This window comes from Microcebus murinus, chromosome 13 (assembly GCF_040939455.1).
Source record: "Microcebus murinus isolate Inina chromosome 13, M.murinus_Inina_mat1.0, whole genome shotgun sequence".
Classification (NCBI taxonomy): Eukaryota; Metazoa; Chordata; class Mammalia; order Primates; family Cheirogaleidae; genus Microcebus; species Microcebus murinus.
In genome coordinates, this window is record NC_134116.1 from 64,545,591 (window position 1) to 64,617,679 (window position 72,089).

The window sequence follows — 72,089 nt, forward strand, 5'->3', positions numbered from 1 at the left end:
ATAGGATAATGTGATAAATAAGCCCTTACATAAGGAAAACAATCATTTCGATGCCACAGGTGCCTCATTTTGAGGATGGCTGAAAGGCAAAACTCCAAGTTTATGAAGCAAATGGTGTTCATGACAATAGGAAGCCAGTTTCTGGCTCTATCTAACGCCCCCCAGCAAGGGACAGGGGCCAAGACATGCAGTTGTCTCAGGTGTCTCTGCCCAAAGTTGTCGGGTCCAAAAATGGATGAGGGGGTGGAGCCCAGGATTAGGGTGCTCCCACAGCTCCTTGTGCTGTGGGGAAATGGCTTGTGCCACCTGATCCCAGCCTCAGCCGTTCTTTGTGACCCTCAAGGGACACTGTAGCCCCAGCCCTTCCCAGCCATCGGCCCCTGAACACACAGGCATCATCCCACCCCCACTGCCAGGACTTCGGGCCTCTCGCTGCGACTGCTTCCCACCCAGCACAGATAAAGACAGCAGCACCATTGACTGAGCAACTCTGGTGGCCCGGGATCACTCCAGGCCCTCTCTACCTCCCATCCCAGTCCTCTGGGCCCTGCTCAGGGTACCTTGCCCTGGGAACCAGGCACTGTGCAAAGAGCTGTATATACTATGCCTTTCGACTCTTATAACAGCCCTATTAGGCAATAATGAAACACTGTCCTCATTGCACAGATGAGTAAACTGAGGTACACAGAGATTAAACACGTTGCCTAATGTCACATGGCTTATAAGGGGCTGAGCCAAGATTCAAATGCAGCGTAGTCAGCCTCCCAAACCCTCGCTTTTAACTATTGCACTCTGTTTCCCCTAAAGAGAAATCTCATGTTCACCATCGCGCACATGAGGAACAAAGGCCTACAGGGGTTAAGTTACTAGGCTGAGGGGACGGAGTGGCAGTGCTGGATTTGAACACAAGTCTTGCTCTCACCAAAGCTCATGTTCTTTCTTTAACATGATTTAAAAAAAAGGATGGGGAGAAGGAGGCATCGAGCAGACAGAAATCAAGATCTTTTACTTGCTAGTTTTTGCTTGTGGGCAAAATTAACCTTTGAAAATCTCAGTGTCTTCACCAGAAATATTAGACTAATAGTGGCATGTGCCTCTTAGAGTGGTTGTGAAGATTCAGTGGGGTGAGGTGGGCCCGGCTTAGCACAGCTCCCGGCACACAGCAGAGGCTTAGTCACAGTCATTGCCCTCTGTGGTCTCCATCCCGATTCATTATAATGGCCTCTCTCCCCCCAAGTCTTCGCTCTAACCCTCTGTTAGCCTCTGAGAACTCCAGGATCCCTCCATTCCTGGACTTCACCACCTCCTCACTGCAGCATTCACTGTGCCATGTTGCTCATCTGCGAGTCATTGCATGGGTCAAGGTCACTGGTAACAGTTCTTCACCTGTGGCCATCACAGCTAATCAAACTGGCAGCGCCCTGCAGCTTAAGTGACCATGCTGAGTCTTCCGATGGCCCTGACACAGCTCAGCCAATGTCCTTTGCTGTCACCCTGAAGGCCCCACCAGCAGGACTCCTGCTTCTTTGTACTGGGTTGGCTCTCACAGTCCAGCCAACTGGGAATGCTCTGAGCCCTGGGTTGGCCACCTCCCTGAGCTTGTATTAGTTTCCTATTGCTGCTGTGACAAATCACCACAAATTCATTCGCTTACGGTTCTGGAGGTCAGAAGTCCAACACGAGTCTCCCGTGTTGGGCTAAACTCAATATGTTGGCGGGGCTGTGTTCCTTTCGGAGGTGCTTTGGGAGAACCCATTTCCCTGCCTCTCCCACCTTCTAGAGGCCACCTCCCTTCCTGGCTCATGGCCCCTCCTCCATCTTCAAAGCCAGCAGCCTCAAAGCTGCCAACCTCTCTGATACCAACCCCTGCTTCCATCATCATAGCTCCTCTTTGGCTCTCCTGCCTCCTAATGTCACTTACAAGGATGCTGTGATTACATCGGGCCTCCCTGCATAAGCCAGGATTCTCTCCCCATCTCAAATCAAATGCCTTAACTTCTTCACATCTGCAAAGTTCCTATTGCCATGTAAGTTTCCAGGGATTAGGACATGGACATCTTTTGGGATAGGCAAAAATCATTGGCCATAGACAAATAGTACCCCCCCAATGCTCTCCCCTTCCCCATGGGCATTTATCTGGACTGTGGGTGCATGTCCTCTAAGCAGAGAAATCCAGTTTAGCATTTCCAAAAGTTTTTAATGGTGGATATGTCATTTGTCCAAACCCATAGAATGTACAACACTGCAATTAAACCCTAACCTACTATGCACTGTGGTGATAATGATGTGTTAGTATAGGTTCATCGATTGTAACAAATGCACCACTCCAGGGGGGGATGTTGATAGTTGGGGATGCTGTTGGAGGGGGCACAGGGGATATGTGGGGAATCTCTGTGCTTTCTGCTCAATTTTGCTGTGAACCTAAAACTGCTCTAAAAATTAACATTTTTTAAAAAGTCTTTTTGGGCTGAGACTGGTGGCTCACACCTGTAATCCCAGCACTTTGGGAGGCCAAGGCAGAAGGCTCACTTGAGGCCAGGAGTTCTAGATCAGCCTGGGCAATATAGCAAGACTCTGTCGATATAAAAAATAGTAAAATGAACTGGGTGTGGTGGCACATGCCTGTAGTCCCAGCTACTCAGGAGGCTGAGGCAGGAGGATCCCTTGAGCTGGGGAGTTTGAGGTTGCAGTGAGCTACGATGATGCCACTGCATTCTAGACTAGGTGACACAGTGAGACCCTGTCACAAAAAAATAAAAAAGTCTTAAGGGAAGAATGAGCTTCCCTTAAGACTTTTTTTTTTTTTTTTGAGACAGAGTCTCGCTTTGTTGCCCAGGCTAGAGTGAGTGCCGTGGCGTCAGCCTAGCTCACAGCAACCTCAAACTCCTGGGCTCAAGCAATCCTGCTGCCTCAGCCTCCTGAGTAGCTGGGACTACAGGCATGTGCCACCATGCCTGGCTGATTTTTTTCTATATATATTAGTTGGCCAATTAATTTCTTTCTATTTATAGTAGAGACGGGGGTCTTGCTCTTGCTCAGGCTTGTTTTGAACTCCTGACCTCGAGCAATCCACCTGCCTCGGCCTCCCAGAGTGCTAGGATTACAATCGTGAGCCACTGGGCCAGGCCCATAACATCTTTTGACTTTATATCCTGAGAGTCCCACAAGTGGTTGGCCCATGGCAGTAGCTGAAGACCAGGATACCAGGCTTGTGGTGAGGATTCATACTGCCCAAGGTCTGCTTGGGTGACAGAGACTCCACGTGCAGAGGACGGGCTCCTCCTGCAGCCCAGAGCACAAGTGGGAAACCAGAAACCAGCACCGTCCACCCCATGCCAAATGTTTCTGTATTGTCTCAATTTAGGCTCCCAATACCCTATGAGGTAAATTATCACATTTCCATTTTACAGCTGAGAGGAGCAGGGCTCAGAAAGCCTAAGTAACTTGCTGAGCTACGGGGTGGAGGGCCTGGGTTAAAAGTCAGATTTGCGTGGGTCCTAGGCTCGTGCTGGGCGTCCCCCTCAAATGACAGGAGTGGAGAAGTGGTTCTTTGTGTGTGTTCTGAGCTCTGGATGTGGAAAATAATGCAGAAAAATGGAGCTGCAAAGCAGGAGAGGCCCCCAGGGAGGGTTAGCTATTGTAGGCAGCCTCATCTATTGGTATAAAAGCCTGGCTGCCGCTGGAGGAATTCCCAAGCCCTGGTAAGATGCCAGCGATGCCTGGGGCCTCTCCCGAAAGGGGCCCTGCATCTATCTAAGGTGGCCGGACAGGACCGAGCAGTGGCTGCAGCAGACAGCGGCCAGCAGAGGGCGCTGTGCAGACGCGGTGCGCCAGGGACAGAGAGATCTCTTTGTGAACTAAAGTGGTTTCCTTCCCTTGAGACCCAGTGACACAGAGAATACTTTTCAGAAAGCATTGGAGAGTGAAGTTCGCCCCTTGCAAAATCTCTAATTGTTGCAGTTTTCTTTTCCTCTTATAAAACAGCCTTTTGCCCCAGTGGGTGTAAGGAGGCAGAGTGAGGCAGAGAGCAAGTTGCGTCCCAGCCTTGTCTGTCATTAGGGGTGTGGGTTTTCCCTGAGCCTCCCTTTTGTGCTGTGAGCTGAAGGTGTAGGCTCTGTCGTGTACATCTGTTCTGAAGACTGAAGAGAACATACACAACAGGCAGGTCCGTGATCACACAGAACACAGGTCAGCAGTTTCCAATCAGTTTGATTCTAAAACCTCTTAAAAATGGTTGAGGACCCAAAGAGCTTCTGCTCAGGTAGGTTCTACCTGTCAATATTTGGCACACTAGGCACTAAAATGTATTTTTCAATTGAATTTCTAATTAAAATTTTTATTTGGTTAGTGAAAAAAAGTTAATAAGCCTATCACAGGCTAACACAAAAAAGTTTTTAAAAATGATAACTATATTTTCAAAATAAAAAATATTTTGTCAGAAAGGTGACAGTGTGTTCCAGTTTTGCAAATCTGTTTAAGAGAAGACAGCTGGGTTCGTGTTTCTGTTTCTGCATTCAGCCTGTTGTGATATCACACATCAGGTAGCCCCTAGAAAACTCTACTCATGAAACAATGGGAGAGAAAAGTGCAAACAACACCTTAGTATTTTATCAAGAGTTTTGGCCTAGGCGTTCCATAAGCTACAGTGATCACATTGTTTCCTGCGGAGTTATAAGTGGGCAGTTGGGGGTAGGCTGTAGCAGTATCTCATCTCGAATTTCTGAGATATACAGCCCGGAACACTGGACACTTTAGGAGGTACCCTGGTCCTTGGAGAAAGTGTCTGGCAGGAGGGTATGAGAAGTTTGACTCAGCTTGCAGAGAACCTGACAGCAAATCAAGTAATTGATGAGGTGAATCAGACTTTGCACAGTTGGTACAAGCCTGAGATCATGGATCTTTTAACATAAGTCAGGTTAATGTCTGTCTCCAATGTGCAAAATCAAGAAGTCCCTCAGAGAGCAGTTGGTTAACCAAAATTTTATTTCAAATTAGCATGCCTTTCAATGACTTCCAAAATGTTTCATTTCCTTCCTGCTTTTGATGATGAGATGCATTTACTTGCTCCCATCTCCTCCCCAGCAGGAATCCGGGCCTGCTGGATCCTGTGTTAGCAAACTGCTACCTCCTGCTGAGTCCTGTGCATCTTCTGCGGGGCTGAGCTACCTGGAGTCTGCCCGGCGCAGCTCAAGAGCACCAGCTGGCACAAGAGCACCCCTCCGTGTGGCTTGTCATGTGCCGGGGCCATGCTGGGCTCTCACTGATAATGAAGATGCAATCTACAAAGCAAGTAACCCCATTTTTCAGGTAAGAAAAATCAGGCACAAAGGAATTAAGTAACTTTCCAGGTTCCCCTAAGCCCCAGTCACGGATGGGACCAGGGAGTGACCCCATGGCTGCCTGACTTTCCGACTCTTCAGTGACGCCTCTTTAAGTAGCTTCTTCACTTGACGTTGTTCCTGTGCCTTTGCCTTCCAATGTGCCACCTTTGCTGGGTCCCCGCTGACACATCCCTACAATGTGTCCTCTAACCACACCTTCTTCCCATAGACCGCGTGCCCGTGCCGTGCCAGGAACTGCGCCGGAGAGAGCCGCAAGCAAGCCTCACTTCATGGCATTGCCACCTCTGCCTTTCTGCACTGACATTCGGGCTGGTTTGCTTCGCCTGCTGGCTTCTGCCTTTACCCCAGAAACACTTTTATCTTGGGCAGATATGGACGGGACAGGGTTTTGCTTTGTGCTTTGTCTTTGGCAAACTCCTCCCAACCTCTCCGCCTTCAAGGCCTCTTTGCTTGTCATTCCCCATTTTGTTCTGAGCCTTTAAGATGTTAGCTGGCCATGAGCCGGTGCTTTTCATCATCCATGCTCTCCGTACTACGGCTTGAGACAGCCGTGTCATTTCTGGGAAGTGGCACACGCACAGCAGCCGTGCCCTTCGTCTGCTGACAGCGGCCATAGAAGCTGCAGGGCATTGGTGCCTCCATGCTCCGCCTGAGATGCCAGGGCCCAGGGAGGCCAAGGGCAGGCCAGGGGCCCCGAAGGCTGGACCTGAGTAAGGAAGAGCCGAGTTATAGAAGGGGAAACTGAGTTAAGTGCCTCATTCATTCAGGCATTCATTTATTCACTTCATTCAAAATATTGGAGTGTCTTCTTTGTTTCAGGGACTATTCTAGGCATGAGATGCAGCAGTGAGTGAAACTAATGAACCTGCCTTTGTGGAGTTTGCAATATATTGGGAAAGAGAAACTGCAAACATATATATATAGAGAGAGAGATGGTTCCTGACTTAGGATGGTTCAACTTATGATTTTTCAACTTTATGATGGTATAAAAATGATAGGCATTCCGTAGAAACTGTACTTCAAGTACCCATACAACCATTCTGGTTTTCACATTCAGTATAGTATTCATCAAATTATATGAGATATTCAACACGTTATCATAAAATGGGCTTTGCGTTAGATGATTTTGCCCACCTGTGCACTAAGGTAAGTGTTCTGGGCATGTTTAAAGTAGGCGAGGCTAAGTTATGATGTTTGGTAGGTCAGATGTATTAAAAGCATCTTCAACTTAGGATACTTTCAACTTACAGTGGGTTTATCGGGACGCAACCCGATCATAAGTCGAGGAGTACCTGTATACAGTAATGTCAGATAGTGATAAATATTATTAAGAAAAATAAAGCAGTGCCTGGGGCTAGAGTTGTGTGGAGGTGGAGAGTGGGCACTGCTGTAGACAGCAAGCTCAGAGAAGAAGGCATGTTAATTTGAATTTATTTTATTTAAATAAAATCCTAAATGTAATAAGGGAGAGGGCCAAGTTAATATCTGAGGGAGAACATTCCAGGCAGAGGAAATAGTTCTTGCCAAGTCCCTGTGGTGGGAGCATGTTTGCTGGTTTTGAGCAGAAGCAGGAAGGCAGCACCACTGGAGGGAGTAAGAGAGATGATTGCATGGGGGCGGGGAAATTGCATGGGGTTTATGAGCCATGGAAAGCAGTTAGGATTTGAACCCAGGACTTCTAACTCCAGCATCATACGCTTTTCCTTGCACCATGCTCCCCCTTCAAACAGTTATCATAAGAGATAGTCTGGTTTTGTCTGGGCACGATGTCTCACACCTGTAATCCCAACACTCTGGGAGGCTAAGGCGGGAGGATCACTTGAGCTCAGGAGTTTGAGGTTGCAGTGAGCTACGATGATGCCACTGCATTCTAGAGTGACAGAGTGGGAGACCCTGTCTCAAAAAAAAAAAAAGAAAAAAAAAGAGAGAGAGTCTAGTTTTGAGGATAGGCAAAACTAATGGCTTGAACTCTCTTGAAGTCTGTGTTCACAAATTCAAGAACACAAGGCACAAGTCTTCCCAAGACTTCCCTTGTTCTTCACGGAGGCGCCGCGGAAGTCTGGGCCAGTGTAGCCCATGAGGGTGAGGAATCTACCATCAAGAAGGAGCCACTGGGCCCAGGAGGGCCGTGCTGCCCGCAGCAGGTGCATTTTTGCACTCTGATTTGGACTGCACTGTGCCCCCCGCATTCTTATGTTGAAGCCCTGCCTGCCAATGTGACTGTATTAGGAGACAGAGCCTACAAGGAGGTAATTAAGGTTAAATAGAATTAGAGAGAGGCCCCAATCCTATAGGACTGATGTCATTATAAGAAAAGGAAGAGATACCAGAAAGTTCTCTCTCTCCGAGTGTGCACACAGAGCAGAGGCCTTGTGAGGACAGTGAGAAGGTGGCCACCTACAAGCCAGGGTGAGGCCTCACCAGAAACCAGCCCTGACAGCGCCTTGATCTTGGACTTCTAGCCACCAAAACCATGAGAAAATAAATGTCTGTTGTTTAAGCCACCCAGTCTGTGGCCTGTTTCTTATGCACCACTGGGCCTCTGGCCTGGACCTACCTCACCGTCAAACTGCCGGGGAGGCCCCTCCCCAGAGTCTAGGAAGGGCAGTTTTGTTTGCAGGCGGGCTGGGCAGGGGGTGGCTTGGAATCCAAGATGCTTAAGTTGTGTGTGCCTAGCTCTTCATGTACAGTATGGGGAAGATAATATCAGTGGTTTGGGGAAAATTCTCTATATAAAATTTGATTCAATAATTGCTGACACCATCTATGCCCAAGGCATTGTACTGGGAAGGATACAAAAGTAAATGTGTGTGTCCCTTATGAGAAACTTTTCTTGATAATAATGTACGTGTATAAAATAGTTGTGAGAGCATTTTAGGAATGTGACATTTTAAAGCAAGGAGCTTTTTCATAATATCAACCACTTCCCAGAACCCTTAGCCTTGTATATTTTATATAAGCCACACCCTAGTCCTCACAATTCTGTTCTTTTCTCTTTCTTGCATCTTTGTAGCAAAATGAAAACAAACAAATACAAAATAAAACGTCAAACCTTTGGTTTAAAGTGGTGGATTTCAACCATCCCTAAAAACCAGGAGGTCGGGGCTGAGTTCAACCAAGTTTGAGTTATTTACAATTTCTAGCACACAACTTTGGTAGACTAATATTTCTCTTTTGAGATTATGGCTTTAGTCCCATATTTCCAGAAGTGATATAAATATATTGCTGTAAGAAGTTGTTTATAGATGTCTGCATCTGAGAGGAGGTTAAGGAGACCCAGAGTTGCTTTGAGTCATACAAATTTGGATTCTATGACATCACTTCTTACGCAGAGAGGATTACAGTCATTTGTTCCAGGCGCCCCAAGGGGCCATCTGGAGGAGTTTCAGATGGCTGCTCCTTCCTCATCACCAAGGCAAATACTGACTTCTGAGCTCCCTCCTGTCCAGGGCTCCGCATAATCATTGCAATCTTTTAGGTAAGAACACGAGTATGCCCTATTTTCAGAGCACTCAAAATAGCAAAATTCAAACACAAAGTACCGACAAATTAAAGAATGACTTTAAACACAAAATAATTATTTGCTTCAAGTCATGATTCACTGGCAATTTAATTTGTGTGGCAAACTCCCCAAAGGCATTGGAAATGCAAGTAGAATAATAAATATTTATACACAATATCAAGTTGCATATGATTGCTTGCATGTCTGTAGGGTTTTATGAATATGTTTTATAATTTATTTTGTCCTCATACCTACTTTGCAAGATGGGGCAAGTATTGTTATTCCCCTATCACAGATAAGGAAGCGAAGGCAAAGCGAGATTAGCCCTAGATTGCCCAAGGTCACATAGCTGGCAGGTGTCAGAGGCGAGGCTAGACTTTAGCTCATGGCCTCCTTGTCAAAACTCACTTTCCTCGATAAGCATACTTCTTTGCAGATTTTTATTGTCCTTTGAAACAGACCTCAGATATTTAGAAACTATTTTGGAGTATATTCAAATTTGAAAATGGAGAACTGTGTATAAAAAATAATTTGACTTCCAAAGAGAGTAGTTGGAGATCTGTAAGTTTCTGAAAAGAGAATATATTTCATCAGAATCATTAGTGGAGCTTTTTTATATGTCAGGATTCTCCAGAGAAGCAGAACCAATAGAATATATTTATATCTGTAGCAGTATCTATATTTATCTATATTTATACATAAAGAGATTTATTATGAGGAATTGGCTCGTGCAATTATGGAGGCTGAGAAGTCCCACAATTTGCTGTCTGCAAGCTGGAGACCCAGGAAAGCTGGTGGTATAATTTTTGTGTGAGTCAGAAGGCCTGAGAACCAAGAGTACCAATGGTGTAAGTCCCAGTCTGAGGGCAGGAGAAGACCAGTGTCCCAGTTCAAGCAGTCAGGTAAGGAGACAGCGAATTCTCCCTTCCTCTGCCGTTTTGTTCTGTTCAGGTTCTCTATGGATCGGATTATGCCCACCCACTGTGGGGAGGGCAATCTGCTTTGCTCCATACACTGATTCAAGTGCTAATCTCTTCCAGAAACACAGACACACACAGAAATAATGTTTAACCAGATATCTGCATATCCTATGGCCCAGGACCCAGTTGACACTCAAAATGAACCATCGCGCATTAAAAAATACATGTATATGATCATGCCAGACGACAAATATATTCAGTAAGATTTTCCAGGTATAGGGTTTGTTGTTTGTTTCTTTTTAAGCCAAAGAGTTGATTCAGCCAAAACTGAAAAACACAAGCCCAAATGTGGCCCGAGTGAGGCGCTCTGAGCTGTGGCGAAGAGTCATGGATTTTCAAAGTGGATGGTTTCTGTGCTCAAAGATGTATGCCATTTCCTTGCAGGCAAACCTAATAAAATTAATTTGTGCTTATCTCTTCTAGCAGAGAAGAGAGAATGGATTATATGCAATTAAAGATAATCAAGAATAAATTCTGTTTAACTTTGAGACATGATTGTATATTTTAATGGAAAGTCTAGCCTATAAGTTCCTTTCATAGTCATTATACTGCTCCTCTCAGGAGTCTCCTCCTGGCTCCTCATTGCCTCCTAAACAGCCACCCGTGTCTTAGCATAGCATCACATCCACTCTGATCCCACCCAACCTGCTCTTACAGCACCTGGGCACTATAGACTCTCCTGCTGGGAACCTGTATGTCTGCCAGTCCACATCTGGGTGCTCACAATTTCTAAAAAGCACTAGATTTTGTTTGGGTCTTTATCCATGTCCCTCAACTGAAATGCCCTTCCCTTTACTTTTCCCTTCCTCAGTCTCCACCTGCTAACTTCTGCCCTTTCTTTAAGGGTTAAGCCAAATAGCCCAGTTTTCACAAAGCCATCACTTGAATGAGAATCTTCTTCCTCTGTGCTCTGCTGGCGGTTCATCTGCACCTCACTGTGACACCCATCACTTCCTCGGTTACATTTCGGTGTTTCAGACACATATTTTAAGTCCTTTGCCAGACCATATGTTACTCATCTTTATACCCCCAGGGTGCCCAGCACACTGCATGACACATAATTGGTGGGTACCCATTAAAATAACTTGTGGGATTAGATTGAATGGTAGTTTGCATATTTTGGAAGATCATTTCAAATAAAATTATGAAACATTCCCTTAAAAGTTTGACTTCAGAGAAGATGAAATATTTTTCAATTTCTCTACATTGTAGCAAACAAAAGGCTATGTCAGATAGGCAGAGGTGGCGTGTAGACTATTGGGGGTGGTGTAGACTATTGGGGATGGCTGGGGAAACTGCCCAGGCCACTGAAGTTGGCAAGGAAACAGGCAGCAGGGGAAACCCAACCTTTGTTGGAACTACAGGTTGGTTGATGCCGAGATATTCAAGTTTGCAGAGAGGACAAACCAGTGGTGGTGAAATTCTAAGAAAACACGTTCCACTCACTAGGATCTCTGGTTACTGGAAGAGTGAAATCAGGCAGAATTGAGCTGCCAAACTACAGGTTAGCAAAATGTATGCAGCGTGTAGTATCTCAAGGAATGAACTCCATTTCAACATGATTTTCAATTACCTACATAATATTGTATCATATTATAAAGCTGTTAATTTTGTATATTAATTTTGTATACAGCTTATTAGTTCTCTTAGATTTTCAGTTGATTGAGTCTATTGGTGTTTCTAGGAAGACAAACATTTACTCTGTGAGGATTATCATTGTGTATCTTTTCTAATAAGTATGCTTCAAATTTATGTTTATGTTTTACTAATAGCACGGTTAGAAAAGTGTACATAATACCAATTGGAGGGGGTATTCTTGTTTTGCCCTTGATTTTAAAGGGAATGCTTCTAGTGTTTTACCCTTAAGTAAGATACTGGCATTTGGATTAAGAAATATATTTTTATCTTTATTAAGGAGCATCCTTCTATTTCAAGTTTATTAATAGATTTTTTAAATACTGTTTTCAAAATTGAATTTAACCAAATGTATTTTTGCCTTTTGTATTTATAAACACGGTATTTTTTTCCTTTGCTCTACTGATGTGATGAATAATATGGATAGATTTTATTATATTGAACTATCCTTATATTCCTTAAATAAATCATATTTATTAATAAAAAAAAAAAGAATGGACTGATCCAGCCTATGGCCCTCATTGATGAATGGACTAAAAACCATGCACAGATGTTTAAATCAAAGCCTGTTTGAAGGAGTAGCTGGAGCTATAGGAGAAGAACCAAGAGATTGTTGTGTCACAAAGCCCAAGAAAAGAAAGTGTTACAAGAATAAATAGTGGTGAACTGTATCTAAGGCAACATGTAAATTGAGGCTAAGGAAGGGACCATTATGTTCGACAACATGGTGGTCATTTATGACTTTGGCAAGGCCAGTTTGAGTGCAGTGTCAGAAAGAGAAGCTGGATTGGAGGGGACTGAAGAGTGAATGGAGGTAGGCATTCTCAGCAGGAAAGCATGATACAAGTTCACACCGAATTCATAATAAAATCCCAGATAATGCAGAACTTTATTTCCTTTCCTTCAAAGATGCCAAAAGGCTTTAATTTCTGATCATATGGAGGAAAATATTCTCTCAAATTTTGACCTGGTAAAAAAGCTATGCACTTAATTTTTACATGCATTGCAGACTGCAGAATAAAGAGGAAAAAATTCAGAGAGGTCAAAAACAAAATAAAAGCGCAAGTGAACCCTGAGAAGTAGGGGAGGGCCAACAACCACTTTTACCATGAGAGCATTTTCTAAACCCCAGTGACCTTGTGTTGCTGTTTTCATGACATTATAGGATAAGGAAAACTAGAAATAAAGCCTAGATCCCACTCAAGGTGGAAAGTCTAACGGAAGGCCCCTTGTGTAACAAATCACCCCAAGACTAGATGGCCTAAATCAACAATGTATCAGCATAGTCTATGGGTTGACTGGCAGTAACTGGGAAGCTCTCATTTGGGGAGAGCTTCTTACCAAGCTCTTTCATGGTTTGCAGCCAGATGGAGGCTTAGGCTGGAGTCATCTGCCCAAGGAGGGCTCACTTACAGGCCTGGAAGTTGATGCTGGCTGTTGGCTGGGATCTCAGTGGGGCTGTCAACCAAAGCATCTTTACATTACTTCTGCAGATAGCTTGGTCCTCCTGTAGAATGATGGCTGAGTTCCAAGAGGGAATATCTCAAGAGTTAGTTTCGTGGGACTCAAGCAAAAGCTACAAGGTTTCATATGACCTAGCCATAGATGTCCCAGAATATCACTTCTGCTGTATCCTACTGGCCAAACATGCCATTAAGTCTAGCCCACATTCAAAAGGAGGAAAATTAGATTTCACTTTTTGATGTGAAAAACTGCATGCACCTAAAGGTAGAGGAGGAATCGATGGTGACCATTTTGGGACAAGATCTAGTATAACCCCTGAATGAAGCTAGAATGCTATAGGCTCCACTCTTAGTATGAGAGCATGTGAGAAACCAACCTATTATACAGAAGGCAGCAGGAATGCACCTTGCCTATCTGGATGGATACCCCTGTCCCATTAGGTGCAGGTAGAAAAACATCTGTCTTGAAAATTTTGAATCTGATTATTCAGATTTTGAATCTGATTATTTTGAATTGAATTTTGAATTTTGAATCTGATTATTTTGAATCTGAAATTTTGAACCTGATTATCTGATTATTGGGGAAGTTATGGCCAGAATTTGCACTTCTTATGTGGTATTAAAAAAAATTAAGTGGTGAATTTAACATGGCCTCAGGATTGTAATATATCCAAAATTCTAGCAGAAATAAATGCAAAACCTGGAAAAAAGTTAAGATAAGCCTTTAAAAATTTCCCACTGATAAAGTTCCAAAGAATAGAGGTCCATAGTCAAAAAAAAAAAATCACAAAACATACCATGGGTGAGAGGCAGCAGAAATGATAGGCAGCAAGATCAGATTGCCAAAGACTTCATGATAGAATTATTAGACAGAGATCATAAAATAAGTATATTTTAATAAATGAAGATGAGGCATGATGAGATTAACAAGAGCAAGAAATTATATTATAAATTACAACTATGCCACTTTGAAAAGAATGCATTTCTAGGAATGAAAAGTAAAACAATTGAAATGAAAAATGCAAAACACAGGTTTAACGATGGATTTGACATAGCCAAATCTAAATCATGTTAATGGGGGAAAAAAATCTATAACTCAACACCTCATAGTAATATTTCAGAACACAAAAGACAAAGAAAAATCTTACAGCAAACCAGAATGAAAAGCAACTGATATATTAGGCAGCATCACACTTTGTGTGATGGAGTTTGTGTAATGCATGAAAGTATGGTGTCAAGTGTGGTGGATGAGAACATGGACTCTGGATTGGTACTAACTGGGTTTCAACACCGATTCTCTCATCTGCAAGTACATTTTGGCAAGTTACCTCTCTATGACTCAGTTTCCTTGTCTGTAAAATATGATTAATTATATTTTCAATTTCTTCTATTACATGAAAAACACACATATTTTCTGGAAAAGTGCCCAGCATTAAAAAATGCTAGCTATTATTGTTAAAGTAATGACCATTGGATAGCCAACATCTCATTAGCAACAATGAAAAGCAGAAGACAGTTAACCTAGCCATCCACCTAGAATTCCAGATTTATACACATATTTATCTGGAATGAATGAATTCTCTGTAGAAATGAATGAATTCTCCATAGAAAGCCACCTCCCTTGCCAATCTTCCCTCCTAACCCATTTTTGGCCAGTTTAACATCATCTCTACTTGAGAATAAATTGCCAATCAGCTTAATTAAATCTAAAACAGAGAATTGGTCATTTAACCTAGATACAAAATCTAATGGCATTTGTTTCTTAGGTCCCCATTGGAAAAACAAAAACAAAAACACAGGTCCAGTATCATAATTCTACCAAAGTTTATACAACAAAAAATCCCTTCTCCCAGTTGAACAATGTATGTGTTTGCTTGGGGGCAGCTACCTAGCTTCTCACACAAAAAGAGCTGTATCTAAAATGCCAGGACACTCTTGGCTTTTGCTTTGGCAAATAAAGACTTCCATTTTGTTTCCTTCCCCAAGGACAACATTTTTCACCAAAGAAGAGGCTTCACCCAGGCTGGAAAAAGGAAAAGTAAGTCACTGTCATTGTCTGTCTGTCTGTCTGTCTGTCTGTCTGTCTGTCTGTCTCTCTCTCTCTCTCACTCACTCTCACACACACACACACACACACACACACACACACATACACACACACACACATCCCATGTCCCCACGTCCCTCTAGACTTAGAGACGCTAATAACTCACAACCCCTCCACTATTGGTCATCCCAGAGACCTTGGTTGCTTTTACTCCCAGCTTTGTCTGGGCTATTTTACCTTTGAAAGGTTATAGAGATTTCTAATGTCCATTGGAACATCTCTATGACTCCACAATAGAAATTCATAATTTCGCTTTCTCCCTTCTTCCTTGAGCCCATCTTTCCCCCAACTCTCCAAAGCTGCTGGACCTGCTGCTCAGGTGTGGCCACACCCTGCACAAATGCCTGGCAGGTTTGGCAGCTCTCTCTGTCTCATCTGCAGGGAATAGGTGCCCTCTGCAAGCCCCATCTCACCCCTCTCCCAGCTGAGATTCAGTGGGTTTAACGCCATCTCCTACTCCAGGTGTGGATTCTGAGCATCCTCCCTTCTTCCCTGATTTGCTTTGGGGGTGGGTATATGATCAGAGCAGTTCCAATCAAAAGAAAGCCCAGGACTTGAGCTAGTTATTTGGGTTATTTGGGTAGGAGAGTTATTTGGGTTGGAGAGTTATTTGGGTAGGAGACACCCTGTTTCTTTCCCTAGAAACAAATAAGGAAGCATGTAGCCTCAGGCTGCTTGCAATCAGCTTGTTACCAAGAAGGGACTCAGCCAGGTGGCAAAGCCACCCCCTGGAGAGGAAATCCCAAGAAGCCCTGGTTGAACAGGGATTGAAGCCCAACTTCCCTTGCTGTAGTTCAGTTATATGAGATAGTGAAATCCCTTTATTATGTAAGCCACTTGGAAATGGGTTAACTGTTACTTGAAACTAAAAATATCCTAAGTGACATATCAAGCCACCTTTGATCCCAGGAAACGACTCCCCTCACCCTGAGAGAGGACTCACCTCCCATGGCAGGGCTGGGTGGGCTTCTGTTAAGGACTCTAATCCAAGCCTCGTTCGCTTCTGTATTCCATGCCCCATCAGTGTTCAGTTTCCATTTCTGCTGGTCTTTCTTAACTTCTTTATTTTTTAAAAAGACTCAGAATTAGTTTGAATTTTTAAAATTTAATTTTAACTTAAATTTTATTTTACTTCAACAATACATATTCACAAGTTAGACAGACAGTTCTTGAAAAGAGAAGTCCCCCACCCTACCTTCCTGCCCCTGACTTCTCTCCCAAGGTAATCCTTGTTCATTCTTTTTCCTTCTTCTTTTGGTATTTACCTCAGATTGCTAAATTACATTATTCCACTATTCATTGTTTTCCGTCTTTAGTTATTATGCATTTTCTGTGATGGAACATGGGAACGTAGGTTTCTTATGCCTCTCCCACAAACAGGCACATCCTCTCCCCTCATTTCCTAAAAAAAGTTATATCACAGTACTTCCCTACAGTAGCTCCTCCCATCCAAGGAGACTGTGTTCCAAGACCCCCAGTTAATTCCTGAAACCACAGACAGTACTGAACCCAATTGCCATCAATTGGAACATGATTCTGTTCATGTATTCCACCCACAAATGTCATGCCTTTTTCATCTTAATCAAGCACATCATGCATTGTGGCCAGAACAGTTGCAGTTTGAAGTACAATAGCAAAACTAGCACAAATTTTTTTCCTTTTTCACAATTTCATAGTTAGAAGATTCATTCTTACTATAGATCTTAGCAACCTCAGTATATGATTTTTTTTCTTTCCTTATTAAGTCTAAAACTTTCATCTTTTCACTTAAAGGAAGTACTTTACAGCTTCTCTTTGGCATATCCGAGTTGCCAGCATCACTGCTCTTGTGCTTTGGGGCCATTATTAAGTAAAATAAGGGTGACTTGAAAGCAAGCACTGTGATACCATGACAGTCAATCTGTTTATCTAGACAGCTACTAAATAACTCATGGGTGGGTATATACAGCATGGTTATGCTGGACAAAGGCATGATTCACATCCTGGGCAGGACAGAGTAGGATGACATGAGATTTCATCACACTATGCAAAAATGGCATGCAATTTAAAACTTAAGAATAGTTTATTTCTGAAATTTTCCATGTAATATTTTTGGATCATAGTTAGCCATGTGTAACTGAAACTGTGGAAAGCGAAACTGCAAATGAGGGTAGAGGCTACTGTATTTACATTATTTGCTGTGTCAGTATTATTCACAACGGAGCCATGTAGTGTACTATGGTTATATTTCCTCTTTTATACAACAGTTTATTTCCCTCTAGTATTCTTCCCACTTGCATAGTTTTCTATGTATTTGTCACTAATTCATCCACAGCTCTCCAAGAGAAGAGCTCTCTCAATTAGTTTCTTGTTTTTCTCCTAGACATTCATTCCTCCTAGAGTTCTTTGAGAGTCCTTCCCCAACCCAAATGAGTTGCTTTCTAAGCCTACTACATACCAACATCCTGGGAGTTATCTTCACCTTTCTCCTGTGTTGGATTACTTGATTCCTAACTGCCAAGTATTCCTCTATTTCGGTTTACTCTCTTATTTTGAGGGAACACATCCTCCAGTCACTTTCTAATAAAAGTCAAAGGTGATAAAAATGTTGAGACCTTTTATGCTGAAAATGACTGTATCTACCCTCTCATTTATTTGTTGGTGTCTTTCATGTTAGGGCCTTTTCTTCAAATGATTGCTGGTCATAATTAAGAATGAGACTCTAACAAATTGATTAGATGCTCTCTGTTAGCAAAAGGGCTTAGTTGCATTGTGAACTTCACTATCTAGTGGGTAATAGGATAGACACCCAGATTTTGTGTTGGAGGATTTCCAGTTGTGTATCTGTCAGCCTTTTTTCTCAGACGGGGCCGTGTCCCCATGAGAGGATCATCTAGGGTCCTACTGTGACAGGGTATGAGTCTGTCTGTCATCGTTTTGTTAGATGGATAAGGGAAGGGTACTGGGGTTCTTGTTTCATATGAAGAAGGACTTAGTCCCTTCCTAGGTTCAGAACACCATCTCCTCTCCACTCTCCACTGGACTGGGGTTAACAACCCCAAGGAGAAAACCTTGGTTTTCTTGTGAGCGTGAGGAGGGGCAGGTACCCAGTGGAGGAGAGGGACTCTTATTCAGACTTTCAACCAATCTTCCTGGAGGTTTGCAAGGGTAACAGTGGGGAGAGCATCCAGACAACACTTTTGCATGGAGGTTTTTAAAACTCTTACTAGCTGTGTGAACTTGAAGAAGTTTCTTAATTTCTCTGAGCTCCAATGTCTTCCTCTTTAAATGGAAACTCAGAGCTTTGGTGTGAATGTTACATGGGATTAATGAGTGTAAATTGCCTGGAACAGTCTGCCCAGCATTGGGAGGGCACCTAACTTTTGGCAGTGCAGTGGTCATGGTGGTAGTGGTTGATAGTATTCTCAGCCTTGTTTCAGTGGATATTAAGGAATACTAGAGAGACTATGTATCTAGTGTTTTTCTACATTCCCTCAAAAGGAAGGCAGCACCCCCCTATTCATATTCTGCTAAAATGTTAATAGGATTTCAGGGGTACATAAGCCTTTGCAACTTGGCTTCCACGCCACCTTCTCCTTGAGTACCCAACCCAAAAAGCCTCATCTTTTATGTTGGCTCCCATTTCAATGGTTCAATGGGAGAGAGTGAGAACTGTGGTGAAGTCAGTTCTAACCTAAATCTCAAAGTAAAATTGAGATACATGTCCATGACCAACCGCCCCTTCTCCTCTATTCCACACACAATTCCTCCATCCCAGGGCACTGCTGTAGGTCTTCCTCCTACATTTCCTGTCCTTCCTACTCCGCTGGCAAGAGATAGGTAAAAGGAAGCATTTTTGCTTTCACTGTGCTAGGGCCTCTCTCTCAGTTCAAAATAAAATTCCTCCTTTCTCCTACTTATCAACAGCTCTCTGGTGCCTCAAACCATCTCCCATCCTCTCTCCCACTGTTCTTGTTTGGGACCATGACTCTGCTTTGTTCCAGAGCAGCCTTCTTCTTCACAGTCTTCTCCTGAATTCTTGGGATGTGCTTCTCATCTGCTCTGGGGCCTCCAGGAGCTCTGTTGGTTAGCCGTATCTCAGGGGATTGAAGAGGGAAGAGAAACTGAAGAAGCCGGGGAAGTTGGGCTGTCTTAAAGTTAAGAATTTGGAATACCTGATGGGCCAGAGATCTGATCCATCTTTGCATTCCTTTCACCAGTCTGACAGTTCAGCCTGTAAGACTCTAGTAGGGACTTTTCCTCCTCTCTCTCTCATAAAGACTCAATCACTGAAAATACACCTAATAAAATTTTTGAAGTAGGTCTTATTAACAAAAGTCATGGTCAATTAAATCTTGAGATTGACCCTTGATGGCAATGGTGTAAATACAAAGCTACTGGAGACTGTGCGTGGTGGACGGTGGACAGGAGGATACAAAAACAGGCATCACCTAATAACTCCTTACACTCTTGTTTCCTTTTTCAACCACAGACAAACAGAAGAGCTGCACTTTGTCTTTGCCTTCTGTGGATAATATTTTCTAAGTGCAGCCTTCAGTCTGTCCTTAAAATTCTCCCCAGCAAAGTAATAGAGCAAAGGATTGATGCAGCTGTTGGCGGCCGCCAAGGCCAGTGCGACAATTACAGCTTTATGCAGCGCTTCTTTGCATTTACCCATTTCCCACGAGATCAGGTGGAGGGTCCTTAGTGTGTGATAGGGCAGGAAACACAGGAGGAAGATGATCAAGGCGATGATGATGGTGGTCAGCGCCTTCCTGTGAGAAACCCGCAGCCCTGATTCTGGGACCTCCACCTTTAACAGGACTCGAATGATCATCAGGTAACAGATGCTGAGCGTGAATAACGGCAGCAGGAAGCCCGCCACCAGGGCAATCATGTTCATGATCTGCAATTTGTTAACTGTATTGAGATTCAGCTCTAAACATAATGTGACATTGCCCTTCCGCTCGGAGCCATTCTTCAGCAGCATTATTGAGGAAGCCATCATGAATATCCATATGATCCCACACAGGACCCAGGCACTCCTGATGCTGGTGATATGGAGAAGCCGAAAAGGGTGAACAGTTGCCAGGAAGCGCACAACGCTCAACACGGTCAGGAAGTAAATGCTGCTGTACATGTTGACATACAAGGAATAAGACATAATCCTGCAGGCCAGGTCCCCAAAAATCCAATCAGAGCCTCTGAGGTAATAGTCAGCCCTGAAGGGAAGTGTGCTTATGAACAAGAGATCCGAAATGGCCAGGTTTAGCATGAAAACGTTCACAGACGTGGTCTTCTTAGAAGGCTGCAGGAAAACATATATGGAAAGGCCATTTCCCAAAGATCCCCAGACAAATATTATCAGGTATACGATTGGGTAAAATTCTCTCTTGAAGTTTGCAATTGTACAGTTCTTGTTGCTGAAGGTGCCATTTGGTTCCATTTCTGATATGGAGATGGGTGGAGGCAAGGACATAGTTTTCTCTCTATGCTGAGCTAAAAAGAAACAGACACAAAAAATTACTTTGTGCATTTTATTTTTCCTTCTTTATCACTGATTCCATCTTTCTAGGTTTTGATGAAATGGGGAGAAGTCGTCTACAGCCATACCACCCTGAACCAGCCTGATCTTGTCTGATCTTGGAAGCTAAGCAGGGTTGGGCCTGGTTAGTACTTGGATGGGAAATATAGAGAAATACTAGTTTTTCTTTGAAAATTGAGTTTAAAAATATTGGTTAAGTCTTTACTATAGGCTGCATTACATTTCATGATAAATTTCCTAACTTATAGTCTAAAATAACCATTAATTTGTTTGGTTGAAGCTGAAGCTTCAAACTTAGGGAACTTGTGGCCTAGACACAAGTGCCTCCCTGTGACACTGCACCCTACATCTACTTGACAACAGATATCTCATCAGAAATTATTGAGGACAGAAGGAAATGGTACATTTCTCAAGTGCTGAAAAAAAAACACGTGTCAATCTAGGATTCAATATACAGCAAAAATACCCTACAGGTATGAAGGAGAAATCAAGAAATTCTCAGATGACAGAAAACTAAGATTTTCTTGCCAGCAGACCTATCTTAAAAGAATGACTAGAGGAAACTCTCCAAACAGAAAGGAATCAATAAAAAAGGAACCTCAGAACATTAGAAAATAGGAAAGAACATGGTAAGCAAAAATATGGGCAAATACAATAGGCTTTCTTTGTCTTTTCAAGTCTGTTTCATTTGATGGTTGAAACAAAAACTACAATGCTGTATGGTGTGGTGCTAAATGGACATAGGGAGGGGAATTATTAAGATTATTACATTATAAATGACAGAAAATAAAGAGATATAAAGAAAGGTAAAGTTTCCATACTTCACTTAAACTGGTAAAATGATAATGCTAGCAAACTGTGATAAGTAATGGACATAAAATGTAATACCTAGAGAATCCACTATAAAACTATACAAAGAGATACACTCAACAACACTGCAAATAAATCAAAATGGAACTCTAAAAAGTGTTCAGGTCACCAGCAGCAATGCAGGAAAAAGAAAATGATACAAACAGAAAACAAAAAATGAAATGGCAGATGTATCCCTAATTTATCCATAGCTAGTAAGTGAATTTTAACACAAAATGAATATAGAAAAATCAATTACATTTATATATACTAGCAATAAACATGTGAACATACTGAAATTAAAAATATAATTCCATTTATACTCATTCAAAACTAAAATGCAACATGTGAATGTAAATCTCACAAGACATCCTGAAAACTACAAAATGCTGGTGATAGAAATTAAAGTTTTAAACACATGGAGAAATATATCATGTTCATAGAATGGAAGCCTCAATAGAATAAAGATGTTAATCCTCCCCAAATTTATAACACAGGATTAATGCAATTCCCAAGAGTTTTTTTGTACAGACAAGATTATTCCAAAATTTATATGGAAAAGCAAATGAACTAGATAAAATAGCTATAACATTTTGAAAGAGAAGATTGAAGTGGGAAGAGTCAATCCATCCAATTTTAAGACTTATTTTACAGCTACAGTAATCAAGACTGTGTGGTATTGGGTGAAGGATAGACACATAGATCAACAGAACAAAAGAGAAACCCAGAAACAGACCCACAGAAATATGCCCAACTGATTTTTGACAAAGGTGCAAACGCAACTCAGAGGAGGAAAGACAATTTTTTCAGAGGATTGGAGCAATTGGGTAGGCATAGGCAAAAGAATGAACCTTAAATTAAATCTCACTCCTTATATAAAAATCAACTAAAATGGAGCATGGACTTAATGTAAAATGTAGATCTATAACATTTTTAGAAAAAAAAAATTGCAGAAACTCTTTGGGATCTAGGACTAGGCAAATAGTTCTTAGACTTGGCATGAAAAACATAATCCATTAATGGAAAAATTAATAAACTAGACATCATTAAGATAAAAAGCCTTTTATCTGCAAAAGACCCTGTTAACAGGATGACAAGACAAGCCACAGACTGGGATAGAGTATTTGCAAACCACATATCTGAGAAAGGATTATCCAGAATATATAAATAACTCTCAAAACTCAACAGTAAAACAAAAATCTAATTAGAAAATGACCAAAAAATATAAACAGAGGATATATATCCTCTTTATATAAACATATAAGCAAAAGATATAAACATTTTCAGAGGATATAAAGATGGCAAACAAGCACATGAAAAATTGTTCAACATCATTAGCCATTAGGGAAATTCAAATTAAAACCACAGTGAGATATCACTACATACCCAATAAAATGGCTAAAATAAAAAATAGTGACAACAGCAAATTCAGAGAAACTGGATTGCTCATACATTGTTGGTAAGAATGTAAAATGATAGTCATTCTGGAAAACAGTTTGGCAGTTTTCCTAAAAAATAAAGCATGCTAGTACCATACAGTCTAGTCATTATACTCCTGGGCATTTATTCCAGGGACATGAAGAGTTATGTTCACACGAAAACCTATACTTGAGTGATTATAGCAGCTTTATTTGTAATAGTCCCAAACAGGAAACAACCCTTCAATGGTTAAACCAACCATGGTACATACACACCATGAATGCCACTCAGCAATGAAAGGCGTAAACTACTGACACATATAGTAACTTGAATAAATCTCCAGAGAATTATGCTGTGAAGGAAAAAAAAAAAAAACAAAACTCAAAAGATTACACACAGTATGATTCCATTTATATAACATCCTTAAAATAACAAAATTGTAGAAATGAAGAACAAAGTAGTTGCCAGGGATTAAGAAGGTGGTGAGAGTGGGAGGGAAGTGTACAAAGCCATAAAAAGGCAGATTAGGAAATTTCTATATCATAACTGTATCAATGTCAATATCCTGGCTCTGACATACAATAGTCTTGCAAGATGTTACCATTGAAGGAAAGGGTACAAGAGAGTGCTCTCTCTATTATTTATTACAACTGCATGAAAATCTATAATTATCCTTTTTATTAAACAAACAAAAAAGGTTAGGTATGGTTTGAACAGGATGGCCCTGAGATGGCTGCAAAATTCCTTCCAGAAGAACTGCTCAATAGTTCTTGTGTTCGCCAAAACACTTAGATTTTGCAAGGTCTCCTTCCCCACCCACACCCTTCCTCCCAACCTGCCCACACTGTACATCTACAGAGGTGATCCCAGGGAAGACGGGAGAAGACACTCAGCAACCTTGTTGCAATTAATATTGAAGTCAATTTGTGCAATTACAGATGTGTTGTTTCTGGTCTGTCTTGGACTGGGGACAATTGACAGAAAAGAAGTTTCACAAAGATTCATCTGAAGTCCTTCCTGACTTGAGCGAAATACCCTGGACTCAGTAACTGTGTGTCCATCTGAGACACCCACCCATGGCTGGAGAGAGGTTCAGACGGAATTGAGCTCTGATGTTTTGCCGAGAACCTTCAGCAGTGCCTTCGTTTTGTTTTCCTAAGAACAAACCCTATGAGACTTTTTAGTTATCTTGTCAGATTTGCAAGTCTGGTCAGTTGGAAAAATTGTTTTCTAGCCTCTAACATCTGTCCTACTGTTTGTCTATGAGGAAAGACAGGCAGAGGCCCCATAAATCTGTCCTCTGGCCGCCCTCAGGGACTGAGAGTTCAGAAGGACTGGCATTTTTTGGACAAACTTTATCCTTTGGACAAACTTTGTTCAGGACACCATTTCAAAACTTTTAAGGACTTCCTCTGTCTTATCTTTGTGACTCTGAGAACTGCTTTATTTTGTTTTTCAGCCCTGATTGTAGATAATTGGCCTCTGCCCACATTCCAGTTAGATGAGAGCCATCATTACAGACCACTGCAGCTCTCCTGGGCTCCACTCAACCTAAAACTGCACATTCTCCAGGCCAGATACCTGTGTCTTTCAGGTTTCCTCGCTGCCACGCAAATGTGAGTGCATATCTCTACAACTGGCACAATTTCACCAGGGACAATCTGGAATTCCAATGGCCATGCTGGGGAACTTTTGACATAAACAAGACTGTTTACTTGAGAAGCACTTTAGAACAAAAAGCGAAGAAACCTAGAGGAGACTGTCCTGTTTTCTAAGAGACATTCTTTTGTTTAAAGTTGGAGATAGCCCATCCTTTATTCCCATAACTTGGATTTTAATAAATGCTATCTTTTAAATTAGATTAATTGATAAAATCTCCAAGGGTTCAAGCCCATTTTAATATCACTGTTTTTCATGTCATATTTCAAAGTCTGTTTTTCTACATATAACCTTCTTCCCTCTCTTTTCAGAAAGAATACAATTAGTCTTTTTCAGTGTTAATTTCATATTCATCTGAAACATGACTTTCTCTCTCTCTCTCTTTTTTTTTTTTTGTCATTCTTCTTCCTCTCTTTTCCCCACCCTTTGGAAATTAATGATTACCTTATCAAATAAATCATTCACTTTCATGTGCACATTCTAGGAATAACTAGTCCAGATAAACCGTCAAAATGTCTGAAAGAAAGAAAGAAAAAGTTATTAAACTGTGTTTCTTTTTGTGGACACTTAAAGTATATTTGCATTATAGACTTTATTATAATTACAAAAAAGAAGAAAAGGCATTATCTTCAAGTTAAAAGAAGACTTAAAGTTTTGGCATGATTTACAGTCTTCAAAAATTAATTTAATATGAAAACTAGTATCAGAACAATATTTTGGTTTGTAAAAGGCTAGAGTTAATTTTTTATTAATTAAACTAAATTTTCTACATTGGTTGTATGAGTTAAACAAGATTCTAGTATTTCCATGACTTTTTAAAATTTAAAATTATACATATGATGTTATATGAATATTAAAAATAATGGATGCCTTTTTAAAGGTTTAATGGTATGCAATTTTTACAATGCTACAAATCATAAGGATTTAATGTGCTAATTAAAATTGCAATTTCCTGATCCTTAAGTAACTTTAAGACCATAGACAAATGATTAGTTAATTAATAGATAATTTTTGGCTGTCTAGACTATTTCTAAATAAGAAACAGATACAAACACTGATCATTAAATTAAAATTTTAACTTTATTTCTTAAAAATGACAATAGATTAACAACATATGCAAATGCCTTTGATATCATTTACTTATACATCAAAATTGTTTAAATCGTATGAAATAAATGCTAGTAGACAGAAAAACATTTAAATAATTTTGATTTTTCTCTCTTCTTTCTTTTGTGCCTAAAGAAAAGGAAGATTGATTACCTTGGTTAAAGATGATAATTAATATAAGTAGCTAATACAGAGAAATACAAGTATTTATGCAGTATAATAAATATGGTTTCCCATTTATTAGGAAAGTTAAAATGTTTATTTAGAGTATAAATTTGATATGATATACACATTATTTTATTTCATAGATTTAATTTTAAAGCTATAGTTAAATATTTTAAATGTATTATCTATTTGTATACTTACAAATCTGTGTATGCCTAAATGCATACTTGTTAAGGCATATTAATAAATTCTTTACTGTAGAAATGTTACATGAATAATGTGCATAAAAGAGTAAAATTAGAATTCAGATCTTTTTAAAATAAAATAATTAAGTTATTTTATGCCCATATTAGTAAAGATTTCTTTTTGTCAATAAAATATTCTGTTAACCTTCAGTGTTTCTGACACTTTTAAATAATTTTTTAAAAGATTCCTTGCTCGGGGCCGGGCGCTGTGGCTCACGCCTGTAATCCTAGCTCTTGGGAGGCCAAGGCGGGCGGATTGCTCAAGGTCAGGAGTTCAAAACCAGCCTGAGCAAGAGTGAGACCCCGTCTCTACTATAAATAGAAAGAAATTAATTGGCCAACTGATATATATATAAAAAAATTAGCTGGGCATGGTGGCGCATGCCTGTAGTCCCAGCTACTCGGGAGGCTGAGGCAGGAGGATCGCTTGAGCCCAGGAGTTTGAGGTTGCTGTGAGCTAGGCTGACGCCACGGCACTCACTCTAGCCTGGACAACAAAGTGAGACTCTGTCTCAAAAAAAAAAAAAAAAAAAAGATTCCTTGCTCGAAAAAAAAGTTAAGTTCTTAATAACTATTGTTAATTGTTGTGTATTTTTACAGTGTTGCCTATAATTATTTCTTGACTCTAGACATTTATGACTTATATCTTGTCTGCTTGAACAATTATTTTTTATTTTCCTTTCTCAAATTCAGGCCCCAAATTAAGAATAATCAAGCTATTAATATGTCTTTTGTGCCTAAATTATCTTTAAGTTTACTACAATGTCCATTGGGTAACACAAGATTTGTTTCTTCATCTATGAATAGAAGGACAATGGAAATAATTACATTTCTAAATATCCTTTGAGTTTTAATTAATTTAAAATGATTACAAGAGTTCTTTCTTTTTTTTACCAAACTTAGTAATAAAAAGCTGATCAATTAAAAAGTTGTTGATTTTTTTCCACATTAAGTTTTAAAATTTTCAAGGATTACATACGTTTTTTGAGTTAAAAGAAGCATGTTCACGTTTAAACACAAAGTACTATAAAAACTGTGTATCAAAAGATTTTTTTCCAGGATTCTAGATTCACAAACAAACATACTTTTCCTTTTTGTCATGAAAAGGCTGAACAAATAGTTCAGGCTCAATTATGTGGGAATCATCAGAGCTTTATTGTTTATTTTAGTCTTTCATTAGATTTAGCAGCCACACCACAATGTCACCATACATCACAGTAACACTGTAAACCCAGCTCCCTGTCTTCCCTCATCTGTCTATAGAAAAAGAAGCCCATGATTGGTTACCTCTTCCCCTTGCATGTGCCTTCTAGAGTGTCCCTTGGATATCCCTAATTTAATTTTGCTTATTGTTGGTTCATCCAAAAAGAGAAAAACTAAAAATTTCCAAGTAGACTATGCTATCACTGATTAGAATTTACCCTTGAAATAAAAGCTTTTCCTAGAAATAATAAGTTCAGATGGCTAAATTCATTGCCCTTACTTAGACCTGCCCACTAACAAAAGATTAAAGAATACTTATATGTTGATATAAAGAATATGATTTTGGATTAGTACATGAATTCAAAATGTTTTAGCAATAAAGAGATTTCTTGACACTACACAAACCCCTATAAAATAGACAGTGAATTAAAGAACCTTGAGATACTTTGCTATTGCCTAAGGAGAGAGCTATAATAAAAGCAGAATCTAGCAAAACTGCTTCATAATATTTCTACAATAGCAGAGATAAACTGGTAATGATATTAAACCAACATTGCTGGGGAAATTTTAAGAATATTGCCTATGTTCCAATACATGCCTTAACTGCATCAATGCAGTCCTAGCAGACTATAAAGGTAGAACATGGACAACCAATGCCTCAATGCCCCTTTGAACATTTTCTGAAAGGTCTATGAATTTGTCCCAGAAATTGTCTATTCACAGAGTGTGATAAGGCTTTTCTTTGCTGGATAGCTATGTCTGTAATGGTAGGGAAAAAAAACCCTGCTTAATTCTATATTACCAATTTGGAAATCCCAACTGGTCTCTCCAATAACAGAGTCACACATTTCACTGTTACAATTATTAAAGAACTGTAAGGTTCTACCTTTGCTTAGAAACTTTACTGTCCACAAACATCAGTAAAAGTAATGAGAACTGAAGGAATTCTAAAACCCTCAAAAGTCCAATGGCCAAAGTGCTCCATCTTGTTTGCAAGTAAGATCCATCTTCCCTAGGACTCACAAATTAACTCCTTCTGAGTTCATAAGAGGCTACCTCATGCATTTGGGAATTACTTCCAGTCCATGATAATATCCCATCACAATCAAATGTAACTACTGTGTGCAAGTTGCATTTCCAAAACATCGACATAAGCAGCCTCGGTGTGGCCTGAAACCTAGATATTTGGTTTTCTGCAAAAGATATCAGAGAGAAACTCTTCTAGAAACTTGAAGGGAAGGACCTTGTTGGGTTCTGTTAACAATGGACACAGCAGAACACTCCAATCTTAATCTTGGAGTCTTCACGTGAACCTTGGATTCATGTTTCTCAACTAAAATAACATACATATATTTATTCCCCAACTACTGGAAGTCCATTCCTTTCGGAGACCTCAGAAATTCACCAGAAGAGTTACAGAAGTGGACAGCTTCTGCCCAAAACAGTGGAACAAACTGGTGACTGACTACAGACACAAACAACTTTCACACAGCAGAACAAATTCAGTTTGCTGATTCTTTAACACTCCTTTTCTCCCCTTAACTCTGCCACCCATCTTGTCTGTTATTCTACTTTGGCCACCTCTACTAATTAATAGGACCTCCCTAGTCTTCATATGGTTATTTTTGACCGGTGTCGGTCTTCTGCCCACTTAAGAAATAAACAAAACTCCCTGCTGTGTTGCTCTCAGACTATAGCTACTGTACGTAATTTAACTGATTGCTGATAACTATTTTTTATTAATAAAAACACTTCAAAAGTTAAATTTTCTTCCATATATCCCTTCTGATATTTGTTTCCCTGGCATAATGAATTCCAAATGTCAGTCTTAAAAAAACTGTACATGGATTGCACATCAACAAAACACTTCTGATGAGGCCCTTACAACCCTACTGGTGAAACCTAACCCTTCAGGAGTGGGAACAAAGATTGAGCATATCCTGGATAAAAGTAGTTACCTCATTTCCTTCAGGGACACTCCAGTCTGCTTTGCAGGACCTGTTTGACTCCACGGAAGGCACCTTCCCACCTCCAGTGACACACGCACACCAAATTTTTCAAAGAAGGTTCATTCCTGTTGTGATCAATGATTCTTAAATTGCCAGTGCCAATACTGTCTGCTCCACGACAACAACGCCTCTCATGCGGACATCAGCCCTACACCCACTTGCCACACACTAACTCATCCTGTGCATTCAGGAAAATTGTTGAGGAATTTCAAATGCTTAAAACTACCACCCCTCCAGTGAATCATGTTTCCCTAAAAGGAAAACAGGGAAACCTCCAAATGAGGCAAGTACAGGCATCTTGAAGCAACTCTCAGAGGGAGAACTGACTTCCTGTGTTGCATGCTGCGTGTGTTAGTCAGGGTTCTGCACAAAGGCAGAACCAATAGGATATTATAGATAGACAGATAGATAGATAGATAGATAAACTGACACACAAATAGACAGATACACAGAGATATATGAGAGGCAATTTATTAGAGGAATTGGCTTATGCAATTATGGAAGCAGAGAAGTCCCACGACAGGCCAACTGCAAGCTGGAGCCCCTGGGATGCTGGCAGTGTGGCTCAGTCCAAGTTCAAAGGTCTTGGAACCAGAAAAGCTGATGGCGTAATTCTCAGTCCGAGGCTGAAGATTCTCAGGCTGAGAATCTGCTGGCGCTGGTATAAATCCTGGAATCCTAAGGCTAGAGAGCTTGGAATTAAGGGCAGGAGGAAGAGAGTGTCCCAGTTTCAGTAGAGAGAGAGCAAATCCTTTTCTCTCCCCTTCTATTTATTTGGGCCCCCAGCCAACAGCCAATGTTGCCCGCTCACATTGAGGGTGGATCTTCCCCACTCAGTTCACGGACTCACACGATAATCTCCTCTGTAAACACCCTCACAGACACTCGCAAAAGCAATGCTTTACCTGTTCTCCAGGTATTCCTCAAGCCAGTCTAGTTGACACCTAAAATGAACTATCACACTATACAAGCAACGTCTACCACAGCTGGGATAATGCAACCAGAAAGGATCATCCAAAATTTGTCTCAGACCCTGGCAAAAGTCATAAATCATACAGCTTCTGCTCTGGAAGCCTAGGTTTAAATTTAAATTCATTGGGCAGAGTTGTCATGGATAATCACGTAGCACCTAATTTCTTCTTAGCTAGTGAAAGAGAAATTTATGCTAGAGTAAACACTGCTTGCTCCACCTGCATAAATACTACAAAACAACCCACGGCTATGGAGGAAAGCTTCCTGATGTCTAGAAAAGAACAGGTAGGTTTGGGGAGACAAGTTTTCATTGCCTGGGTGTGATAAATTGGGTCCCTGTTTTCAGGGGCTGTTATAAGAAAGAACTGCAGAGTCCTGTTTCCTCAAATTACCTAACACAAGCACAAATTCTACAGTTCCTTACTAACATCTTCTTCCTGAGACACCCCACCTTCTAGTGCTGCGCATTTTCCCTGGATACAAGGAGTCCATAAAGCCAACTTTGTTCATCTACAGGCATGTTCCTAATGGCCTTTGACAAGAAGACATTGACCCCAAGAAATCACATAATGATCTGAAGAATAAAAGAGGTCTGGTAAAAGAGGTCTGGTTAGTTACTTTAACCTACCCAAAGAGATGATGGTTTGTAGACGTAGCTCTGATGCAGCAAAGATGCTTTTCAATTTTCCTTCAGAGACCCACGTGAAGATGTAACTCAAAATTATGACTGGCTCATAAATGATGGGGCTTTTTTTTTCCCTTTAATCTTCCCCACGATTAAGGATATCTTCCCACGGTATCTTCCACAAAACATGAATCCCATGAGATGCTCTGTACAAAGGCTCCTGTGGTCAAATCAGCCTGAGAAAGACAGCAAGCTCTAATATCCCTGTCTTGGAGGGTCATAATGCATTTAAGGCTCTATGGCATCCTGCAGGGGGAAAAAGCCAGATTTATACACAATTTCTTGCCCTTCTTTTGACCCTGAAAGCTTTTCTGCATATTAACACAGTCTAACATCTCATAGAAGTAATGTTCTACTCAATCTTACTTGGGGAAATGCTGGCGTGATTATACAATCTGTCTGGAATATGAGTTTGACAGAAGAGAAAGCGAATCTCTACCTAATGGTTCAGACCAGCCAGCAGGGGACTAGGCAGTGTGGGGGCCAAGCCCTTGGAGTTGGGAACTCTAAGCATTTAGTGTCGGGTAAACTAGCATCTCTGAGCACCCCTTACTTCATTTGTAAAATGGAGCTTGTACTGGTTTCTTAGGGCTACTTTAACAAAGTCCCACAAACTAGGCGACTTAAAACAACAGAAATTTATTCTCTCAGAGTTCCGGAATCTAGAATTCTGAAACTGAGTTGTCAGCAGGGCCATGCTTCCTTTGATGGCTCTGGAAAAGAATCCTCCCCTGCCTCTTCTAGCCTCTGGTAGTTACCAGCAATCCTTAGCTTGTAGATGCATCATTTCAATCTCTTGATTCTGTCATCACATGGCATTTTCCCTCTATGTCTTTATATCACCTTTTCTGTGTCTTCTCCTTGTCTTATAAGGAGACCAGTCATAGTGGGCTTAGGGCCTACATTATCCAGTAGGACCTCATCTTAACAATACATCTGCAAAGACCCACCTTGCAAATAAAGTCACATTCACAGGTACCTGAGGTTAGGACTTGGGCATATTGCTTTGGGGGACATAATTGGACTACAACAGAAATAGGTAATATCTATGTAAGGATTACATGAGAAGCAGAAAGAGAACATGTGCTCCGCAGGGTAGTTGGCACTGGGTAAACACTCCCTAGGGGCTCCATCTTCATGAATGAATGTAGGAATGACTCAACTTCAACATCTGCCATCCCACTGGCCACCAGGGATGAGTCGATGGCATAAACTCTTACACTCATGAGGTGTAAAAAGTAGACTCCTCTTGGTGCTTGCTAGAAAGGCACACTCTACGGAAACCCTGGTTACTCTCAGATTGTTCTGACATGTTTCTAATGAAAAACTCTCAAGACTACCCCACCCCTTTGCTCTGAACCCATTCATCCCTTCCAGGGAGCCCTCTGACAACCCATCTGCTCAGTGAAGTCTCTCTAGAAAAATGGACCATGGATTGTGAACTGGAAGAATGCGATGAAGTGAAAGTAGAATCCTTCATTGTAATTCCCACTATAAATTATAAATCAGAATTTTAGGTTAACAATTAGTCCCCTGTGAGTTTTGTGAGCATAAGTTGATTTCTTCACAACTGATAGGATGAAATTTCTCATCTGCAGAGCTAAGGGTTCAATTCTATGTCTGAGATGACCCTGCAGCTTTGGTTCTGATTACATAGATAATGGCTCTGTCCTTTTGACCTATCTCAACAGCAGGTCTGAGGTTCCCAGCTTAGATTTTAAGGAGGATGGTGAGGCTATCTGTTGCAACTAGGACCACGTACTCTAGAGCTCGAGAGACAGGCCACAGCTGCAGATACAGTGCAGGAAACAGTCACATAGAAGCTGGATGTCTGTGAGCCGGGCTTAGGATTGGGAATACAGCAAAATGAGAAGCTTGGAGATAGTGTCTCCTCTCACTCTTCTAGTGAACTAAAATTTCTATCCATTGGCAGGGCCAGGACAGAAGGACTAAGTGCAAACACAGAGGTACTCAGACAAAAGGCAAGAGGGGGCACAGGTGGCCTGCACAAGCCAAGTCAATCAAACAAATGTGGAGTTGGATTAATGTCACAAGTATGTGTCAGCTCTGGATGGGCAGGACACTAGAACTGGAGTTAATACACAGAGCTAAAGGGACTATGAGACAAGGCAGGGGGATGGAGACTGGTATGGCACCAGCCAGAGGTATTTTCATGGAAATGTTCCATTACAAGCGGCCTTTTATTGGAAAGGACAGAGTCCTAGCCATCCACACGGCCATGTAGAACCACTTCAGTCTTAAAGAACCTGACGTTGGGGCCAAGATTCTGTTAGAATCTTAGGGAAAGCTTGTATCTAGGAGACCAGAGAAGGGCCTGAAAAAGTAGAAATAGACTTGAAAGCAATCAAGTCCTTAAACTATTTGACTATGAAGGCTACCACTTGTTCCATCTCAGGACCAACAGGAAACTGTGAATTGCAGTGAGAAGGGCAGCCTGGGGAGGCTGGGACCCAGCCCTGAACTGATCCCTTGCTGGGGTGTGGCCTTCAGGGACACTGTCAGCTACAGATGCTGGAGGAAAGTCCCTTATCACAGGCAGGAGGCAGAATCCAGCAGGCATGACCACAAACAAGAGGTCATCAAAAAAGATGGTGGTCTACCAAGGATTCAAGGGGAGCAGGCAGACCAACAACAGTCTCCAGCAACAAAGACTCCTTGAGCAACTGGGGAGGAAGGCAGAATTCAGTGGGGAAGTCAGTCTGCATGCAGCAAGGCCCTTACTGCCAGGCCACGGTGCAAGGAGAGGACTTTGGACCTGGGAGGGGGCCTGGCCAGTGCAGGCAGGCCCTGAGTCCCAGACAGCCTGGGAGCTAGACAAAGCCTTAGGCACCGAGACGCAGACTGTGGATGCCAAGACTGGGGTCTATTTCCCCTAATGAGCTGGAAACTGAATCTCAGGAACAAGGGAGAGGCCCAATTTTAGAATCAGAGCACAAATGCAAGATCAGATCAACACCAAGGTAATGCTGAGTCCCACAGTTGCTTCAGTTCCTTTGCCTGAAGCTTGGGTGGGTTCAAGGCCCCACAGGAGGCTGGCTGGGGGCAGGCACAGTGGAAGTGGTCGATGGTTGTCAAGCAGCCCAGATGTAGGGAGAAGATAACTGCAGAAGCGGGGGGCTTTGATACCAAAAACATCTTATTTTTGGAAAGCGAAAGAAAGAAAATACACAAACACCCTTCCTAGAAACCTCGTGTAGCTAAAAGCCCCCAGCAAAATGCAGGACCAGCCCGGATTTAAAATTCCATTAAGTTCAACGTTTTCTCCTGAGAAACCTTTAAAATATTTTGGTTGTTCTTTCCTGCCCATATAAATCATTCAACCACACCATGCTGCAACCCCTTTCAGTAGACTGTAAAAAGGGGGTGGGGAGAGGAAGGAGGAGACAGAAAAAAAAGGAAAGGAAAGAAAAAAAATCGCCTGCTAGATGACTGTAAAATTCAGCCAAACCAATTAAGTACGTGACAGGAAGCTGAGAAATGTATAAAGAGAGAAATTCAAGGGAAACTGGGAAATAATTTGACAGTGTAATTTTCACGGCCTTAATGGGAGAGGAGTGAGCGTGTGCAGAGCTTACTGCACTGGAAGGGGCTCCGAACAAAGAAAGGAATTAAGACTTCGACTCCTGCAGCTTTACTGGTAATTAAACAACAAAGAAGGAACAGGGAGCAGCGGCAGCAGCAGATGGAGATTCCATATTTGAGTCAGGAAATAAACCAAACACATGTGTGACCAGTTAAAATCTGACGAGGATGAATGGCTTCTGTTGATACTTAGAATGTTTGCACCATCATAGCAAAGATGCAATTGTTCAAAACCTCACAGAAGTTATTTTTATTCATACTTAGAAAAAAATATCTTTGATACATTCTCATGGGATCATTAGACATTGGCACTGAGCCCTCCCCTCACTCCCTGCACGCCGCCATCAACACCCACCACGGGCTCAGGCGTGTGCCACCTTCAGGTCTTGGGTGCAGACCTGTGTCCTGCTCACAGGACCCGAAGGCTGAGGCACTGGGACACATTGACTCAGACACACTGGGGACAGCAGCAAGCAACATGCAGGTAGACAGCCAGTTGCCCTGACGCTGTAGTAAATTACTAAAGAGCAAATAATCTTTCAAAGATAGAGGCTGGTGCAGTTTGCATCATCATCACAAAGAACTAATGATGAGATTTGGGGCAGAGCAGCCCTAGGGCAGAGGGCAGCAGCACCTAACCTGGCCAAAGGGGAGAACTGATAGACCTGCCACACGGGCACCTTCTCTGCTTGTGACTAGGTGGCATTTGGAGCCACTTGTTTGGCCACCATCCCTAGGACCTGTCACTTCCACACTGAAAACCCTTCCGGTAAATTGCCATCGGGGCCCTTGGTCGTCTGATTACATCTGCCATCCCCATTGCTCTTCACTTCAAGCCACCCTGTCTTGGCCGAACCCACCCAAGGGTGCTGGGGAAGTGCATTTCTCCTGGCAGCCCACCCGTCTCAAGCTGCAGCCGCCCCTTCATCCAACAAGGGGCAACAGGGAATCGGCTGCGTTACTCTGAGCCAGGCGCTCTGCGAGCTCCTCATGTGTCAATCCTCAGATAGCCCGCCGTGCTCTCGCCAACAGCTCCAGGTGCTGGGATCCGATCATTTTATAGATGAGAAGACCAAAGTGCAGAGACATGGAATAGCTTGCGAGCCCAAGTTCGCTCGTTAGTGGGGGATGGGGCTTGAGCCAGCTGTCAGCTCTCAATCACAACAGCGCCAGTTTCCTCGGACACCGAAGAAAACACAACCCATGATGTAAAGGAGCCTCCAGGGTGGTGGCCGAGCCAGACAAGTGACCAGGACAGAGCTCTGTCAGAGGGAGACGTAAACAGTGCAGGGGAACTCGTGGGAGGGGCCGCAGCCAGCCTGGATTAATGGGGTGCTTTTTAAGGTTCTAAGGAGAGAAGTTGACTGAGGAGAGTCAGGGATCCCAGACAGGGGAACAGGATGCATGAAGGCCCCGGGCTGGGGGCACATGGCACGTTTGGGGAAGTGAGGGTAACCCAGGACAGTCTTCCGGGTGAAGCGTGCGGAGGAGGACGGGCTGGCAGAGCGTGGTGTGAGAGGCCTTCTGTGCACACTAAGGGGCCGGGGTTCCATCCTGTGGGCAGTGGGAGCCCCCACAAGGAGAGGAGCAGACTTGCTGATCCTGGCGCAGGTGGAGGACACTTTGGGGGCAGCAAATCTGAGTGCAGACAGCGGGATGGGAATGCTCTCATGATAATCCGGGTCAGAGTGGGGGGACAGGACCGGGTGGGACGGAGAGATATAAAAGGGTGAGACCAACCGAACTGTGGGAGCCTGGGCGTGGGAGGTCAGGGAACAGGGCCGTCATGCACTCTCTCAGGATTTGGGGAGGGGAGTGGTGCCTTTCATTAATAAAAGAGGCACAGGAGGAAGCTGTGGTTTTGGGGAAGAAATGAGGAGAAGCATTGGGGCTCTTTTGAATGTGAGGCATTTATGAAACAGGGAGAGGGAACTGCCCCGTTGCCATAGGGAGCTGGGCGGGGGAGCTGGGTGAGCCTGAGCCTGCGGGGCCATCAGCGCCGGGTGTTCTGATGGTTTCAGGACCAGAGGAGGGGAGATTTCCCGAAGGGGTGAGGGACAGAGCAAGGGACAGAGTCAGGATGGAGCCACAGGGAGCATCAACAATCAGGGGACAGGCAGAGAGAGCAGGAGGCAGGAAAGACAGCTGAGAAAGCGCAATGCCAAGGAGGCCAAGAGGGAGCTGATGGGGACAAAAGGTACCAGGGCATTGGGCAACAAGAAGGTTGTCAGTGGAAGGCCCAGGGCAGGAAGCTGAGACAGGAGCAGCTGAGCAAGTGACTACAGCAGAGGGACAGGGCGCTCCTGAGCTCTGCGACCACTGCCAAGGGTTTGCTGCTGGAGGGAGGTTTTGAGTCAGGGAAGGAAGATCTGTGCCTTCTCCCTGGGTCACCTTGATGCCAGTTCTCAGCCTGTCTCCCTCAGGTGACTTCAGTCTCTTCCCTGCTCCTCTCTCCTCTCCCTTCAAACATCACACACCAGCGCCGCGGTGTCGCCAGAAGGACGCTCACTGGAAATCAGGAGTGCTGCTGGACTCCCACCTCCACCCCCCACCCCATTCCCCATCCCCCACCCCATTCCCCATCCCCCACCCCATCCCGCACCCTCATCCCCCACCCGACACTCCCCACCCCCATCCCCCATCCCCTACTCCCATCCCCCACCCCCACCCCCACTTTCTAGCTGTGTAAGCTCTGCTCACTTAGCTTCCTTATCTCCACCACGGGAGCTGGGCCCTTAGGATTGTTTTGAGATTCAAATGAAAGCACATGTTGGTTCTGCATAGCAGGTGGTCGACCAAGTGTTACTGTCCTTCTCTCCTCAGCCAACTCTGTGACCTACTGAAACTCTGCCCCATTTCTCCTTGCTGGTTTTTTTTTTTTTTTTTTGGTTTTTTTTACACCTAACACCCCAGATCAGTGGGCTCCCTGCTGCCATTTCTCCCCCTCCCCCTCCTCTTCCTAATCTGCAGCAATCTGGCTGCCCTCTCCCACCCCGTCACCCAAGATGAGACCCTCCTCTACTCCTACAGACCTAAGATAAGGTCGTCTGTTCTGGGCCTCAGCCTGGTTGGTCCACTGGTCTCTTCTCAAACTTCCTCCTTGGTCACTCTGTAGAATCCGATCCTCACGCCTTTGAAACCTCCACTCCTCTGCTTTCTTGGCCCTGGGGCCTCCTGGCTTTTTGTTTGCTGACTGCTCAGCCCTTCTGAATCCAGCGTGATTTTATCTTCATCCTACCGTGACCCTGTCCCCTGGACCCCCGCCTCTGCCCGCACACCTCTCCCCATCTTCCCTCACCTCAGCCCCTAAAGACTCTGCCCCTGCCTCTCCGCCTCTGCCTCCAGATATGCCTTTTGATGTCTCATATTTTCATCTTACAATATGCAGAGAACTTTATTCTCCGTTATCTCATTTACTCTACTTGGCTATCTTTTGAGATAGGCTAAATTGGCATTATTAATCTCAATTTTACAAATAAAGAAAAAAAAACTGAGACTAGGAGAACTGAAGTGGCTTTTCCTGAATTCCAACCTGATCTATAGTCATACACTTTTAGTTGCCCACAAGGTGGTCTTACCTGGAGATTCTGCCTCTACCTCAAAGCCTACCTGAATGTATCCAACTCCTCAAACTGATCCCACTCAGCTGTTGACCGCTATCGGGATGTTTTCTCTAATTCTTCTTTCTTTACCTCACATCCAATCAAATGGCAGAGTTACTGCCATCATTTTTATGTGATATTTCTTGTATTTTGTCCTTACTCTGTATGTACGATGTCACCATCCTAACCTTGGACTTTGTTAGCAGATGCCTAGAAACCATAAGCCTCTTCTCTTTCTAGAGATTTAACCGATTAAATCTGTATACTATTGCTACATTTAACCAGTAAAAATGCCATTTCCATTTCACCATCACCCTACAAATGCAAATTCCTCAAGCACAAAGGTAAGACTTTCTATAACTTGGCCCCAACCGGTCCTGTGTTCCCATATGAGAGTCAGCACCAACTAGTGGAGTCTTACAACAAAGTGACAGGTGGTAGAAGGTCACAGAGGTGTGGGTCCTGGTCTGCCACTTTCTAACTGGGTGGCCTTGGGTAGTCACTTAGCCTCTGTGGGGAGGCTTATCTGTAAAATGGGGATAATAATGCACTGGGCGTTTGAAAAGGGTTCCAAGAGGAGCAAACGTAGCAATGCATGAAAGGCACCTGCAAAGCTGTGACGCTGGAATTGTTATTATTTTACTGCTCTTCAAGACCAGGCACCCCAGGCCTGGATTTGCACGTCTTTGTGCACGTTCCTGTGCCTTTCTCACCACCCTCTCTGGTCTCTGACCTGCCTCTCTTCCCCAGCTCCCCTCTTCCCCAACCCGCACAGTGCCTCACTCTTCCCAAGACATACCCTCTTCTTCTCCAACATCTGCATCGCCTCTGCACATCACCTCTGCCACTTCCCACAGGCCTCTCTTTTTTGTCATTCTTCCGACACTTGTGGATAAACTGCTGCAGCCTAAGATGAGGTCTTCACGTGCTTTGGCAGATATGTTAAAAACACATTAGGCAGACACATCACGCTGGCCTCTCAGATTATCAGATCTGCCGGAGGAAGGACAGTCTTCTACTGATTCTGCATATCCTGTTCCGCCAAGTGCATATTTGAGAGAACTCGATAAACTCTTCATCACTATACAGTGGAGCATTGCCGTAAAGCATTCTCAAAGCTAGACATGGAACTGCAGGATTTGATGGTCCAGCTAAATTTGCGGCCTCACCAGACTTCTCCTTCTCACTTTTGTCTAACCGCCCTGTTGTGGTGGTTTTGCATCTCCACAGAACTAAGCTTCCACTTTAATACCCAGCTCTGCAATTTGCAACTCTCCCCGCAAAGGTGTTCTTCATTTTAACTAAATACTTTAGAGCTGCGGGCCCCAAACCCCAGGCTGAGGACCAGTACCAGTCCATGGCTTGGTAGGAACTGGCCGCACAGCAGGAGGCGAGTGGTGGGCAAGTGAGCGAAGCTTCGTCTGTATTTACAGGCGCTCCCCATCACACTCATCACCGCCTGAGCTCCGCCTCCTGTCGGATCAGCAGCAGCATTCGACCCTCATAGGAGCTCAAGCACTACTGCAAACTGCACATGTGAGGGATCCAGGTTGCGTGCTCCTTGTGGGAATCTAATGCCTGATGGTCCAAGGTGGAGCTGAGGCGGTGATGCTAGCGCCGGGGAGCGGCTGCAAATACAGATGATCATTAGTAGAGAGGTCTGACTGCACAGAGACCACAATAGATCAATTGCTTGCAGATTTATATCAAAACCCTGACAGTGAGGATGTACTACATAATAATAATAATAATAATAATAATAATAATAGAAATAAAGTGCAGAGTAAATGTAATGTGTTTGAATCATTCCAAAACCATCCCCACCTCACCCCTGACCCCAATCCATGAAAAATTTGTCTTCTATGAAACTAGTCCCTGTTGCCAAAAAAGATTGGGGACTACTGCTTTTGAACATAACTTGGATTTTAGCTCCCAGAACTACCTCATACCGTGGTGTGGCCAACAGGACATTCTTTTTGTAGCTCACAGAACTGTTCACAGGACAGAGTAGGTGTAAGGTAATAAGGCCAAATCTGCCATTAAGTAGCTGTGAGACCTTGAGGAAGTGACTTATCTGAGCCTCAGTTTCCCCACCTATAAATGGCATAATGAATGTGAGGGATCTCACAGGGTGAGCACTCAATGCTGTAACTATTATTATCAAACCTCAAATGTGGGACTTAGAAAAAGCAGTAAGGAGGCAAAATTTTCTCAGGGCATTAATAAAAACACAAAACCAAGGGCTCAGAGATGATTTAATGGTTTAAAAAAAGTGGTGAGGAGCATGACAGGGGCTGTTCTCGGCTGCAGGAAAGCAGCAGTAGGCAGCAGAGAAGAACACAAACTCAGGATTTAAAGCCTGATTGATTCACGTACTGACTATATCTACGACCTTGGGCAGGTGACTTTATCTCCCTGTGTCTTAGTTCCTGATCAGTGACGTGGGGATAGTGCTAATAATAGTCCTTATTTCACAGGGTCTCTGTAAGGATGAAGCGAGATGATGTATGAAGGGCACCCAGCCAGCGCATGGACCAGAGAAAGTGCCACGTAAGTGCCGGCTGCTGTCATTGCACAGGGCTCACAGAATTAGCTCCCCAAAGTTGTGCAGAGAGTGTCCTACAACACATCTGTCCCTCAGTACCCCAGAGGCTCCAAGGTGTTGAACTAATATAGCCCTGAAAACAGTAGAGTCTCTTGAGTGTCTATTCTTGAACTCCAAGCTGCGAGTTGTGAGCTCGGTTGTGACAGGCCTCGAACATCACATCACGCTGGAAGTGCAAAGCTTCCTAGGCCTTCCTGGCTTCCCAAGAATGGGTCTTGTGCTTTCAGAAATTTTTTTCAAAGGGATAAAGTGAATTAAATTCTTGGCAATCAAAGCAGAAGTACAGATAAAAAGAACTGAGACTGCAATGTCTCTCGAATGAGGAACTGAGCTTGTCTCTACGCGTCTTCTGGAGTAAGCAGGGTGGAGGGTGTAAGCTTCACAGGGCTGTTTCCATGTGCACTGATTCTTTCTACACCCTGCCACCCCCAAAGTGCCTTAGAGAGCCCGAAAGTGCAAGCGGCTTCATGGGCCACCAGGCTAACGACCCTTTGCTTTCTGAATGCCACTCACTTCCACCCACCACCTGTGAAGTCAGCAGCTTGGCCCATGGGTGAAATGTTTGCTGGCAAACCTGCTCTGAAGCAGTACCCACGAATAGCATTTACGGCTCTGGAAGTCCCTGTAGAGGGACTTCTCCACCTCACTTTCTCTGTACTGCAGAGATTCTCTTCAACAGCTCTGGGACGGGGAGGGACTTCTCAGCTTGAGTCCAGGGACCTGACAATTCTCCCTGCAGGGAGACTGAAGCTTCCTGTCTATGGCCTGTGCAGTTTCATTGTCTCATTTTTGCCCGCCTCATAGGAGTTCCTTTAGTTAAGATGTCACATTTGAAAGTCTCAAGGCTTGTGAGGTCTCCTCCTCTTGGATCCCAACCAAACACAGCCTGACTCGCCCTCAGAGGGCAGAAAATTCCGTGTGTTGTCCACAGGATTCAAAGATTCCTGGGGTAGCTTGAGGCCCCTGCGGAGCAGTCTTTGAAACTGTTCTGTTTCCCATCAGGGGGAAATCTGAGCAAACCCTCGTGGGAAGGGTGGGGTGGCTTTAACATGCAGTTGCTCAGCAGGTGTGGGACCCTGCAGGGAACGGAAGGCACTGAGCAGTTTCTGCCTTGTAACTGCCTAACCTAACTGGCTGCTTTTATAAGCATAATTTCCAGCCTCTCTTCCCCACCTCTCTTCAGATTCCTCCGGAACCCACCAAGACTGGGGAGGGAGATGTCAGGGATTTTGGGGGGTGTTGGGGGACGTTGGGGGTGTTGGCTATCAGTCAGTCTCCCAGATCTGCCTCATGACTGAACCCCAGCATGTTCAGAGAAATTTCAGAAGCCCCCCCAAATAATTTCTGAATTTTACTATCTCGGTTTTCCATTTTAGTTCCAAAGTCCAGACATGCTATATTGTAGGATATTAAGTTTTCTAATTGGAACATTTTTTTGAAATCATAGTAGTTGGGTTGCCAACTTTTCAGTGATTTCTCCCAGCTACCGATCCACACCCTTCAGCTTGTGTCTGCCTCCTTCTCTTTCTAGAACTTTCTCCGGCTCCTGAGAACCCACGGGGAGCCACAGACCCTTCCTTTCCTGGACTCTGCCTAAGGCCACTGGGCCTTGTTGAAACATTGACCGTTAGACCCAGCGGGGCTGGACATGCAGTGCACACGGGCTGTGGCTTCCTCCACTGAAAGGAGAACTCTGCCCAGACCACGGAACATGTGGTAACGTGACCTCCTCCACCACACATGTACATGGACAGATGGCAAAGAGACACCCCAAGAAGATATGTATTGCCAGAGCCACCGTTAGGGCAAAGACCTGCTTGGGTGAAAAATGACAGCTGGGAAAGTGTCTGTGTGGCCAAAACGTCAGATCCTGTAGGCATCAGCACTGGACCACTGGTTTTGCAACCGATGCCTTTTTTTCTATCTTTTGCTGACAAGCTTTTCCCCTCTGTTGACTTGACTGATCAGTTTGTACATTCTCCACTGAAGTTCCTTTCTGGAGAATTTCCCCGTCCCAAAAGATGCCTATGGATATGGACACATTTTCAGATAACAACCCCCTTACACCTGGAGTCCTTTCACAATTTCATTCTTTCTTGTGTTATTTGGAGGAGACAAATGCTCCCAGAGAACAACTGATCCCCAGGGCTGTAGCAGGGGTTGGGACCTCGCAGAAGGTTGGTATCTGAGCATGCGAGGGGATACCTCTGCCTCCAAGAACAAGATACAAGGTATTATGTCGGACTTCCTTCTTCCTACCTCTGTCTTTGCTAAATCTCCTTTTGTTTCTTTCTCTAATAATCTTTCTCTAATAAAGGCTAGCTTCTCTTCTACATTAGTCCAAAACACTAGCATTCAGCCACCACAATAAACAAATAAACAGAAATTCAACACAAAGAAAGCTTGTACAGGGAGCTCTGAGCTCTTTGGAGATATGACTTCATTTTTGTTTAAAAGTATTACCATTATTATTATTATTTTAGAGATGGGGTCTTGCTATATTGCCCAGGCTGGCCATCAACTCCTGGGCTCAAGTGATCTTCTTGCCTCAGTCTCCTGAGTAGCTTGAACTACAGGCACATGCCACCACGCCCAGCTTGAAAGTATTGTTAGTATTATTTTATTTTATTTTTTAGAGATAGGGTGTTGCTCTGTTGCCCAGGCTGGGTGCAGTGGCATGATCATAGCTCACTGCAGCCTCAGCCTCCCTAGTGAAAGCATTATTTTGATGACATTTTGTCTTCTCTCTGGCTCTCAAAACTTTCCTGAGCTCTCCTTGGTTAATGTAACATATGAGTCTATGATGCTGATTATGGATTTAATTTTATTTAAAAACTCAGAATTTTTTTCCACTTCATCAGTGTCTTCAGGAAGACTGGAGGTGTCTGCTATCAACCCCAATGTCTGACCCAAGTAAGGCCACAGAACTGTTCTGCATCTGAGTCCCTGATTTCCAAGTCTTCTGATTCCCAAGACAGAAGATCAGCACGTGTTACCTCAGAGACATCTCCCTGCTCATTCCACTACACTCCCACTCCCTGGTCAGTGTCAGGATCCTCCCTGTCCAGAATCAAGGTGACTCAATGACACTACTCAGGGGCTCCACAGAACCCACTTATTCAAAGTAAAACTCCCTCTCTTTCTCTTCTCTCTACCTAGGCGTTCATAGTCCACTATTAAAATTCACTTCTCAGAGCAAAGGAATTATTTACAAAGGTGATTGTTACCCATCCCCTGTGTTTCCTGAAATGATACAGAGGCACTGTGATATCATGGAAAACCTTTGCAACAAATCCCAGCTGGATCCGAATCCTAGCTCCACCCTGGCTAATTGTGTGGTTGTCAGCAAGTAATCAACCACCTGGAGTTATGGAGAGGACCAAAGGAGGCGACAGCCCAGAACACAGCTGCACTATGTGCGCATGGCACACACTCCACGCACTATCACTCCTGCTGCCACCCCGCAGCACGGGGGCAGTGGGCATCGTAGACCTGAAACAGAGAGGGCCGGGAGCAAAAGCAAGCATGGGCTGCCCTGCTGCCCCACATCGCCCCGCAGCCCGCGTCTCCTCTGCGACAGACCTGGCCTCCTTACCCAGCAGTCTCCACCAGCTCCCTCCTTCCACCTCAGGTGTCAGCTCAAGGCTGTGCGGGCACAGGCTGTCACCTGTCACCCCGACCATGGGCACAGCCTCCGGATGGCTCCCTGCCTCCACTCTGGCTGTTCTCAGTCCATTCTTCCCACAGGGGCCAGGGTGATCTTTCCAAAATGCAGATCCAGCCGTGTCCCTCTTCTGCTTACAACCCATCATCAACTCGGGACAAAGCTCACCTCCAGGCTCTTCACAGTATGGACCTTGTTATCCAGCACCTTCTCGCCCCACCATTTCCTCTGTGAGGAAACACTCGGCCTCATGGAACTTGTTTCCATGTCTTCAACACACCAGGCTCTCTCTTGCCCATTTATTCTGGGCTCCAGCTCACCACCTGGCTATTATTTACCCAACCTCAGGTTTCTTTCTAAACATCACTTCTTCCAGAAAAAGCCTTCCCTGGCCTCTCCAGGTCTTGGCTGGCTGCAGCCCCACGGGCTTCCTGTCCCAGCATTTACCAGCCCCCCACCTGCAGCAGCCCCTTCTGTGCACCCCCACCCACCAGACTGCTCTCCCACTGAGGGCAAGAGCGGGTCTCACTTGTCTACTGCTGTACCCCAGGCCCCAGCACAGCATGTGGTGCATAAACATGCTCAGATAAATGGTCAGTGCATGAGCTAATGAAGCTATTCTCCAACCCCCTGGCTTTAGCTCTGACAAGGAATATCTTCTGGGGCTCAGGGAGGAAGAATCCCAATGGTCTATTTGCAGTGGAATGATGTTTATGTGTTTTCCTTGCAAACTTTTTTGTCTCTCAAATTCAAATCTAACGTCCAGGAATAGGGATATAAAGTCAATGGCATGAGAGCAGAAGACAGCCACAAAAGGTACCCAGGAAGTGACACTCTATATCTCAGACAGTTGCAAATTGTCTCTGGGGCTCTGTGCCAACAAGTTCCCAGCAGGGATTTGTGCCTGTTACACTAACAAAAGGAGCCACCTTCAAATTGCTCAAGGAATTTACAAGAGAACAGAGTCATGGTTAAGGTAAGACTCAAAATAAAAAGAAATCAACTGACTTTAAAGAATCGGTAATGCCTTCAAATACTGGTTAGGGAATTGTTTTTCTGTCCTAGTGGTGCAATGAATGGGGTAAAATACACTCTCCAGCCTCATGAGAGGATATTTGTATGGGAAATACTCTTTTTCCATGATTAAAAAAAATCTTATTTTTATAATGTACAATAGAGGTAATAATGGTGGATTTAATTTTTTAAAATTCTCCTAGATTAATTAATCTTTAAACTTCCAGAGTAAACTGGCCACCTCCCCTCCCCTCCTCTCTCCTGCTACCCTCCCTCCTACTCTACCCTTCTCTCTTCCTTCTTGTTCTTCCTCAAGTCTGCTTGTCCCAATTCTTTGAAACCTTTCCCTTGAAGACTTCACACTAAAGACGCACAAAGCTCTGTGTCTGCACCTGGTCTTCCTAAGGACTCTTCCAATGGTGAACTAAAATAAAATTTTAAGCCCCCATAGGCAGCTGAGTGGACCTGCTCTTGGCCAAGGGGACCCCAGATATACCCTAAGGCTGAGCTGCAGGTACTGAGACGGGAGGTCAGACACACCCCAGATGCTCCTCATCAAGCCCCCCTCCCTTGTTGGAGATTATCCTTTGTAACTCATCAACAGGCATAAGGCTGTGCAAGACAAAGCCTAAAACACACCTGCAGGTCATCCATTTACATAATAGATCACGTGAGTCTGAGTATATGTCTGGTGATTTGTCTCTGATTAACACAGACTTACTTAACTTAAAGCATCGCAAGCCTGTAGACAACACTTCATTTCTTTAGCCAATAACAAAGCAAAGAATCTTTAAACCCACCTATAACCTGTAATTCCCTGCTTCTCGAGGTCTTGCTCTTTGGGGACAAACCAATGTACATCTTCCATATATCGATTTATGACTTTATGTGTAATCCCTGTCTCCCTGAAATGTATAACACCAAACTGTAGCCCAACCATGCAGAGATCACTTGCTGAAGGCTTCTTGGGTGTGGCTCTCCAGGCCATGGTAGCTCAGAACAACATCTTTAAATTATGTTACAGTGTTTAGGTTCTTTTCCCTTGACATAATTTTGAGATTCTTTGGCTCTAGCTCCCTGCTCAGATTCACATCATGGGCTCCTCAAGTAATATCCAGACTTCTTTGTCAAAGGAGTCTGACTATACACCAAGTCATCACTCCAGTCAGAGAGGCTTTCCTTTAATAACTGTCAAAGATTACATTTTTTCCGGGGGTCAATTAACATAAAGAAGTTACTAAAGTTCAACAGAGATAAACATAAGCTGTAACTAAAGTCGTTGATGAATTAATTTATTTACATATTCCCACCTATTCTAAATGGAGTCCATGTACCAGGTTTTCTGCAAGGACTTCATCCTCAGAGACTCTTGGTCCAATAGGAGGGACGAGACCTGCACATAAGTAACTCCAACACAAAGAAGGTAGCAGTTGGTGCCTGAGAAATAAATGAATGCAGTGCTAGGGATTTCTGACATGGACTTGAAAAGGCTCTCTAGCCAAGCTGCGCAACTGTGGCAAAGTGTTTGCCTTCCTTTGCAGTATCCAGCTGGGCTGCCTCATTAACCAGAGTTCCCTAGGTAACTGCACAATCCCTTTTGAGGCTTTTGTCTTAAAGCCTTAGCCTTGGGCGACCAGCATGATGTCTGGTGCACAGGCCAAACTAGAAAAGCAAGAGTCCTTGAGTTTGGAACACACAGGAGACACTAACAATGCCCAAGGTGGTCCTTATGTGCTCATACGCATAGTACATTACAAAAAGGTACCATCTTTCCTCCAAAACAGAGGTTGCTTAGTGCTGAGGTTTCCTCTTATGCCCCCAGGTGGATGGGAAGGCAGGATGATGAAATGAATAAAAGCATGTGCTTTTGAGTTAGAAGGGACCTGGGTTGAAGTCTGCCTTTTGGTCACTTTTTTTACTCCAGCTAAAAACTCTCCTCTGCCAAGGGAGGACTAGAGTAAGTACTACTGAAGAAAATGGATGTGAAGTGATTAGCTTGGTGCCTGACATATGCTAAGTGCTCAGTGAGTACTAGGAGAACAGTCACAGTAAGATCTGTGACATTAATGTACAAAACTCGGAGAATTAAATAGGAGGCTTTCTATGGCCAAGTGAAAGGAATTGGAACCATTTCATTTGGAGAAGAGCCAACCAGAAAGACATGAACAATTCTATTTAACTTACTTTACATTTTTATTCCACAAGTAGTGAAAGCATGTTTGTGATAAAAAAAAAAAGGTAATATAAGCTGAAATAAACTTAAATTATGAAACTTACCACCAACCAGACATATCTAAATTTTTGTGAATATGCTTCCTTTCATCTTTCTTCAAACATATACAAATACACAAATATTTTAAAACAAAAATGGATGTAAATTATAATGCCGTTTTGCACTCTGCTTTTTTTTTTTTATCACTGTGTCATGGTCACCTTTCTTTACCAACTAATAAACATCAATGTCATCATTTAAGTGGCTAAAGAGTAATTCAATTATATAGACATAAGAAAATTTGTTCAACCAATTTCTTATAATAGCCATTATTCAAGTGGTAAGGAAAGGGGCCCTGGGCTCAACCAGACTGGGCTAGTTCTGGTTCCACCTTGGAAAGACCCTATGTTCTCTGGGCTTCATATTTACCATCTTTAAAATAAGAATTATACCCTCCAGTGCTTAAGGCTATTGTGCACATCAAATGAAATGATGTGTTTCTTAAACAGTAAAGTATGATATGAATATTTAAGCCCACCAAATAAGGTGCTAAAGGGTTATTTTCCTCCATTGAGTCAAAACAAGAAGAGATTTGATTAACATGTTACTGATCAAATTAGGTCGAATGAAAAGTACATCCCTGCCTAGGCTAGGAATGCAGCAATGAATGCTTCCACTTGGTTTAGATGCTTTGGGTCTGTTCTCAGAAGCCAGACTGCAGCCCTGGCATAAACTCTGTACACTTTCCTTATGAGAACGTGGGTCCAGAGAAGGTAAGTGCCATATCTGTGGTGCTCCTGGAAAGCCAGGGTAGGCCCCCTTCTGCCTCCAAATCCAATTCCATCCATCTTTGCTAATCTTATGGTGTGTTTGTGACTGGTCAGCTATTAAATGTCCACTTTGTGTTTGCTCTTGAAGAGTTTGCAAAAGAAATGAAGTCTGGCTGCCTTGGAAGGTACTAACAGATACTGGGCTTAATTTTGATATATTTAGAGCATACCAAAGCCTTAACTTCTCTAACTACTAACCACCAAAGCACCGGAAACAAAACCATTTATTTAAAACATTAGTAAATTGAAACTCTCAAGTAGATTCTCATCTCAAGAGGTTATGTGGTTGAGGCAGATGCTAGAAATTTCTAGAAGTCTTATGTTTCCCACAAATTACTCTATAATTTGCATTATGCATACAATATTGAAAAGGAGACTTGGGTGGCTTGCCTGAAATTGCACTTCCCTTTGTGTTAACACACATCACTCTCAAGAGGCAAGAAAATATTTCCAGTGACCTAGGGCAGCTGTTTTATGCTCCTCAGTCATTAGAACCACCAGGGAAGTCTTTGGAAAACAGAATAAAACAGCAATAAATAAATAAATAAATGAATGAATGAATGAATGAATGAATGAATGAATGAATGACTGGCTAATCCCTAAAAATTAAAGTTTCAATTATTTTAGGGGTAATTTTTTAATCTCTTCAGAATCAGGCGATTCGGGCTCTCTGTGCAGCCAGAATCAAGAAACTCCGATCAAGGTCCCAAAGAGGTAATGGACAGATTATAAACTCATGACCTCACATGTTCTTTCGCTCTCATGGTACCTTTGAGCAAAACCGCTGACATATACATTCTCACATGTAACCTCCTCTTCCCCTCAAAATAATACCCTGAATGGAAAAAAAATCTTATATAATAAAAGGACCCAATCTATGCAAAAATAGGAAAGATGCTATATGGCCAAAAATAGAGGAATGCTTGGGTAAAGTAAATCTGTTCAATGCAAAATTATGCAACAATTTTAAATTATTATTATGAAGAATCTATAGCAATGTGGAAAAAAATGGAGGCTATAATGGAAGAAGTGGATATAAACTTATCCACAGTATACGGACAACTTTGAAAATCAAGCAAAAACCATGTGCAAATGCACACTCAAAAAATGGAAGGGAAAAATCCTTCCAAAAATGTCAGTAGAGGTTAGCTTGGTTGTAGTTTTTGCTTCCTTCAACATTTTTGTACTTCCTCAGTATTTTCTCATCTACCATATCATGATAGAAAAAACATTAACAGTAGAACAAAATGAATTTACTTTTCAAAAATGACACCTCCGACAATGCAGTGATAATAAAGGCACAATTCTCTATAATGAATTAACAAAGCAAATACAAAAATGCCCACCTGAACGTCTTTGTCTCTCAGCTGCCTTGGATTCTGCTTCCTCTCTTTCCTCCTTTCTCCTTCGGTTTGGTCATTTAAGAAAAAAAAAAGTGAAAGAGCAAGTTGTATTTTATGAACAGTGTCAGCCAATAGCAAGAAAGTCATGAAGGGTTAGCAGGTCATTTGTGTTTATAGAATCCAGTGTGGACATTGGTGCTGGCTCTCTTCTCAAGAAGAAGGGGGAAGATTTCCAGCTAGAGACCACTTCTAAAAGGAAGAAACTTGAAATTGCCCTGCCCTTCTAATGACTGATTTTTATCAGCGTCTTTCACAAGAGATCAAGTGGATAGGATGGCTAGAGTCAGAGGTTTAAGTGGCTTTTACTTCTCCTAAATGGTTTCTGTTTCCACGGCAACAGTAAAAGAGCAACACCGCCTTATACAGCACTTTAGAGTTGTTTAAAGCACTTCCATCACCCACTTGCTTTTTCACCTCACTTGCACTCAAACAGAGGCCTTACCCATGATGCTAGAAATGCTCTGTCAAAGGTCACCATGATCTCCTTGTTGCTCATGTGAAAGGTCCTTTCTCAGTCCTCATCTTCCTTCCACCCTTGTATACACAGTTAATTATTGTTATATTCTTGAAACCTTCTCACGTTCTCACTCATATGTGGAAGCTAAAAAAGTTGATCTCATAGAAGTAGAAAGCACAATAGTGGTTTCTAGAGACTGGGATGGGTAGGGGGGAGGAAGAGATAGAGGTTAGCTAACGGATACAAAAAATTACAGCTAGATATGAGGAATAAGGTCCAGTGTTCTATAGCACTGTAGAGTGGCTATAATAAACAATTTATTATATATTTTTAAATAGCTAGAAGAGTGAATTTTGAATGTTCTCAACACAAAGAAATGATAAATGTTTTGAGGTGATGGATGTGCTAAATACCCTGATTTGATCATCACACGTTGCACACATGTATTGAATACATGTATACACTGTACCCCATAAATATGTGTAATTATTACATCAATTAAAAATAAGAATTTTATAAAATATTAAAAAATTGAAAAAAGGAATAAAATACTTAGGAATTACTTAAACCAGAAAGGTGAAAGACTTGTACACTGAAAACCATAAAATATTGCTGAAAGAAATTAAAGAAGACATAAATAAATGGAGAGATATCCCATATTCATGGATTGGAAGACTTAATATTGTTAAGATATCAATACCACCCAAACTGATTTTTAACCAATCAAATATTATTATATTTTCTTTCCCTTGCTTCTACATTCACTCTATAAAAGTCTTCCTCTTGACTCTTTCAGTACTGCCCAATTAATAACTCACTCTCTGCTCAAATAAGCTCTTTAAAATCTGAATCTGCCTAAGTTTATCTTTAATAGGGGTATGAAAAGTTGTTGTTTCATGGGTACAGAGTTTCAGTTTTGCAAGATGACAAAAGTTCCGAAGATAACCAGGGCCCCTGAAACATTGCATTCCTGTCGGCTGCCCTCCTGCATCCTCCATGCTCCAATCCACTGAACTATTTGTTTATCTCCAAAACTATAAAGCACTATTTTGGGAACTGAGAGGAGCACAAAATGGTAAACAATGAGGAATCACTTGTGATGGATAGAAATTACAAAATGTTTTCTTAAAAAATAAACAAGGAAGGCTCTGTTTGTTTTGCTTGTTTGTAGTTTGTTTGCTGGAACTGGAACAGACCTTCATGACCATGAGTCCAATCTCTTCAAGATGCCTGTGAAGAAACAGAGGCTCAGAGCTGTTGAGCAGCTCAGTTACGACACACAGCTAGTTGATGTCACACCAGGCCTGGAACCCAGAGCTGGAGCTTGGAAAGCTCCCTAACCATTGCCAATGCCACCCACCTACTCACTCTCCTCATGGCCTCTGCTACTCCAAAGGCCTCAGGAAAGACCTGGAAAGCCCTGGCTCTCACTATACCCTCACCCAAGGTCTCCTCCAACCCTGGAAACCACTGGTTCTAGCACCCTCCCCCATCCCTTCCCAGCCCTGACTCTGGCTGGTGCCACGAGCCAAACTTCACCCCATCTGTAGCTCCCACAAGTGCCCCAATTCTTGAAACTTGGAGGAAATGAAAAGTAGGTCTTCCTCGAAAACTCTGAAATGCTTGTCGCTATGCACTGTCACCATTTTGACAATGAAGAGGAAGGAGGTTCCTGGAGCCACTGCATGAGTGTCCCCAACCTCTCCAGTAATGACCATCACTAGGACAATGTGGTGATCTCACCTTCACATTCTAGAACTGGAGGTGAGGGTGGGTGGTTCTCTGTGCAGCTTCTTTGCACAGCTGTGGAGAAGGGGCTGGGGCTAAGGTTGCTGCTCTGAGCACAGATTTCTTCCTGGGCCTGGCGACTACAATTTCTACTATTTAATTAATCCAATTGGAAACTCAGAGTGTATAAATAATTATATTACCATTCTTACCTTAAGGGAAAAAAAAGAACTTGAGAAAATATTTAACTCTACAATCAATCACTAGAAATTTTCATTCTCTTCCAACGAAAGTTCAATAAGTTGACTAATGTCCTTCTCACTAAAATAAACAAAGTAGAAAAAAATCAACCCTACCCTCCCAGAACTAATTCTTAAATATCAGGTTTTCAAGGAACAGAACACAACATATTTCAAGAGTGTTAGAAAGAACCTGGGAAACGTCTCTTTCCCCACCTCACCTCTGAATCTATAGACCTCAGGGAAAGGAGAAACCTCTTTAAGACTATCTTTTGTTTTTATGACAACCTGTGGTCTCTAAGCATTCCACAGACAGTAACTTCACTGAAGAACACCCATTAGACACTCTTCTTTTTGTACAACTTGGCCAGATGATATAAAGAGATGCAATCTCATTTTAACCAGATATGTCAGGGTGGAGAATGAAGTTACTCCTTTAGAGTAAAGAGGGAAAGTGTCCATGACTTTAAAAAGAAGATAGACCTGAGGGAACAGAAAAAGGAATAAACACATTGAGAAAAACATGGCAGCATGTTTACCGTCTACAGCACACAGAGAACTTCTCTGGGTCTCTCAAAGACCTGTAGGAGTCAGGAGATATGGGAATCAGCTCTAATTTTGCAGGCAACCTCATAGTTTGTTCCTGGGTGACAAAGTGAGTTCAGGAGCATTGGGGCCAGTTTCTTGCTGGTTACACCATTGTACCAACCACAGAGCCATTTACTTAGACTTTTAGAAACATCAGCTTGAATCTAGAGGGTATATTCTGGTAAATACAGACCTTTGGTTTTTTAAAAGATCAGAAACACTGTTAAATTGCTAGAGCATCAGAGAGAGTAGCCTGTTTTCATAATGTAAGATTAAATACAAAGGAAGAAGTCAATGTGAGTCATGTTTCTATTCAGGTCGTTCAGAAAGGGGAAGAATGTAAGCAAAACTTGAAAACTCATGGAATTTAAAAAGCAACAGACTTTATGTGCAGAAGAAAGGCTTGTTCTGTGATAAAACAAACAGAAGAGAATGACCTAATGTAGTGGGATGAACACTGGCACCAAAGACATATCCTGATATACTCATCCTGGATTCTGTAAACAGTACCTCATATGGCAAGAGCTATGATTAATCAAGGATCCTGAGGGGAGGAGTTTATTCTATGTTATCCAGGTGGGCCCAAAATGCAATCACATATATCCTTGTAAGAGAGAGGCTGAAGGAGTGTCAACAGACTCACACAGAGAAGGAGGGCACGTGAAATGATCAGAGTGATGCAACCACAAGCCAAGGAATACCTAGAGCCACCAGAGCTGTGAAAAGCAATGAAAGATTCTGCCTAGAGCCTCAGGAGGGATCATGGCCCTGCTGACCCCTTGATTTTGGACTTTTGCCCTCCAGAACCATGAGAGAATGAATTTCTGTTGCTTTAAGCCACCAAGGTCACAGTTATTGTGATGGCACCTGTAGGGAACTCATACACATCTACCATGGTCCAAACATAGGGATGTAAAATTCATGGAGAAAGTGGTAAATTTTCTGTGAAACATTCAATAGGTTAAACTAATTCACAATGAGTTTGCATCCTTTTTTTTAGTTTGTTTTGATTTTCAATCTTTCATATTTAATTCTCCCTTCTAAAAGAACAACTTAGCTTTTCAAGCAGTCAGTTCTCCGGAGAAGTGCTGAGGCTGGAATGAGCACTGATGGACCCTCCAGTCCAATCAGAGTGGGAAGGGGGCGTGGAGGAGAACTGTGCTTTGTGTAGATCACAGGACTTCCTACCCACACACACCTCTTTGTCAAGTATTTGTTTGTTTGTTCGTTTGTTTTTTGTAGTATATTAAGTAAATTGGTGAGCAATTGTCAAATTAAGAATTCCAATGGGAGGTGAGTTTTTTCTTGCTGAATAATACCTGAGAATGAGAATTAGGAGATCCCAGGTCTGGACCTTAAGAGATCGAGCCAACAGCACTTGGGAAGGAGCTGGCCCATGTCACATGGCATGATTTATATAACAGGGTTTGGGCAGAGCATTCTGTGGAGGCCATAGATGTTAAGAAGGAAGCCAAAGCTATCTTCACACTCCCCTCCCCTTACCAGACCCTTCCCTCCCTCTCAGCCTACCCTTTCTCAGACCCCTACAATCTCCTGCTGCTCATCCAAGGCCTTCCCCATCCTGAGCATACCAATTAGTCAAGTCACTTAGGGAAAATTAGTGACAAAGAATGTAGCATTCTAAAAAAGGACCATGGAATTAGAGCCTCAACAAAGTGCATGGTACAGAAGGGATTCTAAACTTGTCAGCTTAGTTTCAATATGCAATTGCTCAGCATTGCCTTCTAGTTTCTTCCAAATCCCCATGGTGGTGTCACTAGCCCTGCTTGACTGGACCTTGAGGCTTGCTCCCTGGGTTCTGTGGCTTTAGTGTGGGCACATGATTCCTTCTTCACTCCTGCCTCTGTGGCCTTCGCCCCAGGCGGCAGGTGGCCAGGTAAGAACACCAGATGGAGATTAAAAAAGATGGGCTGGTCTCCGCCAGGCTGGTTGTACAGTCTCAGAAACACACGAAGTCCCCCTCCATGTGCCTCTTGCACACTGAGTGCCTACAAGACTCTGGGGATGAGGAAGGAGGAAGGATACAAAGATAAGGACGGCCTATTCCTGAACTCAAGGAATTTCTGGGGTGAACTTAGTTTCTCTGCATGGAAATCAATCATAGTACCACTCCCCAAAAGGCAACATTTTAGTTCATTCCCTTCTACACAGTTTTCCAGGCTGTTTGCTCGTTTGTTGCTTCCTTTGTTTGACATACATTTGCATACTGCTATTTTCCCATTTATACTGTAACACATTTTTCCATGTCAGCATAAATACTTTAAAGATTGAATTATATTCCATCAACAGGATGTGCCGCAGTTGGGATAATAAACTACTTTTGTTATTATTGTTTCCCTGTATGCACAAAGCTTAAAATTAGGTTCGGAGTTAGTTTCAATAACAGAATGTAACGAGGAGTTTGCAAACAGGAAGTTTAACAGGGCTGGTCAAGGAAGGAGGACTCTCAAGAAAAATAGCCAATGAGCTAGCAAAAAATCCTAAAGAATGTTCTAGTCTCTACCTTCCCTGGGTTGAGAATGAGTTTGAAGGCAGAGACTTAAGTATGGATGCAGGTGACTCCTGGAAAGGGGCCTCCCCAGGTAACACACACAACGTCCGAGTTCACCACGAGAGCACCGGGGCCCCGCCCGTCAGACGTCTCCGTCCACCTAAGGCAGAGCGCATGCTCATGCGCATGCGCGCTCGGAGTCACTTGACATCTCTTCCGGTTTTGCCCAGCCGGGGAGCTGTGTGCTCACCGGCATCCTCATTGTAGCCTTTCCTCTTTTCACAGTTGTAGACAGGATAATGACCCACGTTAAGTGGAAAACTCAGGAACCCTTGGAAAGCAGAGAGGCATAGGGAAGTTTGCGGACAGGGCCAGGAAGGGAGGAAATATGTTGGAAGCAAAGCATCACCCCCAATGAAGACCTCCCAGGCCAGACCATTTCATTTGGTACCTGGACCACCAAGGCTCCGAAGCCCACTGGGCCGGCTGGGGCCTGAGCTTATTTGCCCTCAAGCTCCCTTTTTCACCTCTCCCCTGCTCTGCCCTCTGGGGCGGGGGGAGGGTCAGCTCTAAAGCTCGGGCTCTCTTGCTGGCCCAGCTTGCAGCTGGATCTGGCACTGGTGGAAGGTGGAAGAAAAGCCAGGGCGTTTCTCCCCATCCGCTCTGCAGGTGGCATTTCTGATAGTGGCTGTGTGTCCTCTGTGGCCTCACCTTCTGCTGGGTGACCCCCTGGGCTCAGAGAAAGCTGACCCCTTCCTGTGTCCTGGCAGCCCAGGGCTGGTAATGGCTTCTTGCTGCGCTAGCCTTTGTGTTACCTCAGTTCCTTGCTTGGTGTCTCAGCTCCTCCACCACCTGTGTAAACCTTCACTGTTTGAAATATTCAGAATGGATTCCCAGGCCCTTGTGACTTGAGGGATGGATTACTCTGATGAGCTCCTTGCGCTATGAGAAGCACATGTTCCCCATATTCAAATGCTCCTTTAGCCAGATTCTGGGCTCCACCCAGATGCCAGACCCATTCTAGGCGCTTCACACATATCAAATGTTAGTCACTGCAGTGACCCCTTGCTTTTGCTATTGTCCCATGTGACAATATCTAAATGTTGGGGAAGCTACTTTTCCAAGATGCTAAGTAATTATACATCCTCCTACCATTAGCAAATGCTAGGAATACAAACCATAAATCCCTTTGACATTGTAAATCAATCTCATCCATATTAGGGAATTTCCATTTATACTTACTAACAGAAACTATGGGCTCCCTTTGGCAGTGCTGAGCATTTACACGACTCTCACATTAATTTGGTGCTCCTATTTCCTTAGTTCAGCTGGCTTCTCTCCACTTAACGCACCGGAGATGGGAGCACTGGGTGCCTCTTAAAGTGGGCGTGTGCAATATAATGTGTACAAGCTGATGGGCCAAGAAAAACAACACCAGGTATCATGCATTTAGTATCTAAAGAGTACTTTGCTGTGGTTTTAATAGCTGGTGACTTCAGAATTCCACAGAGGCCAGGCAATTGCAATATTTCATGCAAGTCATTGGGAGGTCCAAAGCACCAAGGTTCTTAGGAACTTCCCAGATAATCCAAATTCACTTTGCTTCTCACAGATGAGCAGTGAGGCTCCTCCTGACTGTCCAGAATGCAATTAGCGCAGCCTTCAGCACTGGTGGGGAGGGGCGGTTGCTGTGGAAAGAAGAGAGCTCTGGGCTCCATCCTGATGGGTGCAGTGGGTGATTGGGAAAAACGAACAGATGGGAAGCATGCAGCAATGGAAAAGGCATTCTGAAATCTGGACTTCCCAGGTTCCAGGGATGTCAAGTATTTTTTATTCCTTCCCCTGGTGCACATAAAAAGACTCTTCTGTTTTAAGTATGTTCAGTAATTAATTAGGAGCCTGGAAGCATGAACCCCAGGAATGTAGTAGGGTATTTCAAAGAACCAGCTTGATGTAAGGCTGTTGTTTTCCCTTTCTGTATAAAGTGGTGGAAAATAATACATGATTTCCTCTTTATGGGCCAGAACCAGAACATCTTAGGTGTCTTTGTACCCCCATTGTCTATACTGTGATTGCTGTGTAGTAGGTGCTTAATAAATATTTGTTGTATGGATGAAGGAAAGAATGAAATAATCTTGCCAACTCTAAGAAATATACCCAGGCTCCTCCCTTCCTTCATTTTTCCTTCTATCAGTTTGCTCAACAGACCTTAAGCAGGAGCGTGCCAGTCCCTCTGCTGGACAAGGGGTACACAACAACACCTAAGACATGGGTCATACGCCAGAGGGCCACTACTGGTGGACAGAGGCAAGAGATGAGCATTCCTGGCAGGGCTTGGAGGAAGGAATGGTCAGTGCCAGGGCCCAGCAAACCCCTCCAGGTGTCCCTGTGTGAAGGATGACCCCTCTGGGTATTAGGGTTACAATAAGGTGTCCCTTCTGAGGTTAGCCACAGCTTGGAGCTAGGGTTCACCAATTGCCAGAGAACAGAGGCTGAATTTCCATCCCACCCCTTCCTTGGTCCAGGGTCCTGGCTGGCCCTGGTCAGCTCTTCCTTGGGGAGAGCACATTAGGCCTCTTAGAAACAGTGGGGCAAGAACTGGCTCTGGGAGAGAAGCAGGTGCCCCAGGTGGAGGGAGAGCCTTGGTGGCAGAGGGAATCAGGGAAGAAATGCCAGGACATTCTTTGGGGGGGGGGGAATGTGGGCCTGAGCAACAGGCCAACCTGGGCTCTAATCCCACATCTCCACTTCCAGCTGTATCTGTGTGTGCATGGCTTACCCTCTCTGCTGTAGACTGTGTCTCCCTGGAATTCATATGTTGAAATCCTCACTTCCAAGATAATGGTATTAAGAGGTGGGACCTTGGGAGGTGATTAGGTCATGAGAGTGGAGCCCTTGTGATGGGATCAGTGCCAGTATAAAGGAGACCCCAGAGAGCTCCCATAGGATTTTGGGCTTCTAGCCTCCACACCATGAGAAATAAATTTCTGTTGTTTATATTGCAACCATTCTATGGTATTTTCTCGAAATGTTAGTTCTTTTTTTTTTTTTTTTTTTTTTGAGACAGAGTCTCACTCTGTTGTCTGGGCTAGAGTGCCATGGCATCAGCCTAGTTCACAGCAACCTCAAACTCCTGGGCTCAAGCAATCCTTCTGTCTCAGCCTGCCAAGTGGCTGGGACTACAGGCATGCACCACCATGCCCGGCTAATTTTTTCTATATATATTAGTTGGCCAATTAATTTCTTTCTATTTTTCGTAGAGACAGGAGTCTTGCTCTTCCTCAGGCTGGTTTCGAACTCCTGACCTGGAGCAATCCGCTCGCCTCAGCCTTCCAGAGTGCTAGGATTACAGGTGTGAGCCACCGTGCCTGGCTATGGTATTTTCTTATAGCAGCCCAAATGGACTAAGAGGCTTTCCGAGCCCCTTTGCTCCCTATAAAAAGATAATAACAGTAATGTAGCAGCCCAGTGGGTTGTTCTGAAGATCAGGTTCATGCACATGAAGTGTGTAACACAGTACATTCTGCTAAGTTTGGGGGCAGGATAAAAATGAATTAAAAATAGAACCTCCCCTCCCAACTAATCTATAACCTTCAAATAAACAACAACAAAAAAAATAAATCATGATTGTTCTCATTTTGTATTTGAGAAAACAGGCTGGAGCACTCAACTAACAGCTTAAAATGACTTTGACTTCAGGAATATCTGCTTCCAGAGCCTGTGCTGTTATTTCCATCCTCACCCCCTTCTCACTCACTGGCACTTGGGGGCCTGGGGAAGGCAGTGCAGTGGCTATAGAGGCAGTATGACATCCATGCTCTTAATATGTATGTTTCTAACAACAACAACAACAACAAAAGATTCTACAAGCAAGAAGCCTAGAGTCTAGGAGTTCAGGTAAGAAATGCACACAAAAATTATATTCTACGTAGAGTGAAAATTCCACAGAGGAAATGGATGGGTTTAGACTCCCTTAATGTTGATTATCTTATAGGTTAATTATATGTGTCAACTTGGCTAGGCCGTGGTGCCCAGTTGTTTAGTCAAACACCAGTACAGATGTTCCTATGAAGGTGTTTTTTAGATGAGACTAAGATTTAAGTCAGTAGACTTTGAGCCAAGTAGATTATTCTTCCTGAAGTGGGTGGGCCTCATCAGTCAGTTGAAGGCCTTAAGAGCAAAGACTGAGATTCCTCAAGGTAGAAGAAATTCTCAAGTTTTCAACAGAGAAACCTACCTGAGCCTCCTCTAGTCTGCTGGCTGCAGAATTTGGGCTCAAGATGACAACATCAATTCTAATTGAAATTTCCAGCCTCCCAGCCTACACTACGGTTTTAGAACTTGCCACCCCCCACATCGCAGGAGCAAGTCCTTAAAATAAAGAAATAAGCCCCCACCTGTGTGTATGTGTGTGTGTGTCCTGTCAATTCGATTTCTCTGGAAAACTCTAATGCAGCATGGTTTAGGGAACATTTCAGGAAGAGGGAGGGAAGAGAGCGCAGGGGATAATTACCAAAAAGCAATGCAACTCTCTCAGTGTGCAAGTTTCCAATTTGAGTCCTCCTCAGTGTGAGTTACGCATCAAATTAAAGCAGGACTTCCTGAGACTCTACAACTTCCAGCAAACCTCTCTCAGAATTCACTTCACCGAAGCTAATGTTTGTGTTTGGCACTTAGCAGAAGCTGCCTGACATTTTAATGCATATGTTACACCCTCTGTCCAACTAGACTGTCAGCTTCTCCAGGGATTTTTAGCACCCAGCCTGTCATTCCAAACCCAGTAAGTGCTCAACAAACAGTAAATGCAATTGAGTCGACTGTGCCTTTTTCAGGTTGCTCCATTAGAGAGCAGTAACTTCTCACAAATGGCAGCATTCTAGGCAGACCCAGCAGGGTGAGAGACCATTAGAGACAGCTCTTAATCTTTCTTACTTCCCCCCTACCTCCATTTCTAAACCCCATTCCTGCTCCCTGTCCCCATGTGCCTGGCCTCATGTTCAACATTTAGTCAACAATTACGGACCAATTGGATGTAGAGTCCTGTGCTTGACACCTAGTGGGGGAAGAAAGGAGCAAAACCCAAGGCTCTTAGTTTCTTGGCCTCTGACCCCAGGAGTCACTTTCTCTACCCACCTCAGCCACCTGTCCCCACAGGCACAGCCTAGACTCTGTCTTCACCAATAAACCACACCACCTCCATTTTCTATTTCAAACATCCAGCTTCTTCCTGGCCACCACCTCCTCATCTGCTGACTCATTCACTCACTCAGTGCCCCCTCCCAGCTACATTGCAAATTCACAAGGCCCTCTACTCCCCAGTACACGCATGTACACATGCACACGCATGTACACATGCACATGCCGCCCCATACACAGAGCCACTCACACAATTCTCTCCTTCCCCAGCGTACAGTCCATGGTCTGTTAGTCTAGCCTCTTTCCTACAAGTCTCTGTCTCTTCTCCCACTGGATTCACCTGGCAAAACTCCTCCCCTGACCGACCCCGACCGTCCACCACCTGCACACCTGCTCACCTGCACACCAGTGGCCAAAACTGGATGGAGTCAAATAATCCTACTGCTTGTTTTCTACTTTGAATTCATGACAGCTCCTAATGGACACTATATTTCTCTGGTAAATTCAGTCCCCTCTCATCAAGGAGATTTGGTTCCTTCTCCTCCCTCCTCAAACCTCCAAAAACCTTCAAAAACTTTCTTTCTTTGCTTTTTCAGCTCGTGATCTCATTTCATACTTCACTGAGATGATCCTTACAGTTAGATGAGAACTTCCTCACCTTCCCACCGCCAACCTGGAAACCTGTGTCTAGACCCACATACTTAGTCTTCTCACCTGAGACAGAGGAAGAAGGGCCCCTGCTCCCCTGCAAGGCCAGGCCTCCCTAGTGCTCTCCATCTACCCACCTCTCCCTACTCAAGGTCTTGCTCCCACGCCATCAATTCCCTCCTTCTGGAGCACTCCAGTCTACACATTCATCAGCCCTAATGGGACCTGTTTAAATAAGTTCTTTGACTCCACGCCCCTCTCTAGCTGTTTCCCCATTCCTCTGTTCTCTAGAGCAGAAAGGCCATCCATCTTTCTCTTCCCACTCCCTTACTCTCCATTCTGTACACAGCCCCCTTTCCACCAGCTTTTGTCCTTATCAGCCCATTGAATGACTCTTTACAAGATCACCAGTGAAAGCTACAACATCAAATTCGATGGTCAGTTCTGTGTCCACATCCTCCTTGCCCCCAGAGGCACTGGACAGTGACCACTGTCTCCTTCATGAGACGTATCCTTCCCTAGGTTTCATGACACCACGATATCCTGGTGGTCATCCTACTTCAGTGGCTACTCATTTTTTTCTCTTTTACTTTTGTATTATGGAAAGTTTTAAATATGTACAAAAGCACACAGAATGGGGTAATGAACTTCCACATTCCCATGACCCAGCTTCAACTCATGACCAATTATGTTTCCTCTACCCCCCCACCTACTTCCCCTCCCAAATTTTTTGCCAAGTCCCAGACATATTATTCAACCATAAATATTTTGGTATGATTCTCTATATAAGGACTTTTATAAGAAACATAACTAAACTATCATTATCACACCTGAAAAAATAATAACAACCCTTAATATCATCAAACACCAGTGGCCACTTCCTCCTAGCCCGCTTTTCTGGCTCCGCTCCTCCATCTGACCTCTAAATATTAGAGGCTCAGGCTGTGTCCTGTGTTCTCTTCTCTTTTTATACTCTTCCCTGGGTGCTCTCATCCAATCATAGAGCTTTAAATGCCATCTATATGCTGATGATTCCACTGAGTTCCAGTCTTCTGTGATCAGTGGCTTAGCTCAAATTTCTAATGAAAGAATATTAATTTTGATATGGTAAAACAAAACTCATGATTCTTTTGCCACCCACCCCCACCCCAAAACCTGCTCCAATCCCAGTCTTACCCATCATAGTGAATGGCACCACCATCTAAACTTTTTCCTTATGCAAAAATCTGACAGTCATCCTTGATGCTTTGAGTTCGCTTCTAACTCACATGGTAGGGACTGTGATTTGTCTCCAGTGTTCAATACTTCCTTCTTCCACAGTAAGAGAATTTTCCTGGGCATGTGTTCACCCAGAATGAAAATTACCTTTCTCAGCCTCCCTTGTGACTTAGTTCTGGCCAACTGGATATAAATAGAAGTGTCAAGGGACCATCTTTGGTCTCTTCTTCATTCCTTCCTATATCTGATGTCTGGAATGCAGATAATGCCTTGGACCACAGGGATGAGAGTCACACCCTCTGATGGCCTAATAGTGATCTATTAGCATGTATATCACTCAGGCTCCAGTCAGGAGACAGAATTTGAACAGGGAAAGTTTAATAAAAAGAATTACTAACTATCTATAGGGCATTGGGTATAAGAATGGATAAAACAGAACTCTAAAGAGTACCTTAGGGCTGAACTAGGGTTCCCAAAAAAGGAATAAACTTGAAGGGAGGGGGTCCAGAACTCATTGGAGAGGGGGTAGTTGCAGCCCATGGAGGCAGCAGAGTTCAATGGGTCACTGCAGACCAGTTACTTACCTTAGAGCTGATCCACAGCTGGTGGATCGAGGCAAGAGTGTCTGCAGGTGGCTGTTGGGTGCCCCAAGGTACATGCCACTGGCAGTACCTTGCAAGAGCAAGAGGAAAAGAAAGCGCACCATAACCAAAAAGAGAAACTCCTTACTCTTGCAGGATCCCCCCCTGCACCATTCACTGACAAGACTAACACCATGCTAACTGGTAAAAAAAAAATGTTAATAGAGTCTAGCTCCAGTGCCAACAATAGGGCAATAAAGGGTGGATTTGGAGGTGAGAGGCAAAATCTGTTAGTCCACTTGGGCTGCCATAACAAAACAGACTAGAAGGCTTGAACAACAGAAATTTATTTTCTCACAATTCTGGAGGTTGGAAATTTAAGGTGAAGGTGTCACCAGGTTTGGTTTCTCCTGAGACTTCTCTCTTTGGCTTGCAGATGGTCACCTTTTTGCTGTGTCCTCACACAGCCTTTTCTCTCTGCATATGAGTGTCCCATAGTGTCTCTCCCTCAACTTACCAGGACATCAGTTGTGTTGGATTAGAGCCCCATCCCTATGACCTCATTTACCCTTAATTACTTCTTTAAAGGTCCTATCTCCAAATACAGTGACATTAAGCGTTTGAAGCTTCAGCATAAGAATTTGTGGAAACCCAGTTTAGTCCATAACATTTTAACCTCTGGACCCCCAAAATTCATGTCCTTCTTTTACACAAAATATATTCACTCCATCTCAACAATCCCAAAATTCTTACCCCATTCCAGGGCCCATTCTAAGTCTCAAGTCTTATCTAAGTATCATCTAAACAAAGTGTGGGTGAGACTCAAGGTATGATTCATTCTGAGGCACAATTCCTCTCCAGCTGTGAACCTATGAAATCAGACAAGTTATGTACTTCCAAAATTCTATGCAACCATAGGATTCATTCCTATTCCAAAAAGGAGACATTGGAGAGAAGAAAAGCAAATTGGTGGCTAGTACAGTGTGTCTCACCAGCCCTGGACCTGTTACATAGACTTTGACTTAAGAGAACAATAAACTTCTACCTTATTAATTTGGGTACAGACAAATGTAATTCTAACTAAACCAAACCAAACATACAATTCACCAGTAAATTTTGTGGCTCTACCTCTGAACTATAACCCAAATCTTACCCTTCTTACCACCATCACTGCTCTAACCCTGGTCTGAGACACCATCATCTCTCAGTTGGTGCCTGCTATGGTTTGGATGCAGTTCATTTGTTCCCACCAAATCTCATGCTGAAATCTGATCCCCAGTGTGGCTGTGTTGGGAGGCGGGGCCCAGTGGGATGTGTTTGGGTCCTGGGGCAGATCCCTTAAGATTGACTTGGTGCTTTTCTCCTGCTCTGTTCTCCCATGTAGTGAGTGAGTGCTCCCTCTCACAAGACTGCATTGGTTCTCTCGAGAATGGATCAGTTCCCAAGAGAGTGAGTTGTTATAAATCTAGGATGCTCCTGGGTTTGGTCCCTGTTCTCACGTGTCTGCTTCCCCTTTGACCATCTCCACCATGTTTTGACACAGCAGAAAAGCCCTCACCAGAAGCTGAGTAGATGCTGGTGCCAGGCTTCTTGTATAGCCTGCAGAACTCTGAGCCAAATAAACCTCTTTTTTCATAAAGTACCCAGCCTTGGGTATTCCCGTATAGCAACACAAAATGAACTAAGACAGTGTCTTAGTCTGTTTCTGCTGCTCTAACAAAATACCTTAGGCTGGGTAATTTCTAAATAATAGAAATGTATTTCTCACAGTTCTGGAGGCTGGAAAGTCCAAAGGTCAAGGAGCCGACACATTCAGTGTCTGGTAAGGGCTCATAAGATGGTGCCTTATTGCTGTGTCCTCACATGGTGGGAGGAAGAACGTCATGTGCTCCAATAGCAGAAGGGCAAAAGAGGGACAAACAGGCATACCCAGGCCCTTTGGTAAGGGTACTAATGCCATTCACAAGGGCAGAGCCCTCAGGACCTAATCCTCTCCTGAAGGCTCCACCTCCAAATACTATTGCACTGGGACTAAGTTTCAACTTGAACTCGGGAGGGACAGACACAGTCAAGCCATAGCAGCTGGGCAACTGCAACTGCATCTGGACCCATCCCCCATTGCTGTTGGGACCCATCCCCCATTGCTGCTTCTGCCCCCCACAATCCATTCTCTACCTGGCAGCCAGAGTGATCTTTTTATTGCATAAATTTGGTCTACATCCTCCAAACATTATAATTAGAATTGCATTCTGATCAGCTTACATTATGATTAGAATGAAATCCAAAGTCCTTTAAGGGCCTACAAAATCCAACCTGTGTTTGCCACTCCAAGTCTGTCTCCTTCAATCCTCCCATTTTTGCCCTAACCTCCAGTCCCACTGGATTATTTCCAGCCCTTGAATACTTCAAGGTCTCCCTGCCTGGAATACTTTCCCTGGAATTTCAAGTGAGTGTCTTTTCTCAGCACTCAGGTGTCACCTCCTCAGAGAAGCCTTCTATGACCACTCTAGCTAAAGTAGCAATCAGCAGATACTCCCTTATCTTTTTTACCCTGTTTTAGTAATGGTCTTATATTTATATTTATTTGTTCATATGAGTCTGTTTTCCTCCATTGTTATGTAAACTTCAATAGGGTAGGGATTTTGTTTAGCTTATTCACCACCGTATCCCTAGAGAGCACCTGGGAAAAAATAGGGTTTAGTAAATATTTGTTGAATAAATTAATTGAAGAATGAATAACCACTATGATTTTTTGGTGGGTGGGACGAAGTCTCGCTCTGTCACCCAGGCTAGAGTTCAGTGGCATCATCATAGCTCACTGCAGCCTCAAACTCCTGGGCTCAAGCAATCTTCCTCCCTCAGCCTCCCTAGTAGCTAGAACTAAGGTGTGTGCCATCATGCCCAGCTAATTTTTTCTATTTTTTGTAGAGACAGGGTCTCACTCTTGCCAAGGCTAACCCCTGGTCTTAATGAGAAACTTTATTATCTAGTAGAGGTACCGGACATGAAATGACTAAAGAACACATACTAAGCTATATATCAGTAAGAACAATCAAGCTAGAGGTTGCACTCTGGGCTCTTTTTTTCTACTAGAAAAACTAATGTGGGTACCTATTATTTCTACTGAAGAACATACAGTCTTTGGTATTCAAGGCCATCATGAGCCTGATAGAGCTCCCTTATAATCCACCCAAACTGGTCCATATACCTTTCCTGGAATATGCCTTGCTCTTTCCTGCATCTGTGTCTCTGTTTGGAGGCATTCCTACCTCCTAGCTCCCCTTTTCCTCATACCCGAGCCCCACAGCCTTGATGCCAACATCAACCACAATACCTCATCTCCTAGCAATGACTGACCCTGGTAGCAATTGTGCAGAAAGGAGACTTATTTATTCATGCATATGAACTTCACAAGTCACTGCTATATCCAAGGCACTGAGCTAGATAATAAACAACTACAACAACGAGTTAAGACCTGGCCACTGACCTTAAGGAGAGGACAGCAAAGGGGAAGGAGAAAGGAACCAAAACACTGAGTGCCTGCTAAGTGCCAGGCATTTTGCTGGTTGCTTAACAAACATGATCTTACTTAATCCTCACAAGAACCCTGTGAGATAGATACTTTTGCCCCCATTTTACAAATAAGGAAACTGAAACACAGAGAGGTTCAGCAACTTGGCCAAGGTCACACAGCTGGAAAGTAGAAGGGATGAGTTTTAAACCCACGTTGATCTTGATTCCGAAGGGCGATAGAGCTGCAGGGGTTTCCAAAGCAGCTGAGAAGATGACGAATGTGAAGCATTTAGCATTTAGCACAGTTATCCAATACATAGTGAAAGCTTAATAAATGTTCACTGCAGCAGTAACAATAACATGACTACCCAACATGCTTAGAACACAACCCAAGATCCTTGCCAAGGCTTACAAGGTCCTTCATGACCTGGCTTCAGACTGTCTTTGACCACGTCTCCTCCACGTCACACCTGCTATTCCAGTTTCCTTTCTTGTCTGCAAATTTACCCAGTCTTTTCCTGTCCCTAGACCTTTGCTCTTGCTCTCACCACTAGCTGGGGGCTCTTCTCCCACATTTTCCATTTCATTCACCCAATGCTACCTTGGAAAGGCTCCCTGGAGCACCCTACCTTCCCAAACACTCTGTTTACCCCTTACCTATATTCACCATTTTTCAGTCTTGATACCATATGAGAGATTTGCTGAGTTGTTTATTCATATATTTATCTGTGCATTGGTTTATGTTCTATTAGAACTTAAGCTCCATGGGGGCAAAAGCTTTATTCGTGTTATCATTCCGCATCCAGTACATTCCTCGGCTCATAGTCGGTGCTTAATAAATATTTGTTGAGTAAATATAAATAAATGAAATGATTAAGTTACAATGTAATACTGTGTAACACTGAGAGCAGTATTACCCCAGTGTGAGAAAATGTATTAGGCGTGCTATGATCATGCGCAGAAGGAGATCTTTTCCGTCTGGAGCAGTGATGAAGGTAGTTCTGCTGCTACAACTTTGAGCAATGGGTGGTGTTAGATAAAAGAGGGGCCACACCTCTTCCCTGATGGGAAGGTCACGGGGGAACGAGAGGGGAACACTGAGGGTGCAATCAGCCCTTGGGTGCTTAGACCTACCAGGGACCAGGAGGTCATCTGGCAGAGAAATGTCATCATTTTACAGCCAAGGGAAATGCCACTTGGCTGGTTGGCTCAGTGACCCACTCAAGACAGCTGAATCAAGAGTCTGAGTCCACATTTTAACGCATATTGCCCTATCTATTTGCAAAGTGCCTTTTAGATTATTGAACTCAGTTTTACACAACTGGCTCCAACTGGTCTAAAAATCATCCCATGCCCCTTGCCAGAGATTGGTTCAGAGACTTGGGCCCAAGCCAGTCAGCACAGACATTCAACTCATCGAAGCTGATGGCTCCTGCACGGACAGGTGAGAACCTCTCAGGCCAAGGAGGTGTGCTGAGGGGCTGTGGGAATGTTTCCTCACTCTTCACAGAGTGCAACGGGGAAAGATATTGGGCATTGCGCTATGTGGCTGTGACGGCCACAATTCTTATAGCTGTCATGACACCAGCCTGATGATGAATCTAAAGTATGGAAGAGAAAAAAGCCAAGAGAATATCAGATAAATGAAATTGAGAGTCCTGAATGAATCATGCCTGGTCCCCAGCAACCTCTGAACTTTTTAATAACACGAGTTACTACATCTCTACATTGTTCAAGCCACTTTGAGTTGGGTTTTCTGTTACTTGAAGCTGAAAGTATTCTATCTGAGAGAGAAGTTTGGTTGCCTCATCTGTAAAACGGGTCTACTAATATCTATTTCATGAGATAGTTACAAACATTATATTAAATAATGCTTATAAAATGCTTAGCACAATGCCTGCCACTTAATAAACTCAGATGTGATTATTACTCTTACTGCCAGGTATTTTGGCAAAATTAACAAATCAATTGTGGAGTTAAATAAACTTGACAATCTGACAACGGATGTCTACTTTCCCAAATTACAAAATTGCATGAAAGCATCGAGAGGGGAATTGTCGAGTAACTCCTGGATTAAAAATGTAAAGGGCTAATTTCCTTTTTCAAAAATTGAGTTACACATGGAGGAACAAGACAAGAAAGAGTATGGGGTTAAAAATAAAGAAACAATTGCCACCACTTCCATCAAGCCCAAAATTCATTGAAATATTGTGTCTTGCTGATAGAGATTGACTCTGCCTTTTCCAGCTCTGCCCTTTCCTGTCCCCCGTCCTTCCCAACCCTCCTTACCTCCAGCATTGCTGTCAAATCCCCTGGATTAATTCCTCAACAGTGGGCAATGCACAGAGGCATCTCTTATAGGATTCTTAATGACATCTTGAACCACAGATTGGGCTCAATTTGGGGCCCAAAGCCTTCAGTGTGTATGCACAGAGAGGTTTATCTAGACACTAAGGCAACCAAAATCATCATGATTATAGAAGGTTGATAGAAAGAAAATTACAGGTTGTCTCACCTTCCTTGGCAGGACTATTTCCTTTAATACACCCTCACATTTGTTGATCCATCTAGTGGTGAATGCTTCAAATAGTGGCATTTCAGTCTTTCCCAGGAGCCTGACAGAATAGCACTCATAGCCCTAAAATATGTTTTCAACAATCTTATTTTATTTTCTCAATCTTATGTTCCTAACCTAGATGTTCTTAGACATTTTTATTTATCCCAAGATCTCAGAAAGCCTCACAGGATCTCTGGCTCCACCACCAAGCAAATAGACCACTTCAAAGTTCATGTGGCTACAACGCATGGGCTTGGCATGTCCCAGGAATCGTGGGCTGGCCTGCAGCACAGGACATAAGGACAATGCCTTACCCCCCTCACACCCTACTCCATTCATAGTCTTCTCAGTCTCTGACCTGGAGACCCTGGACCCTTGGACTCCCCTGGAGAATCCATTAAGGTAGAAACAAGAGTCCCGGAGTGATTTTCAGTATTTCCAAAAAGCTAATAGAAACTTAACATTCAATTGGACCTTGCAAGATCATCTCATTAGACAAGTAAGGTTAATGGTTAGCCACTATTTCTGTGGATATTCTCTGAGCTAGTAGCTTCCATAAGTTGAGCACCAACAATGTGGCCGGCACCGAGCTGAAAGTCCTTCTTGTGTTGTTGCTAATCCTAGTCAGTGATCCAAGTTTCACTGAGTCCTACTCCCACCTATTGATGCAGAACACAATCCTGAGTGAAGTTTTCCCCTAATATTTCCGGGAGTCCCCAGGGGTACCTGAGAGAGGTTTGAGTCCCATCAACTCTATCATTTCCTGTCTCTGCATCCACTCTGGCTCCCTCTGCTGGTCACTGCCGCACACTCCGTGCTGACTGCTCCAGGTGACGCCCTGCTACTTCCCACCTCCCCTCAGGAACAGCCGCTGGCACTGGAGGCTTTGAGATGCTCAGGAGAACAGTGGGCTTTGGCAAAGATGTGAAGAACATATCTGTCTCTGTGCTCTATGGGAGGGATACCCGACATCCCCTGACATCTAAGGATTTTCAGTGAAGCTGTTCTTTCTGTTGGTACCTAGTGTCTACTTCCCCTCCACCCCTCTCTCCATCCCTGTCACTTCATCAGACCTGGCCACCAAGGGCAAAGTCACAGACAGACACTGCACTGGGAATCACTCCCTCCCCAGCACCAAGTCAGTAGGTCCTGCCTCACTTGGTCCCAGAGTTAGGGGCTGGGGTAGGGGATGGTTCTAGCTGGGGAGGTTTGCCCAGCCCCATTCAGACCACACTTGCAGTGGGCCTGTCCTGTCAGGCCTCCAAATGTGCTCGACATTTTCTGACCCCTAGGCATGGACAGGACTTAGGATCCTGCTAAATCTAAATAACCCTGTGAGCTTGGTCCTATTGCTCTCTTCTCATAAATAATGAAACTGAGGCTTGGGGAGATTAAGAGATTTGCTCTGCACAGCAATGCATTGATCAATTTTAAAGATAAATTTGTTAATGAATGAATACAGTTTTGCAGCAAAAGATTTCAAAACTGGTGACTCGGAGGCATTGGAGTAAGAGGTAGAAATTAACAAAAATGGTATGGGTGTTGAAGAAATTGGGGAGATCTGCTTGAATTCCAAGTTCCCAGTATCATTGGGGCATACCCCTAGGGCTGCCTGGGATATCAAGCTCCATCATGCTTGAAGATACAAACCTCTGCATAACTCTGTGGAAGAAATCTAGTTCATTTTTCTCTTCATTTTCACTACAAACACACTGCTGTAAGGGACAGCAGTGAGACATTTAATTCAAGGCTGAAAATTATGGTGCAGACTTAGCATCTAAGCACACCTCACCACTCCCCCTCCCCCAGCTAGAATGATGGACATGATTACCTCAGGCAGCCTGGGAGGGCCAAGGCAGTCTGCAGTTCCAGATTCTGTTTAGATGTCATAAAGATAGAAAACAGAGAAAACCTCGTTGCTCTGTTTTGACGGGACAGAAGCAATTAAATAGAGGAAGAACAGAATTCCAGATGAAGGATGTTTAAGCCGGAAAGCAAGGTCAAATGTCCAACATTTTTATGACCATACAAGTCAAAAGTCTTGATTGCAAAAAATAAAAATCAGCTCAAGCTAGCTTAAGCAGAAGGGGACTGTATTGGAAAGCCAATGGGGAGCAGGGAGAATTGTTAGGAAGGTTAAAGGAACAGGCTTGGAAGATAGGCAAGGAAGTCAGGGAACCGGGCCACTGGGTCATGCTCCAGGACAGCTCAGTTGGGGCACTGCTGCTGCTGCCCTGAACATTCTACACTGCCCTGGAACATCCCACACCACTGGACACTGCCCTCCTCCACTGCCACCACTGCCACTTGTCCCTGGACACAGGGAGCCACTCCAGCCACCGGATGGATCTGAGATGCCCTGGCTTGTTTGTGCACCTCCCTCCAAACTCAGAGTCCTTAGAGGAGCCCACAATGGGCTGAGCTTTGGCCATCTGTCCCTTCTGTAGCTGCTGAAGGGCAGGGAAAACAACCATCCTTCTTTTCAGCTTTCCTGGTAAAAGTGGGGGCCCTGGCTCCCTGGAACATGCACACAAGGGCAGGCTTCTCAGACATGGGAGGGGGTTCAGAGGATGAGTGCCTTCTGTCTTAGTCTTCTCAGGCTGCCATAACTAAAGCTCACATGCCGGGTGGCTTAAATAATAGAAATTTATTTCTCACAGTTCTGGAGGCTGGAAGTGCAAGACCAAGGTGTTGGCAGGGCTGGTTTCTCTTCAGGCCCCTCTCCCATGTCTTCACACAGTTGTCCCTCTGTGCATGCACATTCCTGGTGTCTCTTTGTATGTCCAAATTGCCTCTTCTTATAAGGACTCCAGTCAGATTGGATTAGGGCCCACGCACATGACCTCATTTTAACTTAATTACTTCTTTCAAGATCCTGTCTCCAAATACAGTCACATTCTGAGGAACTGGGGGACTAGGGCTGTAACATCGGAATTATAAGGGGGCACAGTTCACCCATAATAACCTCTCAAATGGAAAATGTCTGCTCCAGTAATTAAAACATAGACAGTAAGCAGGAACTGAATATGTGCTCCGATACAAAAGGCCTAATTCTTAGTGAAAAGTTTCTTGTAGCTGAAACACTGAAGCCAACAAGTGTAATCAAGATGCAG

At 43.4% G+C, this 72,089-nt stretch overlaps 1 protein-coding gene across 2 annotated transcripts; it reads right to left on the reverse strand.

Annotated features, from left to right (window-relative positions):
- Positions 1–16,169: 16,169 nt before the first annotated feature.
- Positions 16,170–49,791, reverse strand: CYSLTR2 (cysteinyl leukotriene receptor 2). Of its 2 annotated transcripts, none has more exons than XM_012737295.3 (3): positions 49,743–49,791; positions 24,925–24,996; positions 16,170–20,507 (listed from the first exon to the last, which is right to left on the reverse strand). In XM_012737295.3, the coding sequence occupies exon 3, from the start codon at positions 20,485–20,487 to the stop codon at positions 19,471–19,473; it is 1,017 nt and encodes a 338-aa protein (XP_012592749.2). In that variant the 5' UTR covers positions 20,488–20,507; positions 24,925–24,996; positions 49,743–49,791; the 3' UTR covers positions 16,170–19,470. The 2 variants fall into 2 exon arrangements, with proteins under 2 accessions (XP_012592749.2, XP_012592752.2); XM_012737298.3 differs by lacking the exon at positions 49,743–49,791 and adding an exon at positions 29,159–29,428.
- Positions 49,792–72,089: the final 22,298 nt, after the last annotated feature.

Coding starts and splice junctions, on each gene's coding strand:
- CYSLTR2 (XM_012737295.3), bottom strand. CDS start 20,487: ATGTCCTTGCCTCCACCCATCTCCATATCAGAAATGGAACCAAATGGC.